Raw genomic sequence first — 72,089 nt, forward strand, 5'->3', positions numbered from 1 at the left:
TGGAAAACCTCAAGGTCTGCCAGCACCCGCAGTGAAACAAAACCTGGCGAAGAGTTGTACTGGAACCCAAACGTTAACTCTTTCTCCACAGATACTGCCAGATCTACTCAGCAACATTTTCTGTTTTTATGCCAGACTTCCAGCATCTGCGGCATTTTGCTTTTGCTTTCAAATTATGTTGACGTTATTTAAAAATAAATAATAAAATAAAATAAAATAAAACTGCAAGAAGACTGCAAATTATAAAGCGGGATGTTTTCAAGGACTCCAGGGTGGGAGTTGAGAGTTGTGTTTTTAATTTAAGTGATTGAGTTCTGTTGATGGTCGCTTGCTGTTCGCTTTATTGCTCCTGGTGTCATATTGCATCCAAAGTGAACATGTGGGCTGATTTTTATTTCTCTGTCTCTGGCAATGTGATGATGACAATCCGTGTTCTGCCACACCGTCACATTCACGTAACTTAGGTAAAAGCGATAGGGTAGCCGAGTAACTCGATTGTTATCAGGGACTTTATACTCACGGCATAAATTACAGACAGCTTTCAACCGCGTATAAAAGGCGAATTTCAATCATGATGCTCTCCAATACTCGTCAGTGACCGCAAGCTGCCAACACGCCGAGACAGACAGAAAGAAAGATGTCTTCTGGCTTCAAGGTTCCGCTCCACATCTTGCTGCTGTGGCTGGTGATTCTCCAGGGACAAGCCAGATACATTGAGGTGGGGGGCACTACCATCAGTCAGTGTCTGGAAGGCAGGGATTCCTCTGTCTACCCATGTGTTTATCCAAACAGTCGTCTGTCTCTTTCTAGTCTTTTAATTTCAGTGATGAGAATTTGTTTTTGTTTTTCGTTGTCCCCGCTCTGCGCTGAAATAAATCTGTCCTCTCTTTCTTTTCAATTGCTAATAACCATCGCAGTTGCATGTGTTAATTGAAGCAGCCCATTCCCAGTCCTGCATTCTTTCTATATATATATAAGCTTATGTTACTGGGCAGACCCCCCCTATAAAGCTTTCTTGCTATAGACAGTTAGAAACTTTAGAGAAAGCGCTTTGTTTGATTTTTTTTTTAAACCGGCGGGTTGAATTGATGTCAGGTTAGATTATCTATCAACTCAGATCAATAGGGTCCACAAACCTTTTACGGGCTGTGAAAACAAATCCTGATCCAGGTCCTGCACAATTGATTAAATATTGCTGATCTGCAAGGTAGGGGATAAGTTTCGTTCAAATGTAATTGACAGATGCTGTGGGGTGGCATGCTTGTCCCTTTACAGCATTAGCTCCAAATGACTTCCACTATCTTTCTAAGAAATCCAGTTTAATGCATTGCCACCAAAGTTTGCAACAAAAAGCTTGCTTTTCGCACACGATGTGGCTCATGTTTCATTTTCAGGACCCACAAGGGCTCTATAATATGTTTCCTTTTTACATTTCACAGATGTGTACATATAGTTAACATATTTGTTTCCAACTTTTTAAAGAAAAATGAAGTAATCGAGGACACCTTGGGGCTCCTGAACACGGAGCTGAAGCGGGAACTTTCTCAAGGCTACATCTACAGCCGGAATCTGAGTGAGTATTATGGTCTGGCCGAGACAGAGGGGCTTGTGTCGTCTATGGTTTCAGGCTCCCATGGTGTTGGAAGGAGTCACATACCCTGAACCCTTTAGCCTCAGTAAGAAGTCTTACAACACCAGGTTAAAGTCCAGCAGGTTTGTTTCAAATAACTTTAGCCTCGGTCAGTTGTAGGAGCTTAAAGAAAACAAGCACGGATATTAAACTAAATACTAAATCTGCTCATTTGTTTTGCCACTTCCTGTCACAGGCGTTCCAGTTATAATCTTGCCATATTGGTTTATCGTGTTGCCTTGGCAATTGGGATGGGGGAGGGGGGAGATTCCTTTTCAAATGTAAACAATTTGTGAACATTGACCATCTTTATGATCACTTGTTTCCATTCTACATCTCAGCTCCAGATCCACTCCCCAGGCCTATTTGGGGTATTGGGTCCCATATGTGTTCTCCAAATTGGGAATGGAATGGGCATGCACAGTGTGCAGCCTCGCTCTGAACTCGAAACCCACTGCTGGTGCTGGAAATCTGGGAAACAGGATAGGAAAGGATGGGAATGCTGTGGATGTTAACGTAGGCAGGAATTTGCCTGGGATGAGCCATAGCTGGAAGTGAGGTGTGGCAGGTTAAAGCTGGTAGATGCCCTTCCAGCAGGCTGCCCAGGTGCAAGTTTCCTTTATGCCCCATGAGGTTGTAAAGCGATAGAATCAGCCACATTATTATGTGAGCTGTTGGAACTCTGTAAATACCTTATAGGCTCAGGTAAGTTTGGAGTGAAGCTTCCTAAGTGAGATTCTTGGGCTGGGGTAAATGGAATTAACTGCACCCATTAGTAATTAAAAGCATACCCATCAGTAAGACCTTTAAAACCATTGGCAATTTCTTGATAATTCTAGCATCCCTTCATTTTTTTGTTCATCGAATACAATACTTCTGCTCTTAAATAAAGAGTCCTGATTATGCGCTCGTTTAAGAATATTGGTTTGGAGGAGTTACTAAGACCAACATGTCAAGAGTTGAATTAATATCAACAGCCTGTTGTACCATATGCAACCATTTTAATTACTTCTGCAAGTTTGGTTCCCTTATGAATGAGGACAGTGATTACCCCTCCTCAGGCGGCATGGTGGCGCAGTGGTTAGCACTGTTGCCTCACAGCACCAGGGGCCCGGGTTCAATTCCCATCTTGGGTGACTGTCTGTTGGAGTTTGCACGCTCGCCCTGTGACTGCCTGAGTTTCCTCCGGGTGTTCCGGCTTCCTCCCACAGTCCAAATATAATAATAATCTTCATTGTCACAAGTAGGCTTACACTAACACTGCAATTAAGTTACTTTGAAAAGCCCCTAGTCGCCACATTCCAGCGCCTGTTCGGGTACATGGACGGAGAATTTAGAATATCCAATTCACCTAACAGCACATCTTTCAGGATTTGTGGGAGAAAACCGGAGCACCCAGAGGAAACCCACACGGACACAGAGAGAACGTGCAGACTCCACACAGACAGTGACCCAAGCCGGGAAGCGAACCTGGGACCCTGGAGCTGTGAAGCAGCAGTGCTAACCACTGTGCTACCGTGTGCAGGTTAGGTGGATTGGCCATGTTAAATTGTCCCTCATTGTCTAAAGCTCAGGTGGGGTTACAGGATTGCGAAGGAGTGAGCCTAGCTAGGTGGAGTGTTCTTTCAGAGGGTTTGTGCAGACACGATGGGCTGAATGGCCTCCTTCTGCATTGTAGGGATTCTATGATTCATCCAGTCCAGTTTCTGAATTGCACCATCATTATCCACAAAGGAGTTTGGCTTGTTGAAAAGGAGATTGATGGTGAAGCCTACTCTTAATAGCAGATCACAGCTTTGATGTGCAAAGCAATCACAATAATTTTAAAGAATTAAAACTGTAATTTCAATGGTGAAAAGGCAGGCTATTCAGCAATCCTCAATCTTTAATCAAGCTACTGCCATGATCGGCAGATTGTTAAAATGACCGTTAACAAATGTCGCATTGTTTTCACTTTTAAACTTTCAGTTTTGAAGTGCCAAAGCTGACTGTCAGTAAATGTAATAGTAGCCCTTAACTTTGGACATCAGATAGCTTATTATTAGCTTCATGGATCCTTCTGCCCACAGAATGTATTGACATGTTGAGTGTGGACGGACGGTTCACATTCAGTGCTGATCAGCCACAGCTCCATTGTGGTACCTTCTTCATTGGCAATCCGGATGAGATTATCTTACTTGAATATAATTACGTCAACATAGACTGTCAAGGTGGAGACTTCCTCAAGGTAAGCATAAACAAGCTTGCTATTTTCAAGGAAAGTCATTCAAACTTTAATAAATAGAGCGGTTTCAAATATTTATTGCTTATTTTCTGTTTAAGAAAGCCTAATCTGATTGGTACTGTTATTTCCTATATTTGATGGTTCCACTCTTTGTAGTTTATTTTCATCTATTGATAGTTCTTGGCCTTATTATCTCCTCTAATTTAAATGGATCCTTCACAATTCCTTCAGTGCCAAAATTGCCTCCAGGATCTTTCATGACATAATGTATTTTCACCTCCTCAATTTGTTACATCCTTTGAAAACCAAGGTCCATCCAAGATCAGGATAATCCTCACCCTCTGGGGAAAGCTCTGGTAATAATTCATACATTGTTGGATAAGAAAAAAAGCTGAATTTTCTGATGGACAACTGTACTCTTGCTTCCCGAATTCACTACTCTCTCTGTATTGAAGCTTTTCTTGTCACTTGGTCAATAGTATTACCCTTGGTGTACCTCTCAGTTTCCCCTTCTTGATTATTACAGAGTGAAACTAATTTGCTGGGTGTAAAACGGGTGCTTGGAGTCAGACGTCCATTTTAAGCTCCACTCGATTATTCTCTCCTTGACTTCGATGAAGAGGAAAGTCGAGCAGGGTGTAAAATGGGTGTCCGACCTGAACATGCCTGTTTCAGTCCAATGATTAGGATATAAGTACTCCTGTTCATTCCCAGGAGAAAACCATGTGGAACTCCTCACCTCCTTCGGTCTTTCGTTCCTCATAAGAACATAAGAACTAGGAGCAGGAGTAGGCCATCTGGCCCCTCGAGCCTGCTCCGCCATTCAATGAGATCATGGCAGATCTTTTGTGGACTCAGCTCCACTTTCCGGCCCGAGCACCATAACCCTTAATCCCTTTATTCTTCAAAAACTATCTATCTTTACCTTAAAAACATTTAATGAAGGAGCCTTAACTGCTTCACTGGGCAAGGAATTCCATAGATTCACAACCCTTTGGGTGAAGAAGTTGCTCCTAAACTCAGTCCTAAATCTACTTCCCCTTATTTTGAGGCTATGTCCCCTAGTTCTGCTTTCACCCGCCAGTGGAAACAACCTGCCCGCATCTATCCTATCTATTCCCTTCATAATTTTAAATAGAACATAGAACATAGAACAGTACAGCACAGAACAGGCCCTTCGGCCCTCGATGTTGTGCCGAGCAATGATCACCCTACTTAAACCCACGTAACCTGTATACCCGTAACCCAACAATTCCCCCCATTAACCTTACACTACGGGCAATTTAGCATGGCCAATCCACCTAACACGCACATCTTTGGACTGTGGGAGGAAACCGGAGCACCCGGAGGAAACCCACGCACACACGGGGAGGACATGCAGACTCCACACAGACAGTGACCCAGCCGGGAATCGAACCTGGGACCCTGGAGCTGTGAAGCATTGATGCTAACCACCATGCTACCGTGAGGCCCCTAATGTTTCTATAAGATCCCCCCTCATCCTTCTAAATTCCAACGAGTACAGTCCCAGTCTACTCAACCTCTCCTCGTAATCCAACCCCTTCAGCTCTGGGATTAACCTAGTGAATCTCCTCTGCACACCCTCCAGTGCCAGTATGTCCTTTCTCAAGTAAGGAGACCAAAACTGAACACAATACTCCAGGTGTGGCCTCACTAACACCTTAGAGAATTGCAGCATAACCTCCCTAGTCTTAAACTCCATCCCTCTAGCAATGAAGGACACAATTCCATTTGCCTTCTTAATCACCTGTTGCACCTGTAAACCAACTTTCTGTGACTCATGCACTAGCACACCCAGGTCTCTGCACAGCAGCATGCTTTAATATTTTATCGTTTAAATAATAATCCCGTTTGCTGTTATTCCTACCAAAATGGATAACCTCACATTTGACAACATTGTATTCCATCTGCCAGACCCTAGCCCATTCACTTAACCTATCCAAATCCCTCTGCAAACTTCCAGTATCCTCTGCACTTTTTGCTTTACCACCCATCTTAGTGTCATCTGCAAACTTGGACACATTGCCCTTGGTCCGCAACGCCAAATCATCTATGTAAATTGTGAACAATTTTGGGCCCAACACGGATCCCTGAGAGACACCACTAGCTCCTGATTGCCAACCAGAGAAACACCCATTAATCCCCACTCTTTGCTTTCTATTAATTAACCAATCCTCTATCCATGCTACTACTTTACCCTTAACGCCATGCATCTTTATCTCATGCAGCAACCTTTTGTGTGGCACCTTGTCAAAGGCTTTCTGGAAATCCAGATATACCACATCCATTGGCTCCCCGTTTTCTACTGCACTGGTAATGTCCTCAAAAAATTTCACTAAATTCGTTAGGCACGACCTGCCCTTTATGAACCCATGCTGCGTGTGCCCAATGGGACAATTTCTATCCAGATGCCTCATTATTTCTTCCTTGATGATAGATTCCAGCATCTTCCCTACTATCGAAGTTAAGCTCACTGGCCTATAATTACCTGCTCTCTGCCTACCTCCTTTTTTAAACAGTGGTGTTACGTATGCTAATTTCCAATCCACCGGGAGCACTCCAGAGTCTAGTGAATTTTGGTAAATTATCACTAGTACATCTGCAATTTCCCTAGCCATCTCTTTTAGCACTCTGGGATGCATTCCATCAGGGCCAGGAGACTTGTCTACCTTTAGCCCCATTAGCTTGCCCATCACTCCCTCCTTAGTGATAACAATCCTCTCAAGGTCCTCACCTGTCATAGCCTCATTTCTATCAGTCTCTGGCATGTTATTTGTGTCTTCCACTGTGGAGACCGACCCAAAACCTGTTCAGTTCCTCAGCCATTTCCTCATCTCCCATTATTAAAACTCCCTTCTCATCCTCTAATGGACCAATATTTACCTTAGCCATTGATCCAAATAGCAAGCTCTTAAAATCTAACCGCTACTTCCTGACATATTCCGTTATTTCCTCTATGACTGAGAACTAACCCATTGAGTGACATCCAGCCTCAGCACATCAGTCCGATGTGCTTGAGGATCCAAGATCAACATGTTGGTTTACTTCGCAGTTAACCTTAGCTCTTCATTACTTTTTTTCCTACTCAAACCAAACATTGTGTAACTCTGCTTTTGCCTTCCAAGGGTGTTTGTATATAAAGAAAGGATTATTTATTTCACTGTTTACAGAAGGAGCCTCAGAAAAAAACACAACAGACTGAAGCTGGATGAAGCAGCTGTGTTAGGCTGCCAGACTCCATTTCAAACTGACAGCTCTGGAAAGAAGTTGGCAGGAGATGGAATGAAAAACATATGCTCAAGAGGAAAGAAAGCAATATAGGCAAGCGTCCATCAATGGAGCTAACAGACATGTGCATAGTGCGAGATGGACAGTGACTTTTTTCAGCCAGAAAGAGGGGAAAGGTGGTGGTGATAATCCTTAGCGAATGAAAGACATGGAGACCGGTTAGGAAGAAGGGACAATGGAAAGACATTAGCATGATGGCAAAGTTGCACTTTCTTTAGATGTGGGCACTGCTGGCATGGCTAGGATTTATTGTCGTCTTCTTGAAGCACTGCCTGAGTTATAAGAAGTGGCTGGATACGCTGGGACATTTTTCCCTGGAGCGTAGGAGGCTTAGGGGTGAAGTTATAGAGGTCTACAAAATAATGAGGAGCATAGATAAGGTAGACAGTCAACATCTTTTCCCAAAGGTAGAGGAGTCTAGAACTAGAGGGCATAGGTTCTTTCACACAGAGGGTGGTGAGTATCTGGAATGAGCTGCCAGAGGCAGTGGTAGAGGCGGGTCCAATTTTTTCCTTTAAAAAGCGGTTAGACAGTTCCATGGGCAGGGTGGGTATTGAGGGATATAGGCCAAGTGCGGGCAAGTGGGACTAGCTTAGTGATAGAAACTGGGTGGCATGGACAAGCTGGGCTGAAGGACCTGTTTCCATGCTGTAAACATCTATGACTCATAGAACATAGAACATTACAGCGCAGTACAGGCCCTTCGGCCCTCGATGTTGCGCCGACCTGTGAAACCACTCTAAAGTCCATCCACACTATTCCCTTATCATCCATATGTTTATCCAATGACCATTTAAATGCCCTTAATGTTGACGAGTCCACTACTGTTGCAGGCAGGGCATTTCACGCCCTTACTACTCTCTGAGTAAAGAACCTACCTCTGACATCTGTCCTGTATCTATCTCCCCTCAATTTAAAACTATGTCCCCTCGTGCTAGCTGTCACCATCTGAGGAAAACGGCTCTCACTGTCCACCGTATCTAATCCTCTGATCATCTTGTATGCCTCAATTAAGTCACCTCTTAACCTTCGTCTCTCTAACGAAAACAGCCTTAAGTCCCTCAGCCTTTCCTTATAAGATCTTCCCGCCATACCAGGCAACATCCTGGTAAATCTCCTCTGCACCCTTTCCAGTGCTTCCACATCCTTCCTATAATGCGACGACCAGAACTGCACGCAAAACTCCAAATGCGGCCACACCAGAGTTTTGTACAGCTGCAACATGATCTCATGGCTCCGAAACTCAATCCCTCTACCAATAAAAACTAACACACCGTACGCCTTCTTAACAACTCTATCAACCTGGTTGGCAACTTTCAGGGATCTATGTACATGGACACCTAGATCTCTCTGTTAATCCACACTACCAAGAATCTTACCATTTGCATACTTTTCTGCAAATCTCACACTTTTCTGCATTAAACTCCATTTGCCACCTCTCAGCCCAGCTCTGCAGCTTATCTATGTCCCTCTGTAACTTGTAACATCCTTCCGCACTGTCCACAACTCCACCGACTTTAGTGTCATCTGCAAATTTACTCACCCATCCTTCTACGCCCTCCTCCAGGTCATTTATAAAAATGACAAACAGCAGTGGCCCCAAAACAGATCCTTATATTACACCACTAGTAACTGAACTCCAGGCTGAACATTTCCCATCAATCACCACCCTCTGTCTTCTTACAGCGAGCCAATTTCTGATCCAAACTGCTAAACCACCTTGAATCCCATGCCTCCGTATTTTCTGCAATAGCTTACCATGGGGAACCTTATCAAACGCTTTACTGAAATCCATATGCACCACATAAACTGCTTTACCCTCGTCCACCTGTTTGGTCACCTTCTCAAAGAACTCAATAAGGTTTGTGAGGCACGACCTACCCTTCACAAAACCGTGTTGACTATCCCTAATCAAATTATTCCTTTCTAGATGATTATAAATCCTATCTCTTATAAACCTTTCCAAGACTTTGCCCACAACAGAAGTAAAGCTCACTGGTCTATAGTTACCGGGGTTGTCTCTACTCCCCTTCTTGAACAAGGGGACAGCATTTGGTATCCTCCAGTCTTCTGGCACTATTCCTGTAGATCAAAGCCAAAGGCTCAGCAATCTCCTCCCTAGCTTTCCAGAGAATCCTAGGATAAATCCCATCCTGCCCAGGGGACTTATCTATGTTCACACTTTCCAGAATTCCTAACACCTCCTCCTTGTGAACCTCAAGCCCTTCTAGTCTAGTAGCCATTATGTCAGTATTCTCCTCGTCAAAATTGTCTTTTTCCTGCGTGAATACTGACGAAAAATATTCATTTAGCACCTCTCCTATCTCCTCGGACTCCACGCATAACTTCCCACTACTGTCCTTGATTGGCCCGACTCTTACCCTAGTCATTCTTTTATTCCTGACATACCTCTAGGAAAATTTAGGGTTATCCTTGATCCGACCTGCCAAAGACTTCGCATGGTAGCATAGTGGTTAGCACAAATGCTTCACAGCTCCAGGGTCCCAGGTTCGAATCCTGGTTTGGGTCACTGTCTGTGTGGAATCTGTATGTTCTCCCCGTGTGTGCGCGGGTTTCCTCCGGGTGCTCCGGTTTCCTCCCACAGTCCAAAGATGTGCAGGTTAGGTGAATTGGCCAGGCTAAATTGCCCTCAGGGTCCAAATTGCCCTTAGTGTTAGGTGGGGTTACTGGGTTATGGGGATAGGGGGTATGGGCTTGGGTAGGGTGCTCATTCCAAGAGCCGGTGCAGACTCGATGGGCCGAATGGCCTCCTGCACTGTAAATTCTATGAAATGTCCCCTCCTGGCTCTTCTTAGCTCTCTCTTTAGGTCCTTCCTAGCTAACTTGTAACTCTCGAGCGCCCTAACTGAACCTTCACGTCTTATCTTTACATAAGCCTCCTTCTTCCTCTTGACAAGTGATTCAACTACTTTAGAAACCACGGTTCCTTCGCCCGACCACTTCCTCCCTGCCTGACAGGTACATACTTATCAAGGACATGCAGTAGCTGTTCCTTGAACGAGTTCCACATTTCAATTGTGCCCATCCCCTGCAGTTTCCTTCCCCATCCTATGCATCCTAAGTCTTGCCTCATCGCATCATAATTGCCTTTCCCCCAGCTATAACTCTTGCCCTGCGGTATATACCTATCCCTTACCATCGCTAAAGTAAGCGTAACTGAATTGTGATCACTATCACCAAAGTGCTCACCTACCTCCAAATCTAGCACCTGTCCTGGTTCATTACCCAGTACCAAATCCAATGTGGCCTCGCCTCTTGTTGGCCTATCTACATACTGTGTCAGGAAACCCTCCTACACACATTGGACAAAAACGGACCCATCTAAAGTACTCAATCTATAGCGTTTCCAGTCAATATTTGGAAAGTTAAAGTCCCCCAAAACAACTACCCTGTTACTTTCACTCCTATCCAGAATCATCTTTGCAATCCTTTCCTATGACTGTATGACTGTATAACACTGCAGTCTTGTAGTGAATGCCAAGGTCTCCCACAAGGTTGACAGGAAGGGAGTTCCAGGATTTAGAGTCGGCCAATGTGAGGGAGTGTGATTATTCCAAGTCAGGATAATGGGTGGCTTGGAGGGGTTGGTCATCCCATGCATCTGCATCTGCTGCTTTTACCTTTTAAATGTAGAGAGCACAGGTTTGGAATGTAACAACAGGAGGGCACTAAAGTGGAAGTAATTGCTGGTGATGACTGTCAGGGAGTGAATGCTGGTGATGATTGTCAGGGAGTGAATGCTGGTGATGATTGTCAGGATGAATGCGTGTGATGATTGTTGGGGTGAATGTTGATGATGATTGTCAGGGTGAATGCGTGTGATGATTGTTGGGGTGAATGCTGGTGATAATTGTTGGGGTGAATGCTGGTGATAATTGTTGGCGGGGGTGGTGATGATTGTCGTGTGTATGGACTGCTGGTAATGATTGTGGGGGAGTGAATTCTGGTGGTGATTGTCGAGCAGTGAATTCTGGTGGTGATTGTCGAAGAGTGAATTCTGGTGATAATTGTCGAGGAGTGAATTCTGGTGATAATTGTCGAGGAGTGAATTCTGGTGATGATTGTCGAGGAGTGAATTCTGGTGATGATTGTCAGGGGGAATGCTGGTGATGATTGTCAGTGAGTGAATTCTGGTGATGATTGTCGAGGAGTGAATTCTGGTGATGATTGTCGGGGGGAATGCTGCTGGTGATTGTCAGTGAGTGAATTCTGGTGATGATTGTCGAGGAGTGAATTCTGGTGATGATTGTCGGGGGGGAATGCTGGTGATGATTGTCAGTGAGTGAATTCTGGTGATGATTGTCGAGGAGTGAATTCTGGTGATGATTGTCGAGGGGAATGCTGGTGATGATTGTCAGGGGGAATGCTGGTGATGATTGTTGGGGGGTGCTGGTGATGATTGTCGGGGTGAATGCTGGTGATGATTGTTGGGATGGAATGCTGGCAATGATTTGCGGAGGGGGCAGACGGTGGAGGACAGAAATACCGGTGACGTTTGTCGGGAACGGGGAGTGGAATGCTGTTGATGGTTGTCAGGGTTGGGGCGGAATGGCTGCAATGACTGTCGGGGGAGGTGGGAATGCCGCCGATGATCGTCAGGGTGTGGGGGAATGCAGGAAGTAGGGGATGGAATGCTGCTTTTGATTCTTGGGGCTGGGAGGGCAAATGCTGGCGATGATTGCCAGTGGTGGGGTGGAAATGCAGGTGATGGTTATCGGGGGATTCGAGGACTGGATGGTGCGGAATGTCAGTGATGATTGTTCTGGGTGGCAGGAGGTTGGTGGAGAGCCACCGCTAGCTTCATGGTGGGGTCATTAATTTTGAGATCTGATTGGGGTGTACTTTAAAGATGGCGTGCCTGGTGCAGCTTGGAGCCGGCTCTATCAGGCCCCGTCAGAGTGATGGCGCAAACCACACCCGCTAATTTGTTTTCTTTAAAGAAGCTCATGATCTGGAGAGAAAACTGCGCAGCTGGAGATCTACACACCAGTCTGAGTCTGATACTTTCCTAAATTCTGGTGAGGTTCCGCCCAACATCACAGAGCGCATGTGACATCAAAGTTGTCAAACCAACCCCATTTTGTTTATGAACAATACAAATTTCATTAATATTGTCAATTATCACCTGGAGAAAAGAGAACATTCTGGAAATAAGAAGGAGGCTGGTCAACCTTTTGTAGAAAAAGATGAATTGGCATTATCCCATCTTTCGCTTTCAGATGTTGCCTTGACTGGTTGTGTTTCCTGCACTGATGGTATTTTGCATTTCTGTTTTATTTCAAGCGTTTGGTAATTGTGCTTTCTTTGTTTTTACTGGTTTTGGCATATTGCAAAAGTGAATAACCTCAACACAGTTCATTGGCTTTGAGATGTCCTTGAGCTGCGTGTAAAGTGTTGTGCACATCTAAATACAGGTTCCTTCTGTTGCAAAATACTGCGGACGCTTTTAAATCTGAAACAAAGAAAACAGCAAATGGTGAAAATCATTCATTCGGCCAGGCAGCTTTTATGGTGAGAGAGAGTTAACAAGCTGGATTATAACAGTTTGCTGGGGGCGCGGGAAGATGTAGGGTGGCGTGCCTATTATCTTCCTGCCGCCATGCCATCTGATCAGTGACAGGGAGGTGGCAGACAGCTGGCGGTGGGTGACCATCCTTAATGTAACAATCTTTATTGTCACAAGTCGACTTATACTAACACTGCAATGAAGTTACTGTGAAAAGCCGCTAGGGACGGCAAAGACAGCCCCGAGGTCCTGTAGACCACTGAAGCAGGATCATCTTCAGGACTTGCACTGCGATGACTAAATCCACCCCAACCTTCCAGGTGGATGGCCATCCATCAGAGCTGAAAGGTTAACTCTTGTTTCTCTTTCCACAGATACTGCCTGATGTACTGAGTGTTCCCAGTATTTTCCACTTGCCTTCCTTCCATTCTCAATCATTTTGTGTTGATGCACAGGTCTTTGATGGCTGGATATTGAAGGGGGAGAAGTTTCCAAGCACGTTAGATCACCCCCTCCCCACCTCAGAACGTTACACCGATTTCTGTGATAGCAACAACATCAGGACAGTAATCAGGTCCTCTCAAAATGTGGCAATGCTGTTCTTCAGAATTCACACGCCTGGAAATGGGTTCTCCTTAACAGTAAAGAAATTAATCAATCCTTTCCGTAAGTAGAAAGAGATATTTATTTTACGGAATATTTTTGCATGACATTTAAGAGCGATAAACTATCATGTTGTCTTTTAAAAGTGAACTCTTTGGTCTCTGAATGCTATATTGCTCTCGAAGGCATTGATTTTGGAATACAGCATCCTTAACAGGAGCTTCAGCTCATGGGTCACTTGTCATATGTGGTCTTAGACAGTGAGTGTTATTTAACTGTGTGTGTGTGTGTGTGTGTGTGTGTGTGTTTACCACAGCCTTGCCTGACATCTGCATGCAATAATTTCCCAAGGTGAGCTACTGGAAACTATTGGGAACCCTGGTTGATTTGCCTTTTATTGCACCCCCCCCCCCCCCCCCCCCCCCCATGATGCTGATGCCAATTGTAACATTGCACTGCCTTTCGAGCTGAGATCGCATAGACTTGTAATTGAAATTTGATGATGTCGCTGATACTTACCATTTCAAGCATCAAGTAGAGAACTGATTGCATTCTTAACTCTGTACGGGTGCAAAGCAGGCAACATTTGGATTTCTACCATTGCATAAGCACCTAAATTCCTTTCCATTGAAGTAAAACAATTTACCCATTTTACACTCCTCCTGAACTTCCAGGTTCCACCCAACCTGTAAGCATTCTTAAGAATGTGCAAAATCTAAAACCCACTTTAGATTTGAATTGTGGTACACCCCATTAGTCTGTGTCCCTGGACATTGGCTCCCTCCACCACTGGCATATCATTGTTACAGGGTGTTCTATTGAAAGAATAGAGCTTTTTCAAAGAGCAGCAGACACAATGGAAGTTCCCTAGATTTTGAGCAAGCACAAATGAAGGAGTGGTAACAGATGTCCAAGTCAGGACGTTGCGTGACTTGAAGGAGAACTTGGAGGTGCTCGTACTCCCATGCATCTGCTGCCCTTATCCTTCTAGATTATGGAGATCATAGCTGAGAGATGCTGCTAAAATGTAACAACAGGATGGGATCAACACCGAATGAAAATCATTGGAAAAAGGTGAATGCTGAGAGACATGTTCAGAATAAAAGCAGCGGAAGATAAATGATGTGGCAGCCCATTCATTCAAGCACCTCCCCTGTCTCGAATCATCAGAAATACTTTTTTAATGGAGGTGGAGAAATGAGCCTTGGATGAGAAGTGTGGAAATGTGCGTGGTTTTCTGAGAAACAATAAAAGTAGCAAAGCTTCTAGTACATACCATACTCAGTCAAATTCTGCCTCTCGTCTTGCCTCTGGACGAAGGTTGCAATGTGATCTGGAGCCAAGTGGCCCTAGAGGAATCCAAACTGAGCTTCAGCGAACAGGTTATATGTGATAGGTACTACTTCAGAACACTGCTGAAAACATCACTGTGCAGATGATTGAGGGTGGGCTAATGGCCTGGTTACTGCATGTTGGATTCGTCCTGCTTTTCGTGGACAGGACCTATCTGGGAAACTTTCCACATTGTCGGGCAGATTTTTTGCTCTTTATGAGTTGTAACCATCACTAGCAAGGTCAGCATTTTGTTGTCCATCTTACTGCCCTTGAGAAGGAGGTGGTGAGCCGCCATCTTGTATTGCTGCATTCCATCTAGTGTAGATACACGCACACTTGTTTGATAGTACAGAACTTGAAAATTGCTGAAAAAAGAAACATGTAGTAAAGTGCAAGACAAAAAGCTTTGACAACATGGGCGGGATTCTCCGACACCCCGCCGGGTCGGAGAATCGCTGGGTGTCGGCGTCAATCCTGCCCCCGCCGTCCTCCAAATTCTCCCGCCGCCCAAAAACGGAGAATGGCGGTTCAGTGGGCCCCGGGGCTGCCCGAATTCTCTGGCCCGTGATGGGCCGAAGTCCCGCCTGTTCGTTGCCAGTCCCGCTGGCTTGAATTAGAGTAGGTCCGTTATCGGCAGGACCTGACGGCGCGGGCGGGCTCCTGGGCTCTGGGGGGGGCACGGGGGGGATCTGACCCCAGGAGGTGCCTCCACGGTGGCCTGGCCCGCGATCGGGGCTCACCGATCCACGGGTGGGCCTGTGCCGTGGGGGCACTCTATCCTTCTGCACCGGAGGCTGTGGTCCTCCGCTGTTCACGGTGTGGAAGCGAAACCCTCTGCACATGCATGGGGATGACGTCAGCACGCGCTGGCGCTCCCGCATATGCGCTGACCCCCGCTGGCCGGTGGAGGTCATTCGGCGCCAGTTGGCGTGGCACCAAGCCCCTTTCCCGCCGGGCGGCGGGGCGCAAACCACTCCAGGGTGGGCCTAGCCCCTGAAGGTGCGGAGGATTGCGCACCTTTGGGGCGGCCCGACACCGGAGTGGTTCACGCCACTCCATCCCGCCGGGTAAGGTGAATCCCGCTCCATATATTTACTTCAGCAGTACACCCACAGTGATGTTCGGAAGGGAGTTCCAGGTTTTTGGCCCAAAGACAGCGAAGAAATGGAAATATAGTTTCAAGTCAGGATGGTGAGTGGCGTGGAGGGAAACTTGCAGGTAGTGGTGTTCCCATGAGTCTGCTGCAATTCTCCTTCAAGATGGTAGAGGTAGCAGGTTTGGAAGGTGCTGTTGAAGGGGTCTTGGTGAGTTGCTGCAGTACATCTTGTATATGGTACATAGAGTTAACACTGTGAGTCAGTGGTGGATTGTTTGAGGTGGTTTATGGGGTGTGGATCAAGCGGGCTGTTTTCTCCTCGATGATTTTGAACTGAGTGTACTTGGAGCTGCACTAATCCAGACCAGTGGAGAGTATTCCATCATACTCTTGGCTCGTACTTAGCTGCTGGTCAGGTTTGGGGCAGTCAGCAGTTTGTATTGACCACTGACCCATTTTGTAGCCAAAACACCTATGTGCCAGTGTTCTAGCTCTCTGGAACAGCTTGGCTAGAGACACAGCTATCTCAGCAGCACAAATCTTCAGCATGACTATCAGGAGGTTGTTGAGGCCCATAGCCTACCCAATGTGCCATTGTTTTATCATCTAGAGTGAACCAAATCAGCTTCTATGATGGCGGGGTTCTCAAGAGGATGTTGTAATGGATCTTCCTCTATGCAATTCTCACCGAAGATGCAAACACTTCAGCCTTTCCTTTTGCATTTGCATGCTGGCCTTCATCATTATTGGCCTTCATCATTATTAAGGGTGTTCATAAAATGTTGTCCTCCCGTTAGTTGTTTAATTGTTCAGCACCTTTCATGAGATCTGACCTGTTGATTGTCTAATCCATCAATTGAACCAAAGGAACATGAAGAATGGGAGTGTGGGGCGAGAGAGGCACATTTTACCCTGAGAGAGAGGACAGGGTTTACTGCTCTCAAATTCACGCCCAAAGTTAACAGATCCTTTGCAGGTCTGTCAAATTGTGCCGCTGGAGATTCCCATCTCAAGTGGGACCAGAATATCCTGCCCAGAATGTTATCCTCCATGTGGTCAAAGTGGAAGTGCAGAGTGCAGATCATCGAGGCAACCCAATCATCTAAATCAGGGTTTCGAGCCATGAAACCCCTAGTGACCTCTGAAGTGCATCTCATAATATCGACAAAACATTGCTCCGAGGCCCACTCTGCCCCCCCAGCTCCAAGACCCGTCCCAGCCTCCTGGCCCCTGCTCCGAGGCCCACTCTGCCCCCCCAGCTCCAAGACCCGTTCCAGCCTCCTGGCCCCTGCTCCGAGGCCCACTCTGCCCCCCCAGCTCCAAGACCTGTCCCAGCCTCCTGGCCCCTGCTCCGAGGCCCACTCTGCCCCCCACCTCCAAGACCCGTCCCAGCCTCCTGGCCCCTGCTCCGAGGCCCACTCTGCCCCCCAGCTCCAAGACCCGTCCTAGTCTCCGGCTCTGGCCCCTGCTCTGAGGCCCACTCTGCCCCCCAGCTCCAAGACCCGTCCCAGCCTCCTGGCCCCTGCTCCGAGGCCCACACTGCCCCCCAGCTCCAAGACCCGACCCAGCCTCCGGCTCTGGTCCCTGCGCCGAGGCCCACTTTGCCCCCCAGCTCCAAGATCAATCCTAGTCTCCGGCTCTGGCCCCTGCTCCGAGGCCCACTCTGCCCCCCAGCTCCAAGACCCGTCCCAGCCTCCGGCTCTGGCCCCTGCTCCGAGGCCCACTCTGCCCCCCAGCTCCAAGACCCGTCCCAGCCTCCGGCTCTGGCCCCTGCTCCGAGGCCCACTCTGCCCCCCAGCTCCAAGACCCGTCCCAGCCTCCGGCTCTGGCCCCTGCTCCGAGGCCCACTCCGCACCCTGCTCCAAGGTCCACCTTGGCCCCTGGCTCTGGCCCCTGCTCCGAGGCTCACTCCAACCCCCTGCTCCGAGACCTACTGCACCCCCCTGCTCCGAGGCCCACTCAGCCCCCCTGCTCCGAGGCCGTCCCGGCCTCTGGCTATGGCCCCCCACTCCGAGGCTCATGCCAGCACTCTGCTCTGGTGCCACTTCGTGTCTGCTCTGAGACCTTTCCGGTCTCCCCTCTTGCACCTGCTCTGTTGCTTTGCCCCGTGTTTTGACACCACTCCAAGAACTGCCTCGGCCCCCACACTGCCCCCCCCCCCACGACCCCCTGACCTCCCTACCAGCACGGCCACCCCCCCGCTCCGATGCTCCCCCCCCCCCTCCCCCCCGCCACCACCACTCCGAGGCCCGCTGTTCCCATCACTCCGCTGTCCATGCTCGGCCAATCAGAAGCATAGAATTCCTGTAGTGTAGAAGGAACCATTCGGCCCATCTTGTGTGCAGCGATCCTCTGAACAAACACCCTACCTGGGCCCACTCCTCCATCTTATCCCAGTAACCCCACCTAACCTGCACATCCCTAGACACGAAGGGGGCAATTTAGCATGGCCAATCCACCTAACCTGCACTTCTTTGGACTGTGGGAGAAAATAGTAGCACCCGGAGGAAACCCACGCTGACACGGGGAGAAAGTGCAAATTCCACCCAGTCACCCAAGGCTGGAATTGAACCCGGGTCCCTGGTACTGTGAGGCAGCTATGCTAGCCACTATGCCACCATGCTGCCCCGAGAGGCCGGGCTCTGATTGCTTAAGCAACCCTCCAGCATTTAATAAAAATGTCAATTTTCCTTGTTCTGCTGCAGACTCCCTGGGAGGTTCCTGGGAACCCGTGGGGTTCCGCGGACCCCAATCTATTAACCCCTGATCTAAATGAAGGACATCCAGAGAGGGGGGGGTAATGTTAGGAAGTCAAATAAATTAAATTACTTACCAAAATAAGAGAGGTGTGGAGGGAAGGATATAGGATGCGGTCAATAACAAGCTTAAAGGAGCTTTTAAAACTTGGCCAAGGTTCATGTCCAACCCAAGCTGATAAATCTAGTTGCACAATAAGTGCTTACCTGATGGAGACTCAACAGGGAAATGCAGCAGCACACCCTAGTACTGTTATTATTCCGCAGGATTACCCATAAACCACATAAAATGTGAGATGCAATGCATATGTGGCGAAAAAATGTATCGGCATATGAATAGCAAAGGGATAGTAAAAGGACGAGTGGGGCCATTTCGAGACCAAAAACAGGGGGCTGGATTCTACCATTTTGAGACAGAGTGCTGACGCCGGCGTGGGAACGTTGGCGTTTTATGACCGTCTGGTGGGGGGCTGGCAGGCACACAACGTAACTGCGGATACGGCCGGAGAATTGCCGGGACCGTGGCCGCACATGCGGCGGCGGCCTGCAGCGGCGGCGCAGTGCAACATGGCATCGGCTGCGTGCGGACCCGTCCTGCCAAATAGTGACCCCTTTTGGCCAGGCTCGCCGCCTCCCACCACTGCCTCCAGCCCCTGCCAAAACCCCCCCTGCCCGCGGATCAGCTCTCCCCCCAACTGCGGTGGTGCTGGACTTAATCCGCAGCCGCCACACCGAGTTCCTGGAAAAGAATAGCACACGCGACCAACGCCGTCTGGAACTCAGCCCATACTCTAGGATGGTGTACTCCTAGAGTATGCCATCTGGAGGGGGCGGGGCATTGCAAAAGCGGCGCTGCCCCAATTTTGCCGCAAACGTGGATTCTCCAGCCGATCGCTAAACGTGATTTCGGTGTCGGAGACTGGAGAATCCCACCCAGGATTTACACATGGGGGCAGAGGGCATAGCTGAGGTATTAAGTGAATACTTTGCATCTGTCTTTGCCAAGAAAGAAAATGTTACCCAGGGCATGGTGAAAGAGGATGTAATTCAGGGACTGGGGCGGGATTCTCCCGAAACTCTGCGATGGCCCGACGCCGGCGTAAAAAGCGGCGCAAACCACTCCGCCGTCGGGCCGACCGGAAGTTGCGGAATCCTCCGCACTTCCGGGGGCTAGGCCGGTCCCGGAGAGGTTCGCGCTATGCCAACTGGCGCGAGTTAGCGCATGCACAGACTGGCAGGCGTATTCTAGCGCATGCGCAGAGGGATGTCTTCTCCGCGCCGGCTATGGCGGAGCCCTACAGAGGCTGGCGCGGAAGGAAGGAGTGCCCCCATGGCACAGACCTGCCTGCAGATTGGTGGGCCCTGATCGCAGGCTAGGCACCGTGGCCCCCCCCCCACACACCCGGGGCCGGATCCCCCCGCGGCTCCCCGAGGACAGTACCAGCCAGCCTACCAGCCAGGTCCTGCCGTGTGGGACCATGTCCAATCCACGCCGGCGGGACTGGCCGGAAACCGACAGCCGCTCGGCCCATCGGGGCCCGGAGAATAGTGGCAGCCCCCGACCAGCGCAGTGTGATCCCTGCCCCCGCCCAAATACCAGCGGCGGAGAATACGGCAGTCGCCATCGGAACGGCAGGGCGGGATTCACGCCGCCCCTCGGTTCTCTGAGAAGTGTTTAACATTGAAAAGGAGGAAGTATTGGATAGGTTAACTGTTCTTTAAGTTGATAAGGTACCAGGACGGGGGGAGATGCATCCAAGACCAATGCAGGGAGTGAGAATGGAAATTACACGGGCAGGCATGGCCATAACTTTTCAGTTTTTCCTAAGACTCAGTAGTGGTTTCAGAGGATTTGGGAATTGCAATATTACACCCTTGTTCAATTAAAGGGCTGAGGATTCTCCCAGCAACCACAGGCAAATCAATTTAACTTTACTGCTGGGCAAACCTCCAGAAACGATAATTGGGACAAAATTAACAGCCACATGGACAAATGCATATTAATTAAGGTCAGCCAGCATGGATTACTAAAGGAAAAATCATGTTTAACAAACTTCTGTAGTGTTTTGATGAGGTAACAGAGAGATTTGATGAGAGGAACACCTTTGGCATGCGATACATGGACTTCCACACAACTGTTTGGGCAATGTTATACTTCATAGACTAAAAGGGACAGGAGAAATATTGACACATAAGTTGCATAAGACAAATGGGAATGGTTATTGGGTGAATGGATGTCTTTCATGCTGGAGAAAGGTTTGTAGTGGATTTCCCCAGGATTCAGTATTGGAATCCTTGCCTTTCTTGATATATATTAATGATCTTGGTATAGAGAGCACAATTTCAAAGTTTGGGGATGATACAAAACATGAAAGCATTATGGGGCGGAATTCTCCCCTACCCGGTGGGGTGGGCCGTACCGACGCCCAAGAGTGGCGTGAACCACTCCGGCACGGAGGGAAAGAGTGCCCCCACAGCACGGCCCACCCGTGGATCGGTGGGCCCCGATCGCGGGCCAGGCCACAGTGCCCCCCCCTCCACGGGGCCAGATCCGCCCGCGTCCCCCCCCCCGAGGACTCTGCAGCCACCCGCAGGGCCAGGTCCCGCCAGTATGGAGCTGGTGTATTTTACGCCGACGGGACCCGGCAAAAACGGGCGGCCACTCGGCCCATCGCGGGCCGCAGAATCGCCGGGGGGGGGGGCACTGCCAACGGTCCCCGACCGGCGCGCGCGATTCCCGCCCCCAACGATTCACATCGCCCCCCCCCCAGCGATTCTCCGGCCTAGCGGGGGCTTGGAGAATCCCGCCCATGAGCTGTGAGAACAGTTCAGGACAACAAAAGGATACAAGCAAATTACTGCGGATGCTGGAATCTGGCAGCATCTGTAGGGAGAGAAAAGAGCTAACGTTTTGAGTCCAAATGCCGGGAACCCATCGAGTCTTGGCACTTTCCCTGATTGCATAGAGTTGATGCACTCCATGATTTTGCCCAGCCCTAGCGGTGTTTCCAGCACCTGTTTTTTGTCCTCCCGCATCACCGGTATGCCCAGCCTAATGAGGAACTGTTCCAGCCCAGAGGCCCCCTCAGGGGTCTCAGAGGTGTATAGCCCTCAGGAAACGTTTGTAAAGGCCTTATTGACCTTGTTTGGGTCCACTACCATCCTACCATTACTGTCCCTGATCTGGACTTTCACTTTTGTGGCAGCCTATTTTCTTAGCTGGTGTGCCAGTATGCAGCTGGCTTTGTCTCCATGTTCGTAAAAGGCAGAGCTGGTGGTCTGCCCTCCATATGGAGAGCAGGTCAAATTCCACCTGCAGCTTTTTCCTTTCCACCAGCAGTTCCACGGTTGGGGCTGTGGGGTACAACAAATCCACCTCCAATATGGAGTCAATCAGCTGCTGCTTGGTTTCCCTTTCCTTCCTGTCCCTAAGGGCCCTGATTTCCTCCTGATCACCGTCTTCAGTGCCTCCCAGAACTTGCAGGACACATAGTCTTTGATGGCTTGGGGTATCTTAGTGTTGTATTCCTTATCGGCGAGGAGAGCTGCATCCAGCTTCCATGGTCCCGTCCCTTCTCCAACCACACGTCAATGTAGTGTGGCGCGTAGCCAGAGATACTAATGGCAGAGTATTCCGCCTTTGTTACTCCTAGAAGTACCCTCTTTCCTGCCACAAAAAAAGTCCATCCGTGAGTAGGCCTTCAGCACGTGGGAGAAGGAGAATTATTTTTGTTCCGGGTGGTGGAACTTCCACAGGACTACCACCACCCTCTCCCCCCCCCCCCCCCCCCCCCCCCCGCCACTGTCCCCCCCCCCCCCCCCCCCCCCCCCCCCCATCTGCTCCATAAAGGTGTTCAGTTCACGCGCCATGCCTGACACGTTACCTGTCCTGGAGTTGGCCTTGGCTAACATCGGGTCTTGTGCACAGTTAAAGACCCCACCCCCTTGATTAGGCAGTGGGAGTCCAGGTCCAGGATTTCGGCCATCAATGTTTTGACGAACTTCAAGTCATAAGACCATAAGACACAGGAGCAGAACTAGGCAACTCGGCCCATCGAGTCTGCTCCGCCATTCAATCATCCTAGTGCAGGGCGTACATATTTACCAAAACTACCGAAGCCTCTCCAGGGTCCCGCTAACCTTAATAATCGTCCACCTGGTTCCGTCACTGTGCCTGTTGCCATAAATTAAACTGTCCTGCTAACTTATATGGCCACACACCCTCATCCTGGTATTGAAACATGAGTGAAACCTTTGTCCCCAAAGCCCCTCCTTATCCTCTGTCAGTCCCTCCCTCTCAAATGTGTTTCCTGTAAGATGGCAACATCCACCCTCAGATTCTTGGGATGGGCGAGGACTCTGGATCTCTTCACCACCCCGTTGAGGTCCCTCACATTCCATGTAACTATGCGGATGAGGGGACGGGGAGTCTGACCCCCCCCCCCTTCCTGTGGGGTTAACCATACTCACCTTGTGGGCCCGGCCCTGTCCGATCAGGCCTGCCTTCATTCTCGGGCCATTCAAAATATCCGGCAACTGCTTCCCCTTTCTCTTCATCTCCACGTGTAGCCCGTTGCAACCAGTGTACTACTCCTTCCCCCTCATGTTTCCCTCTTCCTAGATCCCTCCCACCTTTCTTGGCTCTACCCCCTCCACACTCCTGACCTCCGCTTCTTATGCCCTTTGTCCAGCGCTTGGCCAGGTCCACCCCAATGTCGTGGTACAAGCGGATGGGATGTCCCGCCCACTTGCACCGTTTGTACTTTTGGCCCATCTCAGGATCCACTCCTTATCTTGGTATTTGTGGAACTCCACAATCATCGACTGTGGCGGTTCCCCGGCACTGAGCTGCTGTTGAAGTGACCTATGGGTGCGGTCCACCTCTGGGGGCTTGGCAACTAGTTTCCCGACCATCTCTGGGATGTATTCCGTGGGACATCTCCCCTCCATGCCCTCGGGCAGCCCCACGATTCTCAAGTTCTGGCAGTGAGACCTGGGGCTGGATTCTCCGTCCCGCCGCGCCACATTTCTGTTTCATCCCACCGGCCGGTCAATGGAGTTTCCCATTATGGGGCAGCCCCACATCGCTGGGAAACCCCTGGGCTGCCGGCAAAATGGAGCATCCCGACGGCGGAGAATCCAGCCTCAGTTCCATTGATCGTTTTTTTCCGTTAGGCCCTTCTGCGTCTTGATCAAACTCGCCACTTGGGTCTCCAGTCATGCGACCCGGTCCACTTGGTCTGTGGTATGAGGTGGATTTCTCCAGGTCTCCAATTTTATATTCCTGGGCCTTCAGCCGCCACTCCATTTTGGTCATCGCCTTCTCCACCGCTGTCTCGGCGGCTGCCAGGAGATCTCTTTTCTGCTCCTCTCTGTGTCTGAGTGGATGGATGGATTTGTTTATGGTCGTGTCAGGTACAGTGAAATGTATTTTTCTGCGAGCAGATCAAACAGGTGTCTCTGGAGTTCGGTGGTGATAAAGCCCATGAGTTTGTCTATTAATGTCTGGGTCTGTGCTGAGAAATGTGCAGTCGGCCCTCCCCGTTTCCATGCCACCTCATGTGGCTGCTGGTTCCGAGGTCGAGGTTTCCATCCCCTCATTACTTGTTGGATTGCTTGGTGGGCAGCTGGCTCATTCCCATTTTCCTCTTTATGGTTTCCTCTTCGACGTGGGCTGTGGGGATTAGGCTGAGGGTGGAGTGGCTGTGTTCTGGATCATTTTGGTGCCCGTTTGATGGGGTTAAAAGGTTGTTTTCACAGTTTTCATATGGGAGCCACCTTGCGTGCGACCACTCAGCTCCTGGCCACCAGCGGAAGTCATCGAACTTTTAAAAGTCACAGGTTTGGCCACAGTGTATTTCATCCAGGTGTGCGTGGTGCATTTTAGGAAGGATGTGAAGGCATTTGAAAGGGTGCAGGACAGTTTCATGAGAATGGTTCCAAGGATGAGGAGCTCCAGTTATGAAGATAGATTGGAGACGGTGGGGCTCTTGTCCTTGGGAAAGGGAGGCTAAGAGGAGATCTGGTGGAGGAAGTAAAAGTCATGAAGGGTCTGGTCAGAGTTGATAGGAAAAACCTCCCACTTGTTAAAGGGTCAAGAATGAGAGGGGATGGAATTAAAGTAACAGTGATCTGAGGAAAAACCTCTTCAGACAGGGAGTGGCCATGGTCTGGAATGCTCTGCCAGAGAATGTGGTGGAGGCAGGTTCAACTGAAGCATTCAAAAGACTTAAAAAGGAAGAATATGCATGGTTACGGTGAGAAGGCAGAAGTGGAACAAGGGACATTGATCATTTGGAGAGCTGGTGCTGACATGATCGGCCAAATGGCCTTCTTCTGAGCCATAAACCTGTGATTCCGTGATAACACGATGAAAAAATGGAATATAAATATGTACATTAAATATAAAATAGTCTTTTGAGAACATTCAAAGCATGAATAAGACAAACATTTAAAAATGAGGAAAAATTGGAACATCTTCGTTCCATTCAATAAGCATAGCACATCCCCATGAAAAATTGTGGCATCCAGATTTTAGTCATATGCCATAAATCAATTGAATAGCATTATTAGACTAACATCAGTAGCACATACAGCTATTGGCAACTTTAAAAATGTACAGTGTTTGATCATTCTGAATTCATTAGGTTATCGTAATAAATATAAATATGATACACATTATTATATTTTGAAATATAATTTATCAGTCTGCCATTTGTCATCGACAGCTGGATTATTCTTCTCCCAAAGAGAATGCAGGAGATGTGAAAACTGAGTTATGAAATTTGCACAACGTTTACATTTTAACAAAAATTTTCATTTTATTATTGTAACATAAAGACAATGCAAACTGGATGTCTCTAGCCAAACAGGATGGCATAGAAATGAGTATATGTTGTGCCTGTTTGTCAGGTATAACAGCAGAGCACACTCATTTAGCAATGAGACAGCCTGCGCATGACAGGTCCCAATGCCTCATTCATTTAAGCATCCCCCGGAACATTCCAACTCCCAGAACGTTCCAACTCCTCAACCATGACAGACCTGAGGAATTCTGCCAGTGAGACAGGTGCACCAGAATTTATTTCTCTCATCAGTGAACTTCCCATGGGATGGGCAACGAGCAGCGGCCCATCCCAATTTTGTAGATGAGTTCTGACAACCAACGTCTCTTGATTCTCGGGTCTCTTGCGGTGGCCGCATGTTCCCTCTGCGACACTGGATAAGGTTTTTGTCCCCCCCCCCCCCCCCCCCTCAATGGGGCTAGCACAGGGGCAGGCGAACACAATAATTGTCACCATCATCAGTACGCCTGTCACCAGGCCATTTTTCTCTTCAGAGGATTGTGGCCAGGTGCGGCACGTAGCCAATTAAAGGGTTGAAATGACAGTGTAAGACCTATCGTCAGAAGCTAACTGGAACCTTCCAGTTGACCTTGGTGCCTCTCACACTCAGAAACTAGGCTAGCTGCCTGAAGAAGGCCTCCCCGTGGCTGAATGGGAGACCAGAGCTCCGGGCAGGCTTTTAAGGCCTTCTTTATCTGTCTGCCCTCAGCTGTGGCAACAGGCCACTGTGTGGAGGGGCTCTTCCTCCTCTATGGTTGCCTGGCTACTGAGGCCAGTTTTAATTTTAAAGTTTCAAAATGTGCCAAGAGGGCACCTCAAAATGGAACCCACCCCCCTCTCTCGCTCTCTTACCCGAACTGCAAACTTCATCTCCCTTTAAGCTGGAGAGCCTCCTGCTGGTCCTCCAACATCCAGACCCAACCTGCCACTCTTAATTGGAGGCCGAGACCACTCGCTGCCCACTAACTGACCAATTTGGAGTAAATCATTGACGGGTGAATTTTCGTCACATATTGTGGGGCTGTGACCCCCATTTCACCCATCATTGGGGTCCAAACCCAACTTCCTGCCCACTGAGTCTGGACCTGAAAAACTGCGAGGATTAATTCCTAGCCTTGCACCTCATCTTTGGGTACTGATTGTCAACCAAGAATTCATTTAAAACAATATGCTTTAGCTAAAAGATATGATGAAGCTTTGATCACAGCCGAGAAGAAAAAAAAGCTTTTAAAGTAGCTACCACGTGCTTACGTTAGCACAACGAACATTCAGTCTGGCTTCATGCATGATGTCTTTTGAACATTACACAGCCATTAAATCAGTTCATGGCTCGAGCTGAGCAAATGCATTATGAGAATTGTATGTTGACCCCCCTCTATCAGAAGTAATACAGCACAGAGAATAGTAGAATAGGCTCTCGGGATTTGTTTCTAGAAAGCGTGTTCTGACATATTTATCCTTTCAACACTGCAAACTACATTAACTCTATATGTACGCTGTTTGGTCATTAACTCCAATTGCTCGAGGGTAATTGTTTAAAGAGTGGATTGTTAAAGTAGGGAGCAATCCGGTGCCTAATGTGTACGAATAGATGCTATATGGGAGATATTCAATAAGTAGAGCTTCCAAGAGCCAGCAATATTTCAGGAAATATTGAATGCAAGAGAGCACAACCCAAATTCTGTCCCTGAAGAATAGCCACAGTGACAGCATGGTGGCAAAGTGGTTAGCACAGCTGCCTCACAGCACCAGGGACCCGGGTTCAATTCTGGCCTCGGGTGACTATCTGTGTGGAGGTTGCACTTTCTCCCCGTGTCTGCGTGGGTTTCCTCCGGGTGCTCTGGTTTCCTACCTACTTTGTTGTTCAATTTGCACTTCCATATATCAATCTTGATGGAGCTTGACCTTAAAGAGTGCTCAGCATTCTCACATCTGTTTGAACATTGTACTTAATGCCTCACTTTAGTTGAATTGTAGGAAGGAATAATGAACTTCAGTTTCTTTAGAATACTTTGGCCCACATTTTAGTCCCTTGACAAAGTGGAATAGCTCATTTATTCTCGAAATTGATATGTTCCTGCTTCGGGCCAATTGTGAAAGCCGCTAACTCCCTTTTGGGACTATGCTCATTTTGCACTAAGGAGTCTGCCTGTATTGGGCCTCAAATCCAGAATGTGTAAAAATGTTGGAATTTGTCTTCTGGCCAATGCAATCAATTGATTTTACAGGCATTCTGGATTTTTAAAATGTAAAAGAGTTCTCTCCACTCCTGTTGCAATGTTGGGCTCCAGTGGCGAGCAGGCATCCTTGGCACCTAGCACTGTCATGGTACAGGTGCCGAAAAATACATCAGACAATGTACATCTGCCATTTAGATATTTTTTAACAAGAGATGTTCGATAAATGGATTGGCATATTGTATGGAATAGGTGTCGCTCGGTGGAGAAATGGGAGGGGCATGATGAAACACATCCCTGATCCACTGCCCTCTGTTACCGACCAGATCCACAGAGGGAGGCTGAGAATTCTCTTTCACTATGTTCAGGAAATGGACTGGTGAAAATGGGTAAAATGAAGATGGAGATGAAAAGATGGGTTGAATAGAGTCGGTTTGTTCTCACTGGAATGACGGAGGTTGAGGGGCGACCTGATAGAGGTCTGCAAAATTATGAGGGGCATAGACAGAGTGGATAGTCAGAGGTTTTTCTCCAGGGTAGAGGGGTCAATTACTAGGGGGCATAGGTTTAAGGTGTGAGGGGCAAGGTTTAGAGGAGAGGTACGAGGCAAGTGTTTTTACACAGAGGGTAGTGGGTGCCTGGAATTCGCTGCTGGAGGAGGTGGTGGAAGCAGGGACGATAGTGACGTTTAAGGGGCATCTTGACAAATACATAAATAGGATGGGAATAGAGGGATATGGACCCCGGAAGTGCAGAAGATTTTAGTTTAGACGGGCAGCATGGTCGGCACAGGCTTGGAGGGCCGAAGGGCCTGTTCCTGTGCTGTACTTTTCTTTGTTCTTTCTTTGTTCTTTGAAATAGCACAGGCTAGCAAAATAAAATGGGATTAAAGAGTTGGCATTGAAAGCAGAACCAGACCGTTCAGAGCTGAAGAGCTTGCACTTTTGTAGCTATTCTGGTTCTCAAATATTGTTTGCTCTTCCACAAAGCTTGCAATGTGATTTCGCAGACCCCTGATGGAAGATTCACATTGGTCATTCCGCATCAGAAGAGAAACTGCAGCTTTTCCATCATTTATCCAACCGAGATCAGCATCTCTGAGCTGACCCTGGGACATTTCAATGACTTACAGGTAATTATGGTCCACAAAGAATTCAGGCTGGATTACAATTGTGTGTAATGTAACACATCACATAATACTTTAGCACGTGTGTAATTCATTTTTTTTAATTATGATTTTAAAAGCATTATGAAAAGCTTGCTGCTGAATCCTGCAAAATCTGAAGAACCTTTATAAATATTTTCATTAGCTTTTTCAAAATTTTTCTGATACATAAATTACATTACACAAATTTAGTTAACATTTAACAATCTTTCCTCAACCCAAAAACAATTAATTAATTAACTAACTACCCCCTCCCAATTGACTGAGATTAATTTCTTAAAGTGAGATATAAATGGCGACATTCTTACAGGGAACAGATCAGTCCGAGGAGGAGTCGTTGAGGAGTCTTGTAGCTGTGGGGAAAAAGCTGCTCCTATGTCTGGATGTGCAGGTCATCAGCCTTCTGTACATTCCGCCTGATGGAAGGGACTGGAAGAAGGCATTGTCTGGGTGGGAGGGGTCTCTGATAATGCTGTCTGTATTCCTAAGGCAGAGGGAGATGTATATAGAATCAATGTGGGGGTGGCAAGCTTGTGTGATGCGTTGGGCTGAGTTCACCACACTCTGCAGTTTCTTGCGATCTTGGGCCGAGCAGTTGCCATACCAAGCTGTAACGCAGTTGGATAGGATGTTCTCTATCGCACATCTGTCGAAGTTTGTAAAAGTCGATGCAGAAATGCCGAATTTCTTTAGCTTCCGTAGGAAGTAGAGACATTGCTGGGCATTCTTGACTGTTGCATCAACGTGAGTGGACCAGGACAGACTGTTGGCGATGGTGACCCCCAGGAACTTAAAGCTATCAACCATCTCCACTTCAGAGCCATTGATACAGATGGGAGTGTGTGTCATGCTACACTTCCTGAAGTCGATGATCAGTTCCTTGTCCTTTCCAACATTTAGAGAGAGGTTGTTTTTGGTACACCATGCAACCAAGTGATTTATCTCCCTCCTGTAGTCTGATTCGTCGTTATTTGACATATGGCCCACCACAGTCGTATCATCCGTAAACTTATAGATTGAGTTGGAGTTAAATCTTGCCACACAGTCATGTGTGTATAGCGAGTACAGTAGAGGACTGAGCACACATCCTTGCGGGACTCTGAAGTTGAGGATTATTGTGGAGGAGGTGCTGATGCCTATCCTGATAGATTGCGGTCTGTTGGTGAGGAAGTCGAGGATCCAGCTATAGAGCGAGGGGTCAAGTTCAAGATTGCGGAGTTTGGTTATTAGTCTTGTCCAGATAATGGTGTGGAAGGCAGAGCTGTAGTCGATGAACAGCAGTCTGACGTAGGTGTCCTTGTTGTCGAGATGTTTGAGTGTTGATTGTAGAGCCAGGGAGATAGCATCTGCTGTGGACCGGTTGTGGTGATAGGCAAACTGCAGGGGATCGAGACCGTCTGGGAGGCTGGCAGTGATCCGTCTCATGACTAGCTTCTCAAAGCATTCCATGATAACAGATGTCAGGGTCGGTAGTCGTTGCGGTTGTTCTTCTTTGGTACTAGTATTATGGTGGTTTTCTTGAAGGAGCTGGGGTCCTCAGAGCGGAGGAGTGAGGTGGTGAAGATATCTGTGAGTACACTTAATCCCTCAATTCCCTCAATCCTGGCCTGTAAAAGCATGGGTACAACCATTAAAATCCAGTTTGATGCTAACTGCGTGAAGTTACCAGTCTCACTGTAGAGGTTACAGAGATGATTGCAGCTGCAGAAAACTCTATTTCTTAGCCACTAACTCAACCCCTCTCACTGGCAAATTGCCAGAGGCCCAACTATGGCGTCCATAGACTGACTTACATTAACATAATTGTCTGTGCTCACTGACCTACATTAACATCATTGTCCGTGCTCACTGACCTACATTAATATCATTGTCTGTGCTCACTGACCTACATTAACATCATTGTCTGTGCTCACTGACCTATATTAACATCATTGTCTGTGCTCACTGACCCACATTAACATAATTGTCTGTGCTCACTGACCCACATTAATATCATTGTCCGTGCTCACTGACCTACATTAATATCATTGTCCGTGCTCACTGACCCACATTAATATCATTGTCTGTGCTCACTGACCTACATTAATATCATTGTCTGTGCTCACTGACCCACATTAATATCATTGTCTGTGCTCCCTGACCTACATTAATATCATTGTCTGTGCTCACTGACCCACATTAATATCATTGTCTGTGCTCACTGACCTACATTAATATCATTGTCTGTGCTCACTGACCTACATTAATATCATTGTCTGTGCTCACTGACCCACATTAACATCATTGTCCGTGCTCACTGACCCACATTAATATCATTGTCCGTGCTCACTGACCTACATTAATATCATTGTCTGTGCTCACTGACCTACATTAGCATCATTGTCTGTGCTCACTGACCTACATTAATATCATTGTCTGTGCTCACTGACCTACATTAATATCATTGTCTGTGCTCACTGACCTACATTAATATCATTGTCCATGCTCACTGACCTACATTAACATCATTGTCCGTGCTCACTGACCTACATTAATATCATTGTCCGTGTTCACTGACCTACATTAATATCATTGTCTGTGCTCCCTGACCTACATTAATATCATTGTCTGTGCTCACTGACCCACATTAATATCATTGTCTGTGCTCACTGACCTACATTAATATCATTGTCTGTGCTCACTGACCCACATTAATATCATTGTCCATGCTCACTGACCTACATTAATATCATTGTCTGTGCTCACTGACCTACATTAACATCATTGTCTGTGCTCACTGACCTACATTAATATCATTGTCTGTGCTCACTGACCCACATTAATATCATTGTCTGTGCTCACTGACCCACATTAATATCATTGTCTGTGCTCACTGACCCACATTAATATCATTGTCTGTGCTCACTGACCCACATTAATATCATTGTCTGTGCTCACTGACCTACATTAACATCATTGTCTGTGCTCACTGACCCACATTAATATCATTGTCTGTGCTCACTGACCTACATTAATATCATTGTCCGTGCTCACTGACCTACATTAATATCATTGTCCGTGCTCACTGACCCACATTAATATCATTGTCCGTGCTCACTGACCTACATTAACATCATTGTCTGTGCTCACTGACCTACATTAATATCATTGTCTGTGCTCACTGACCTACATTAATATCATTGTCTGTGCTCACTGACCCACATTAATATCATTGTCTGTGCTCACTGACCCACATTAGCATCATTGTCCGTGCTCACTGACCTACATTAACATCATTGTCTGTGCTCCCTGACCCACATTAATATCATTGTCCGTGCTCACTGACCTACATTAATATCATTGTCTGTGCTCACTGACCCACATTAATATCATTGTCTGTGCTCACTGACCCACATTAATATCATTGTCTGTGCTCACTGACCTACATTAACATCATTGTCTGTGCTCCCTGACCTACATTAATATCATTGTCTGTGCTCCCTGACCTACATTAATATCATTGTCTGTGCTCACTGACCCACATTAACATCATTGTCTGTGCTCACTGACCCACATTAACATCATTGTCTGTGCTCACTGACCTACATTAACATCATTGTCTGTGCTCACTGACCCACATTAATATCATTGTCTGTGCTCACTGACCCACATTAACATCATTGTCTGTGCTCACTGACCTACATTAACATCATTGTCCGTGCTCACTGACCTACATTAATATCATTGTCTGTGCTCACTGACCCACATTAACATCATTGTCCGTGCTCCCTGACCTACATTAATATCATTGTCCGTGCTCACTGACCCACATTAATATCATTGTCTGTGCTCACTGACCCACATTAACATCATTGTCTGTGCTCACTGACCCACATTAGCATCATTGTCTGTGCTCACTGACCCACATTAGCATCATTGTCTGTGCTCACTGACCCACATTAACATCATTGTCCGTGCTCACTGACCTACATTAACATCATTGTCCGTGCTCACTGACCCACATTAATATCATTGTCTGTGCTCCCTGACCTACATTAGCATCATTGTCTGTGCTCACTGACCCACATTAGCATCATTGTCTGTGCTCACTGACCCACATTAACATCATTGTCCGTGCTCACTGACCCACATTAGCATCATTGTCTGTGCTCACTGACCCACATTAACATCATTGTCCGTGCTCACTGACCCACATTAATATCATTGTCCGTGCTCACTGACCTACATTAACATCATTGTCTGTGCTCCCTGACCTACATTAATATCATTGTCTGTGCTCACTGACCTACATTAATATCATTGTCTGTGCTCACTGACCTACATTAGCATCATTGTCTGTGCTCACTGACCTACATTAGCATCATTGTCCGTGCTCACTGACCCACATTAGCATCATTGTCTGTGCTCACTGACCCACATTAACATCATTGTCCGTGCTCACTGACCCACATTAATATCATTGTCCGTGCTCACTGACCTACATTAACATCATTGTCTGTGCTCCCTGACCTACATTAATATCATTGTCTGTGCTCACTGACCTACATTAATATCATTGTCTGTGCTCACTGACCTACATTAGCATCATTGTCTGTGCTCACTGACCTACATTAGCATCATTGTCCGTGCTCACTGACCCACATTAGCATCATTGTCTGTGCTCACTGACCCACATTAGCATCATTGTCTGTGCTCACTGACCTACATTAGCATCATTGTCCGTGCTCACTGACCCACATTAGCATCATTGTCTGTGCTCACTGACCCACATTAGCATCATTGTCTGTGCTCACTGACCTACATTAGCATCATTGTCCGTGCTCACTGACCCACATTAGCATCATTGTCTGTGCTCACTGACCCACATTAGCATCATTGTCTGTGCTCACTGACCCACATTAACATCATTGTCTGTGCTCACTGACCCACATTAGCATCATTGTCTGTGCTCACTGACCCACATTAATATCATTGTCCGTGCTCACTGACCTACATTAACATCATTGTCCGTGCTCACTGACCCACATTAACATCATTGTCCGTGCTCACTGACCTACATTAATATCATTGTCTGTGCTCACTGACCTACATTAACATCATTGTCCGTGCTCACTGACCCACATTAACATCATTGTCCGTGCTCACTGACCCACATTAATATCATTGTCTGTGCTCACTGACCTACATTAACATCATTGTCTGTGCTCACTGACCTACATTAATATCATTGTCCGTGCTCACTGACCTACATTAGCATCATTTTTCATGCTCCCTGACACAATTTTTAAACTCTGATCCTTGTTTTCAATTCTCTCCTCTGTCTTGCCCTCATTATCTCTGTAGCCACCTACAGACCCACAATCCTCCGACTCATGCCCGATGTTAATTGCTCCACAATTGGCAGCAGTGCTTTCAGCTGGCTCTGGAATTCCCTTCATGAACCTCCCCACCTTTCTTTCCTTTTTTAAAATGCTACCTGAAACCTTCCTTTTTGACCATACCTTTGGTCATCTGTCTTTAGATTTTCCTTATGTCGTTGAGTGTTCTGATGCTCCTGCAAAGTGCGTGGAGGTGTTTATCTTTTTTGTTGAAATAGGAAATGAAAATGTGATGCCAGTTAATGTTTTCCTGATGCTGGTTTTAAGGCATTAAGTTGGGATAGAACAGAGATCATTGAAGTGAGAGCAGCTATAATCTGTTTACACCTGACTATACTTCACCTCACTTCCTTGTAGCTGATACTCAATGAAAAAAGTTGAAAATGCTTAATTTCTCAATTGATGAACCCATACAGAAAAATAAGCAAATTGGAGATGATTCAGCAAATTTCCCTGTATGAGTATTTGGGGATTATTGTGACCTTCACAAAATAATTGTTGATTGTATGTACTAAAATAAGCCTATGTCATAAATCTGCAATGTATTAATTTTGTACAAGTATAGTCAACTCTCAGCAGCTTCATGTAACTTGTTGCCTGGTTTCACCAATCATAGCTCTATTAATTGCAATATACATTACATATTCCCTTAGATAGGGATACATTGTTAATCTCCACTGCCACACACACCAGGATTCAGCTCCTTGTCATGTTGAAGGTAGCTACGGAAAGTGACAAGGAACCATTAGGTTTTATATTCCTTGCCTTTTCCTCCAAGATAGCCAGATATACAGTATTGACAAAGAAAATAAAAATAAGAAGTTTGAATCAAAATAAATTTATTTTACACTACTAACTTTGATTAGGTTCGCACTCTTTAATGAGTAACAGGTACTAAACTAATAATACTGAATCTGTAGTACAGTAATCAATATTGTATCTAACTAATAAATTACACTATGACTTGACCTCATGCTATAGCTCTACAATCAATTCTCACTCTGTCCTCCTCAGCTTCTCATCATGTTCTCTTCAGCTTCTCCCAGAATTCCTAGAGTTGCTGTCTTTTACACAATGAATTGGTAACGCCATCTAGCGTTTGCTTTATACATAGTTTCAGAAGTTAACCCTTTACTACACTGGCACAAGATGGGGCGTTTCTCCAATATGGAGCCCAAGTGTTCGCGCCGTCGTGGACGCCGTCGCATTTCATGACGGCGTGAACCGGGCCCGGGTACGACAGATTCTGGCCCCATAGGGGGCCAGCACGGCACTGGAGCGGTGTGAAACCTCCTTTCCCGACACCAAATCGGCGCCGCGCCAACCCGCGCATGCGCAGTTGGGCCGTGCCAACCTGCGCATGCGCGGGGGAATTCTTAAGTGCGACGGCCCTGACTCAACATGGCGTTGGTGTTAGGGGCTGGCCACGCCAGAAAGTAGGCCCGATGGGGGGGGGGAGAGGATGGCCTGCCGATCGGTGGGCCCCGATCGCGGGCCAAACCCCGTTGGAGGTCCCCCCTGGTGAAGGAGCCCCCCTCAGGCCGCCCCCCGACCGTTCCCACAGAGTTCCCGCCGGCAGCAACCAGCGGTGAATGGCGCCGGCGGGACTCTGTTGGATCCGGGCGGTCGCTCGGCCCATGCGGGCCGGAGAATCGGCGGCCCCTCCGATTCCAGTGGCCGGCGCCGCGCCAAACGCGCCGGTGCAAATGGCGCCGATTCTCCGCGCCTCAGAGAATCGCGCGCCAGCTAAGTGGCACGGTTGCGGCGATTCTCCGGCCTGGTGTGGGGATCCGAGAATCGCCCCTGTAATATGCATTAGGTGCAGTGACATTCGCTGGCCAGTGAAAACGGTTTTCTGTTTATGTGAATTTTCGAGCATACGTAAAACACTGGCTGACTGTGAAACAAAATAATTGAAACTTTAATCTGCGAGAAGCCAAAGCGGAGTGACACAACCCCCTGGAGGTGGGCTCGGATCACTTCGATAAATTGAAATCAAGCAATTTGACATCTGAATTATACTTCACAGCCTACCTTGATGCAAAGCCAACAACTGCTTCATGTTTCTGTGAGCTGTATAGTATAACTGGAATAGCAAAGACAGCTGTTTCAATACAGATAAAGTCTTCACTTTGCTACCGTCCCTATTCCCATGGCAACCTACCTGTTAATGTTCAACAGATTGAATACAAACCTCCTGCAGGATTATCACGCATCCCATGACAATGATGACGGCTGGAACATGTTTCCAAGTTGTACACAGTGGACTAATACGTGCAGATTGATTTAAGTAATTCCACATCTACCCCTCACCCGAAGAGAGACTTTGTATGTCTTTAGAACAAATTAAAGGTGGGTCCATTTAATCAAAAATAAACATCAACCAACATTGTTACGAATAGGGGGCGGGATTCTACGACCCCCGCCAGGTCAGAGAATCGCCGGGGGGACGGCATGAACCCACCCCCGCCGGCTACTGAATTCTCCGGCGGCGGAGTTTTGGCGGGGGCGGGAATCGCGCGCGCAGTTCGGCGGTCGCTGGCAGCGCCCTCCCCAGCAATTCTCCAGCCTGCGATGGGCTGATTGCCCGCCCGTTTTCAGCGGGTCCTGGTTCCACAGGCGGCCTGCAGAGTCCTCGGGAGGGGCGCGGGGGGATCTGGCCCGCGATCGTGGCCGCTGTCAACCTCCGCCATGGCCGGTGCGGAGAAGAAGAAGAACCCCCCTGCGCATGTGCTGGAATGATGCCAGCACACGCTGGCACTCCCGCGCATGCGCCAACTCGCGCCGGCCGGTGGAGGCCCTTCGGCGCTGGTTGGCACGCCGGAGTGGCCCGCTCCGCTGGTTCGTGAAGAATGCTGTTCGCCTCCTAGTCCCAGGGAAGTATAAGGAATATCAGAGCTTTAACATGCTTCTACATACATTGTCCATTTAATTCCAAAATAGATTGAAGGTGGGAGTCTAGAGGATAACTAATTAGCATTTCTACCGGGATACAAGACCCATGCAATTCACATTGCCATGGAAATGGATTTTGAGAGGCGAAGAGTCCTTGGGAAGCCAATTTATGGTTGGATGATTTCACAAAAATATCACTGAACCTCCCAAACAGGGTCATTCTGCAAGAATCTGAGAGAAAAGAGCAGAGAGATAGAGGTAGCATATCTCTACTGTTCACCACACAAACATTCTGCTAGGAGCCGGCGCTCAAATTGAAGGGACCGAGGTTGTGGGTTGAAACCAAGCGTAAGAGTTCTGTTTTGGCTAGAGGGAGGGATAACCCACATCATGGAAGTTTGGGGATTAGAAGTCATCCGACTGGAAAAGGAAACAGGGAGCGGGATTCTCTCAGCCCAGGCCGGGCCGGAGAATCGCCGAGCCGGGCACGAATCACGTGACGCCGCCCAGACCCCGGTCCGCCGGAGAGCCGAGAATCGGCGCCGGCGCGATCAGGGTGACGCCGGTCAGGGGCCACTCTACCCGGCGGGACCTCGGCGTGGATGTATCTGGGGGTGTTCTGGTGGGGGGGGGAGGGGGTCCAATCCTGGGGGGGCCTCCGCTGTGGCCTGGCCCGTGATCGGGGCCTACCGATCGGCGGGCCAGCCTCTCGGGCTGGGAACTCTTTTGTTCCGTGCTGGCCACTGTAGCCCTACGCCATGTTGCGTCGGGGCCGGCAAGGATAAGGGAGCCACTGCGCATGCTCGCATTGGTGCCGGCCCCACTGTGCATGCGCAGACCCGCAGCGCCCATCTGATGCTAGCATCGGCAGCTGGAGCGGCGCGGGTCGCTCGAGTGCCATGTAATCACTTCTCCTGAGGGCATGTTGACGCCGCCGTGAAACACAACAGCGTTTACGACGGCGTCAACACTTAGCCTCAGGATCAGAGAATCCCGCCCAGGAGCTACGAACCACTCCTGGAGAATGAAATGTCAACTCAAAGGACTGATTAAATTATAAGTCACGGCAGAGCGATTTTCAGTCATTTCTCATGTTAAATGGGAGATATTGTATGCAGTTTAGAGCATCAGTTGCCGACTGGAATAGTGTTTTGGGCACTGTTACTTTTAGTTTGTGTGCTTTAAACGTGAAATTGTGTTCGATGATCCTTCCAGCCCTTCACTGCAAATTCAAGTTTTGGTTACAATTTACATTTACATTCAAGCTAAACTGACATAGCCAATGTCTTTACCTTCTGTCAACTGCGGTCCTTAGTAGATTATTATGTTCTGCTTTGTCATATATCCCGTATCGAGTACCACCCATGGATGAGCTGTATGGATTTCTTTGTGTTATCTGCATTAGATACCTGCTCAAAGCTGCGCTGGAGCAACTGATTTTGTGCAACTTCTGGGAGGGAACAGACTGGACCCCAGCAGGATGTATCCAGTGGCTGACATTTGCTACTCTTTCAGTGGACCAGGTGAGAGGGATTGATTCCATAAATTCACCAGCCACAGGTGGGTTAACAGGATGCTTTCACTTTAAACATATGTACTTCCATGTCTGGCAGGACATCCTCTGTCTATGACCTTGTTGCAGTTGATTAATTAGTACCCCTGTGTTGAACTTTTGTGATATTTGATGGAATTTTCAGAGCGATCATGAAAGAACAATTGAGTGGGACAGTTGGTTAACTCCTTCAGAGACTTTCCTTCTGTGCTGTGGTTCAATAATGTTGACGTTTTAAATTCAATTTTGTCTTATCCCAGGTAAACTTTTCTGTCAGAATTTTCTTTCTTGTTAATTTATGCTTGCTGAGGTACGAGGGAGAACTTTGATCGATTGACTCGATCAAATAACTTTGTTGCACTGCCTAAAACATTAGCGACTAAATTTTAATCCAATTCTCACACATTTGTTGCTGATTCATTTGTTTAAAGTTGATGGCATCGACAGGGAGTGGTGCTGCACATGGCAAAGGCCTTGGTTCTGACTTTGTCTTGGTCAGACTTGTTCTCAAACATGGGTTCTGCAGCCACCAACCCTCTTGATCCGGAGACTGTCAGAGAGATGGAGCAGATGCAAAACAGAAGAGGGAAAGCTGTTCGCTGAGGGAAAAAGAGGTCAGGGTGCAAGTGTTCTGATGGTAATTTCCACCCACGGTTTCTCAGGAGCATTTCTCTTATCTGAACCTAACCCAGACGCTGTGTATGCATTGACTCCATATTACAAAAGGAAATCTACCACGTCTTGTTGGCAGATCTTCAGCCTCTGCCAGTGAAGGTCACTGTCTCCCTGAATTTCCTTACATCAGGATCTATCCAAGCTGAAGCAGGCGACATCTGTAGCATCTCCTAGTTCACTGTCCGCTGTTGAATAAGGGGGGGGGGGGGGGGGGGGGGGGGGTAACTGATGTTTTTTGTGACAGGAGATGGGAGCATATTGTTTTCACTTTGTTGACTTTGCCACACTATTGGGCTTTCCCAGGGTAGCTTGCCTTTGTGCAGATGTGGCTTTGCAGGGATGCAACCAAACATATGCAGCCAGATTCTCCATTCCTGAGACTAAGTGTTGATGCCAGGCAGGATTAGTGTAGTTCTACGACAGCAAAACTGGTGCCACAACTGGACCACTCAGGGGCTGGCACCGGCACCACGTGGAACACAATCGATTCCAATGGAAAACGGTGTCGGCCGAGATCGAAATTCGCACTCGAGAGGCTGACAAGCTGCAGCCGCGTATTAGCACTCCACTCCCCACATACACTCATCCCAGCCAATCAGATGGCACTGGAGCACGTCCTTCCCGTTGATGGGTCAGTTGGGGTCAGGGGGTACCTAGGGTGGGTGCCCGGGGGGGGGGGCACCCATACGACCCATGGCACTAAATTCACAGTGGGCAGTCAGCGGCGTGCCCAGCTGCAAGTCTGCCTTGCAGGCTGGGCCATTGGTATTCCGTGCCCGTCCACTTTGACCCCACAGCCCAACTCCTGGCCACCCATCGCTACTCCCCCCCCCCCCCCCCCCCCCCCCCCCTCCCCCTTCCAGGCCTTAGCAGAATCCCCCTGGCAAGCAGCATAACTGTTGGCACACTATGGTGATGTTGGACACTTCCCGTTCCCCCTCTCTCCCCCTCATCAGCCACAGCACCTGCTTCACAATTTTTGAAAGCACAAGTGAACCTCGCCATCGGGAATTCCCCTGGTGGAGGCGGTGGATCGCGGAGGCTTCGGAGTATAACAGGTCAGGCCCGCTAATGATATGTCAGCGCTGTTTACTGTACGTGCGGAGTGGAATACATTGACGCCGCTGTCGAAGCACTGGAGGAATGAGATTTGGTGTGAACCTGGCGGCCGCCACGATTTTGGCGTCAAAACCGATTCGCCGCCCAATCGCGTTTCGCGATTCCGGCATCAGCCGACGGAGAATCGGGCCCATGCTGTTTCCACTCTGTCAGCTAGACTGCTGAGACACCCTGCAAGCCTCCTTGAGCATAGTTTTCTGAGGGAAAGTAGCAGCCTGAGCCTGTATGGCATCAAACTGAGATATTGTGACCTCAGTCTGCACTGCTTAGACATTGTGCTGTAATGGAAGCTGAATATTGGCCATGAGATACAGCATCATCTTTGGGTCCACTAGTGCTCACAGGGAGTTGGCCACCACTTCTGCATTGGAAAGAATGGGCCCCCACATTCTGCACATCCTTGTGTTAAGTTGGTGTTGGACTGTTAGCTCCTTTACAGAGAGAGTAGACTTTCTAGCAGACTTAACAGGACAACAACCATTTCTGTCTGCATGTTCATCAGCCTTTTCCTCCATGTTGCCCAACAAAATCCTGGCTTGTGACCTCTGCAACAAAGCAAATGTCGAGGAGGAGGCCATTTATCCCCCTGAGCCTATTTCAACATTCAATGAGATATGGAAGCAGAAGTAGGCCACTCAGCCCCTCGAGCCTGCTCCACCATTCAATAAGATCATGGCTGATCTGATTGTCTTCAGCCTGGCATGCCTGCCTACCCCCCAATAACCTTTCACCCCTTTGTCAACCTTTCACCCCCTTGTCATTCAAGAATATATCAAGATCTGCCTTAAAAATATTCAAAGATTCTGCTTCTCTTGCCTTTTGAGGAAGAAGTTGCCTATCAGCCAGACAGCCCAGAAGCTAACAACCATCTGAGAGAAAGTCTGCGAGCTGAACAAAGATCTATTTATGTCAAATCTCTGGGTCGAATCTTAACAGAATTTGGTAAAGTGTCAGGTTCAGGGGCAGCACGGTTGTGCAGTGGTTAGCACTTCTGCCTCACGGCGCCGAGGTCCCAGGTTCGATCCTGACCCTGGGTCACTGTCCATGTGGAGTTTGCACATTCTCCCCATGTTTGCGTGGGTTTCACCCCCACGACCCAAAAGATGTGCACGATAGGTGGATTGGTCACGCTAAATTGCTCCTTAATTAGAAAAGAATGAATTAGGTACACTAGATTTAAGAAAAGTGTCAGGCTAAGACAAAAAACTGGTGTGTAACTCTCCAGTTGCACAGACCAATTTCCTCATTGAATCTTGAGCCTCTTTGCCAAACACAAATGAGCGGGTGTGGTTTACACCGTCAGTCAGGTGAGGTGGGGCCTCATGGAGCTGTCAACCAGCTCCAAACAGATTGGGGCACCATTTTTAAAGGGCACCCCAAATAGCGCTGCAGCTGAACAGCCCTCAGCCCACATCACGGAGGTCTCGGGGCTCTCCCCACAACATTAATTAGCAGCAACCACCCCCTCCCTCCCCCCCCGATATTCATCGCCCGCAACCTCCCCCCTCCCCTCCAATCTACGCTCACCTCCATGACCACTAATTTGCTGGGTGTAAACGGGTGCTTGGAGTCAGACGTCCATTTTAAACTCCACTCGATTATTCTCTCCTTGACTTCGATGAAGAGGAAAGTCGAGCAGGGTGTAAAATGGGTGTCCGACCTGAACATGCCTGTTTCAGTCCAATGATTAGGATATAAGTACTCCTGTTCATTCCCAGGAGAAAACCATGTGGAACTCCTCACCTCCTTCGGTCTTTCGTTCCTCATAAGAACATAAGAACTAGGAGCAGGAGTAGGCCATCTGGCCCCTCGAGCCTGCTCCGCCATTCAATTAGATCGTGGCAGATCTTTTGTGGACTCAGCTCCACTTTCCGGCCCGAACACCATAACCCTTAATCCCTTTATTCTTCAAAAACTATCTATCTTTACCTTAAAAACATTTAATGAAGGAGCCTCAACTGCTTCACTGGGCAAGGAATTCCATAGATTCACAACCCTTTGGGTGAAGTAGTTGCTCCTAAACTCAGTCCTAAATCTACTTCCCCTTATTTTGAGGCTATATCCCCTAGTTCTGCTTTCACCCGCCAGTGGAAACAACCTGCCCGCATCTATCCTATCTATTCCCTTCATAATTTTAAATGTTTCTATAAGATCCCCCCTCATCCTTCCAAATTCCAACGAGTACAGTCCCAGTCTACTCAACCTCTCCTCGTAATCCAACCCCTTCAACTCTGGGATTAACCTTGTGAATCTCCTCTGCACACCCTCCAGTGCCAGTATGTCCTTTCTCAAGTAAGGGGACCAAAACTGAACACAATACTCCAGGTGTGGCCTCACCATCACCTTATACAATTGCAGCATAACCTCCCTAGTCTTAAACCCCATCCCTCTAGCAATGAAGGACAAAATTCCATTTGCCTTCTTAATCACCTGTTGCACCTGTAAACCAACTTTCTGTGACTCATGCACTAGCACACCCAAGTCTCTCTGCACAGCAGCATGCTTTAATATTCTATCGTTTAAATAATAATCCCGTTTGCTGTTATTCCTACCAAAATGGATAACCTCACATTTGTCAACATTGTATTCCATCTGCCAGACCCTAGCCCATTGACTTAACAATTTCAGTTTTTAATTAACAATCAATTGCTGTTTTTTGAAGAGAGTTCCCAATGTCTGTTATCCGTTGTGTGCAGAAATGGGGCTGTATTCTCCGCCCCGCCACATTTCTGTTTCATCCCGCCGGAGGGATGATCCGTTACGCTGGCTGGTCAATGGGGTTTCCCATTATGTGGCAGCCCCATGCCATCGGGAAATCCCTGGGCTGCCAGCAAAATGGAGCATCCCGCTGGCAGCGAATTCAGCCCATGATTTCTAATTTCACTCTTGAAAGTCCTGGGCTCCCCAACCAATGGAAATGTTTTTTCTTTATTTGGCTTTTCTGTTTCTCTTAATAACTTGAAAACCTCTGGAAATCTCCCCCTAAACTTCTAAATCCCAGTGTACACAACCCTTGATTGTGTAATTTCTCCTAGAAATTTAAACCAGGAGGTTTAGCGCTCATTCTTGTAAACCTTTGCTCTGGGCTCATATAGCCTTCCTAAAGCTTGGTGACCAGAACTGATCAGGATATTTCAGGTGTGCTCTAACCATGGCTTTGTATAGAAAAAACATGATTTCCACCACTTCCACTCTTTTTTTAAAACAAATTTAGAGTACCCAATTATTTTTTTTCCAATTAAGGGGCCATTTAACTTAGGCAATCCAACTAACCTGCATATCTTTGGGTTGTGGGGATGAAACCCACGCAGACACGAGGAGAATGTGCAAACTCCACACAGACAGTGACCCAGGGCTGGGATTGAACCTGGGACCTCAGTGCCGTAGGAAGCACTGCTAACCACTGTGCCACCATGCCGCCCCTTACCACTTCCATTCTAATCCTCGAGTTATAAAGGTCAACATTCAATTGTCTTGAAACTTGTTCTCATCGGGCGCACAATCAGTGACCTCAGAAGCGGATGCGATATGCGCTTCTGGATCGGACCCCAACCGCAATCTAGCCACAGCTAGAGCATTGTCTGAATTTCTGGGGCTGGATTCTCCAAAACTGGGGCTATGTCTCCACGCTGGCGAATCACTCTGGACTTTCCTTAAGAAAGTCCTGAGCGATTCTCCTACCTGCAGGTGTCTGGCAGGGCCCCGGAATGCTCCTTGCAGCTCTCGCCGGGTGTCCGCGCCGTGCGCAATGGCGGACTCGGACCGCGAACTGTCATACAAAATGTAGGCCCCCCCTAGATCGCGCGCGCCTGCGGATCCGTGCCACCCGATCACCGTCCACAAGGCCCCCCCCCCCCGCCCCCCACAGGTGATCGATCCCCCTGCCTCCTCCCCCCCACCAGGGCGGCTGTGGACTACCCCGGTTCCCGAAGGCCGATACGTGGTTAGAACCACGCCATCAGGAACCTGGCCAGTTTAGCACGGAGAATCGCGGGGAGGGCCTCTGTCAATGGCCTAGCCGCGAAGCGTAGATCGTGCAGGGACCGGAGAATCACTTCAGCGGCGCCGGTCCCGATTTCCTTGTAAATGGCCGTTCTCCGCCCCCACGCTGAACGTGATTTCGGCGTGGGGCTGCAGAGAATCCAGCTCCTGCAATCCACATTATAGGAGGGATGTGATAGCACTGGAAAGGGTGCAGAGGAGATTTACCTGGACGTGGCCTGAGCTGAAGAGATTCAGTTATGAAGAGAGATTAGATAGACTGGGATTGTTTTCCTTGGAGCAGGGGCAACTGTGGAGGGACATGATTGAGATGTATAACATTATGAGGAGCATAGATAGAGTAGACAGGAAGAAATGTTTCCCCTTGATAGAGAGGTCAATTGCCAGGTGGCATAGATTTAAGGTAAGGGACAGGAGGATTAGACGGGATGTGAGGAAAGCCTTTTTCACCCAGAGGGCGGTGGGTGTCTGGAACTCACTGCCTGAAAGGGTGGTGGAGGCAGAGACCCTCATAACATTTAAGAAGTATTTAGTATTTATGCCAAGGCATAAAAGGCTATGGGCCAAGTGCTGGAAAATGGGATTAGAATACTTAGGTGGAGGGTGGCACAGTGGTGCAGTGGTTAGCACTGCTGCCTCATGGCACCAAGGACCCGGGTTCGATCCCGACTCCGGGTCACTGTCCGTGTGGGGTTTTCACATTTTCCAGGTGTCTGTGTGGGTCTCACCCCCACAATCCAAAAAGATGTGCACGGTAAGTGGATTGGCCATGCGAAATTCCCACTTGATTAGAATTTTTAAAAAAAATACTTAGATGATTGTTTTTTGCCAGCGCAGGCGTGAGGGACCCAAGAGCTTTTTCTGTGCTGTAGACCTCTGTGACTCGAAGACAACTTTCTCCATCAAGGATGTTATGCCTGTTCATCTTCGTTGCCGGTCCCCCCCCCCCCCCCCCCCCCCCCCCCCCTGATTATGGGCCTCTATGTCTTGTAAGAAAGAGGGAAGTGTATCATTGAGTTTGGTGCAATGTGTTTGGGTGATGTGCCTTCCACAGTTGAATAGCTGACACTGTTGGCAAACTGAGATGTGCAATATTAGGCATGTGAGGGTGAAGTGAGGTGCTCAGTCTGAATGCTTGATGGAGAATGTTGGTAAGTGGGTGAAGCGGAGGGAGAGTAAATTGTAGCCCTTCAAGATGCAATCTCTAGCCTTGCCCACTCCTGTGAAGTCATTAAGCTTCCCCCTGTACTGCTTCCAAATCTTTGGGGCTAGACTGTTTGGACTGACAGCAGTGAAAAAATTCTCCCAATTCCTTCATACTGTCTGAAAGGTCTCATGACCCCTGTGGGTAGAGGAACTCTCTCCTCCTGTCCTCCTTCTGCACCAAGGCCTCTAGTGCTGCATCAGAGACTATAGGAATATACTTTCTTGTCATGTTGCACTGTTCATCCTGCTCCAAGTCTCTTCCCCAGCTATTTCCAGCACTACCTGCAGCCAGAATACACTTATTAGAGATTAGCCTCCTGCTGGGATTTGGAGGCATTGAGCAGTGTACTGAGCTCTGGACTACACAATATTACCATTAGAATTGGCAGATGGTGTGAGCACGGCAGCACCATGGGTAGCACTGTTGCTTCACAGCTCCAGAGTCCCAGGTTCGATTCCCGGCTTGGGCTACTGTCTGTGCGGAGTCTGCATGTTCTCCCCGTGGGTTTCTTCCGGGTGCTCTGGTTTCCTCCCACAAGTCCCGAAAGATGTGCTGTTAGATCATTTGGACATTCTGAATTCTTACTCTGTGTACCCGGACAGGCGCCGGAATGTGGCGACTCGGGGCTTTTCACAGTAATTTAATTGCAGTGTTATTGTAAGTCTACTTGTGACAATAAAAGATTGTGTGCTGCCTGCATCGCAGTGAAAGGGTGCGGTTCATCACATATCAGGAGCTACAGTGTCCAGTTTTGGGTCTGATCCAATTTCTCTCCTACTATGGTTCTCTTGCATAACTTTGGTAAACTTTCAGAAGGTGGGAATTTGCGGCTAATGTGCCGTACAATTCTGTCAGATTCGTCTGTGCTTGCAGGAGGCAACAGCATTTCAGATCCACAGCTGTTGCCTTTGATTCTTTATCGGACCACCTTTGGAAAGTAATTTTTTTTCAACCGAAAAATCTTTCATTACAGCACAGATGAAGGTCGGCTGTGACAACACCGTGGTGCGGATTGTGTCCAGCGGCAAGTACATAAATCGCCTAACGTTTGAGTACCGTCAGCTGGGGCGCCACGAGTTGGACAAACAGAACGAGAATGGGGTTGAGGATTTTTGCTACGCCGCTGATTGAGTGGATTGCTGTGTGCAGGTTCCTCCCACTCTCCGATTTAGGGAGTAAAGCTGCGACGCAGCAGTAATGCTGTCAAAAAATACATTTTGGGATCTGTAGTGGATGTCTGTGCTACTTTGTTAATTCATTTATTAGAACTTTGCCAGGTAGCTGCTGAGTTTTCTCTCTGATAATTAATTAACTCTGGTGGTTTCCTGCTGCCCTGCCAGTCAATTAGTCAGTAAATGTTTAGTCTGTTCAGCAGCCAGAATAGTCACTCGGCCAACAGGAAAGTGTTCCATTGCTTGCAAAAACTTTTGATTTGCTTCAATGGTGATGTCAAATTATGCCTACTTCATATTTATTGTTTAGAAACGATTCTGTTACACCAGACCTCCAGCACTGTATAAAGCACATTGTGAGGCAATCTAATGTAGTGTACATAAAGATAATTAACAGCAATATCTTTATTCTGTGCTATGCTGGAGTGGTCATTTTGTTTTGTTCTGACAGAAATTGTAAACTCAGTATGTACTTGGAAAGTGTTAAAATCCCTCCGAGGAAGGGCGACCAGTCCCCTCCATAATTTGTGTCAAAGATACCGGATTGGTTGATAATAACAAGGTGGCAACATCATTTCTTTTTGGGGATCAAACTTGCATTAAAATTTCCAAAGCGAAGCACATTCGCATTTCATAAGACCAAGAGTGGAATTTTAACCTGGGTAAAAGGGTGGAATTGGGTTTTAGTTAAAGGGTTAAACTCCGAGTGGGTTGGGACGTAGGCTCCAACTCGGCAACTTCTGGATTTCATTACAGTCGGAAAAAGGTTGGCAACCAATCCTCTACCATAAGGAAGGTTTACACTTTAAATATGCGCTGATTCCTCTCTTCCCTTGCCACAGTTCCACCACCACCAAACCCCCCCAGGGTCCCTACCCAGTATTGGAGACTGGGTCGCACTTCAGTTGGGTACCCCTGGGCCAAGGCTCAAACCTGTCCAGACCAGGCTCAGGGACCCGATTCTCCACACCTAGGACCTGATGCCCCAGGATCAGACACTTTTCCTGCCATAGATTGGACCCACCTGGCCCCCGTAGCCTCTGCCATTCTCCTTCCTGCCTTCCAGCCTGTCAGTCAGGCTGAGCGGGTAATCTATCCATGACAGAAGGTGCATCCTGTGTGTTAAAACTCCAATTTAGGTAGACAAACAAAGGATTTTGCCAGACCATAGACCGCCAACCCACCCCTTCCCGTGTCACTCCCAGTGTACACATAAGTAAAAGCTACTCCACCCAAAAGAGTGACAGGAGAGTTCAGGCAGTGTTCTCCATTAACTAACTAATGCAGCATTTCTAATAAGAGGTTTTAATATTATTAAGCATAGTCCTATCATTATTTAGTATGCTGTCACAATTAAATCCTTTTAATAAACATTTTAATGGCATGATAATCTGTATATTGAAGTTTAATCATCTATATTGAATCCAAAGACAAAATAAAGTACTATAAACCATCTATTTTTTTCAAATGTACTGTTTTGTTGACAACGATTATCACTCGTCGTGACTTTGGGTGGAATTCTACATTTGTGAGATTAAATGCTCGGACTGAATGGGGGGTTGTTCCACGGTCCCGATGGGGGTGTGACTGCTGGAGCCATTCAGGACGTGCTAACGGGTCTACATTCATACAACGAAGAACTAGTGCAATTCCAACACACACCGGCGTGTGATTCGCTGGGTTGGGAACGGCACTCAAGGGCCTGACAATCTGCAGCTGTATATAAGCACTCCACTCCCCAAATACTCTCATTCCAGCCAAGAAGACGGCACCCTGGAGTGTGACCCTGAGATTCCCACATGCCGAGCTTGAAATATTGCTGGATGAGAGGCGGGGCACCCTTGGGTGGGAAGGTGGCTGCCACCCCTGATGTCAACCGGCCTGAGCGGAGGTGGTAGAGGTTGTGGGCACCATGGGCCCCACCACGAAGACTGGATAGTAGTTTCATGATCTCAGGGCGGCCCGGGCGAGTCACCAGCTCCATGCTCCTGGCCATATTCCCAATCGCAACGGGCCATGGCTGCAGGCATCGAGGCCATTGGCTGGGCACTGGCTGACGTAAGCCAGATACTTAGGAACCTGGCTGGCACAGTCCCAGAAGGATGTGGCACAGTAACTGTGCTCCATGGCCGTGAGCATTGAAACCCTGGTTGAGACGAGAGTGGGCCTCCCAAGACTGGCAGTGTCAGGTGACAATGGTGCCCCAGGTGCTTGCTCTGGCTGCAGAACCATCGCAATGAGTAGTCCGGAGGCCATCAGGCACCCTGAGGGAGGAGGAGATGATGAGGCCCCTGTTGTGGCTCCCGCAAGGGAAAGTGCTGGAACACCGCAGTGTCTCTGAATCCCCCCCACCTGTCCCTGCGCATCCGATGGGCAGTGGGCCGAACAGGCCAGCACCGCAACACACCACCTGAGAATACTGGCAGGCCCATCCAGGACCGGTCGCTCCAGAGAACGACTGCCAAAGGGGACCCAGGTCACAGGGTGGGAAACCCAGGCCACCTCCACCTCTGATGTACTGCCTGGGGACCCACCTAGACAGAGCATTACGACACATAGCATTAAAAAGAAAGACACCAGTTAAACAAACACGGGTGCAGGACATAGAATAGCGTTACGGGCTGGGGCACAGTTATTGTACACAGCACTGTCACAAATAGACACATGTTCACTGACGTTCCGAACTGCCTCAGTCCTTTATCTGAAGGCTTAAGGGATGGGCTGGGTGCAGACGTTGTCCCGGTTGGGCGGTGAGGTAATGTGTGTGTATGTGGGCGGGGTGGGAGGGGGGGTGCAGTGGGTGGGAGGCGTGTGGGAGGCCGGTGATGTGGGGTGTGGGTCTTGGAAGACAGCATGGGTCAGGGCTCCAGGGACAGTCGGGGTTACCCATCGGGCTGCACTCGGAGGCAATGGGGGATCAGGCCAGAGATGTGGGGGCACCATGTGGGAGGGCCTTCCTGGTGAGTGACACATCATGGCTTACCATCCCCCCCCCCCCCCCCCCCCCATCCCTCCCCGGACCCCATCCCCACTCCTACCTCCCCTGAAGGCCTGTGCGTCCATGTGATGGACTGGCCAATATGCATGCAGGGATTACCCGGGGGACAGTAGAATGGCACATTTGGGCGGGTCATCATCCTCCACCCCATGGGCTAGACCCGCTGATACTGCCAACACAGGGCCAACACTCGGTGGTGAAGCATGGATGCCCCTGTGCACGGACGTCTGCAGGATCCCAGACAGGTCTCCATTCAAAGCCTGGAAGGAGCCCTCCCCGGATCCAGTTGCATCAACATCTGGCATAGATGTTTCACGGTCTCCTTGCTCAGCCGCAGTCATTGGCGACACGCTCTGTCTGGCAGGTCCTCAAAGGATAGGCGCTGCCGATAAACGCGATACCTGATGTGGCGCCTCCTTCCCACCTGTTCCTTGGCCTGTTGGACGGCTGGCACTCCAGCCTTACCAGCTGGTCCCTGCCCCTCTGGGGCAGGCTCCTGTTCTACCGGTTCCTCCATGAGCAGCTCCTGTTCGTGCAGCCTCAGTGCGTCCGCAAGGGCCACCGCGGCCAGGCAGGTGCCAACCATTCTTGGTCGGACTCCTAAATCCATTGCCTGCAGGGGGTAAACGGCAGACATGTTAGCATGGTGTGTACTCCAAGTTCCCATTCGGGTCCAACAGGCTACATGGTGGCCCTAGCCTCTACTGCAGCCCCTACCCCACATGTTTCCCTCCCACCCCCACTCCCACCCCTACCCCCGACTGCTACGCCCAACATTCTGCCTTCCACACCATGCCCCTAGCCCTGTTGCTGCAAGGCAACGGGGGCCTTTAACCCTGCCACCCGTCCTTGCTGGCAGGATGCTGGTGGCTGGCACTACCCTTGCCGGCGCAACGCTGTACTGCGCCCTCCTGTGGGGTCTACTGAGGGTGCCCTTCTCGGGTGGGCTGTGTGCTACCCCACCAGCAGGTTGGCACCTGGTTGTGACAGGGGCCACCATGTGTTACCAACCGGCGCCATGCTTGGTGGCATGAGTGCGGGCAGGGCCATTGGATAGGGCTGGGCGAGGAGGATGGGCACCCTTTGGCACGCTAGCTGCAGTGTGCTGTGTGTCCTCATTGCAATGCACAGGTTGTGCCTACCTGTGTGGGGAAGGGTGGATGGGAGCAGCGGCACAGTGGGCAGGGAGGGTTTGGTGATGGCCGGTTTTTCTGTAAGGAGCAGTGAGCCAGGGTGGGTGCCTAAGACCACAGTGCATGTGTCCACTGTTTGGGGTGTGCTCTGCTCTGCCCCTGCCCCCACTGCAGTGGCTAAGTGCCTCAGATGGGTGCACGGAGGAGTGCCAGCACCTGGTGGGCCACTGCCTGCGCTGGACCGCGCCACTCCCATTGATGGGTCGGCTGGGGTCTGAGAATTCCTTGGGGAGTGGCCTGGGGGGAGGGGAGCACCCATACGGCCGGTGGCACTCTGCACATTTACAGGACACAGTGGGCAGTCAGCAGAGTGCGCAGTCAGATGGCAGTCCGTGCCCGATCATCCCGGCCCTGGGGGATCACCCCGGACCCACAGCCCGTCTCCTGGTCACACACAGCTCCTTCCCCAGGCCCTGGCAGACTCCCCCCAGCGTGCAGCACAACTGTCAGTGCAGCAATGCGCCTTTGGAAACTTTTCTCATCTCCTCTTACCCCCTCAGCAGCCACGGTGCTGATACCTGTTTTTAAACACAAGGGTACCGCAATGGTGTCTCTTCCTCCAGGTGGGGGCGGCACATGGTGGAAGGCTGGAGGCTACCGGGTCGGAGCCGTTAATTATATGTAAATTAATGCTACTGTATGCTTTGCATGCCCATGCCGGTGCGAAGCGTGAAACGGATTAATGCCGCCATCAAGGCACCGGAGCATGGCGCTCCTGTTGGGCGCCCTGCTCCGACCTCGGTTTTCGGCTGACGCCCAATTCTCCGCCTGACCGCGATTTGTGATTCCGGCGCCGCTGGATAGAGCATCCACCACCTGATCTTTATTCCTGTAATTCACATTCAAGTTACTGCACTCAGTTATACTGCTCAGGTCACATTGTAATATCTTGAGCTGCAACCTCGCAGGTTTCACATGGATTAATTTCACAACACTTAGTTTTGAAAGGTTCATCGGCCAGCAGCCGATTAATTAGGAAATTGATTCCAATAATCCCTCCATTAGTAGGAAAGTTTTATTCAAAATAGGAAGTGCAGAGAATACATATTGGGCCAGATTCTCAGTTTCTGAGTCTCATGCTGAGGCCAATGGAGAATTTGTGGCCCTTCACGTCAGAAAAATCGACATCACACCTGCATCGATTCTGCTACCGGTGAGGGGCTAGCACGGCGCCGGGTGGGACACCCTCGAACCCCACGAAAAACGGTGCAGATTTTGCTTGGTCCGTGATGGACACTTGTAGAGTTGGCAAGCTGCAGTCGCGCTGAAACAATACACCCCCCCCACACACACTGATTGGGTGGGAAAAGATGGGACAGGTTGTGCTGGAGCACCTATGCAGCTAATGCGTCGGCTGGAGCCAGAGGGCACACGGGCGGGGTGGGTGGGGGGGGGGGGGGGGGGGGGTCCACCTATACGATCCAGTGAGTGTCAGCTGCACGCGCAGCCACATAGCTGTCTTGCTAGCTGTGGTAATAGTATTGCAAGCCCATCCTCTCTGACCCCACAGCCCACCTCCTGGCCATCCCCACTTTACCCCCCGACCCTGGCAGAAGCTCCCCAGCTAGTGGCATGGCTGTCAGTGAAGTATGGCGGTGCTGGACCCTGTCCACACACCCTTTCCCTCAGCAGCCACCACACCAGGTTCACGATTTCTGAGGCCACATGTGGACCGTGCCGTCAGGACACGGCCCTACAGAGGTGCAGCGTCATGGGTGGGCCCACCAATGATGTGCAAACGGTGTTTCAACTACACGTGGCGTGCGTCACATTGACGCCGTTTTCGAGGAGGCGGAGCATTCTGATTCAGCGGCAAACCGGCGGCTGCCGCGATTTCAGCGTCAGGAGCTATTCTCCGCCCGATCACACACTGATTTTGGTGTTGGACAACAGAGAATGCCGCCCATCATGCGTGGAGAGTTGTCCTTCTGCACTTATACTGCAGGGTGTTATTGCAAAGATTGCAAACTCAAAATAAACAATCCAACCCCTGCTGTCGAAATGCTGAACATATGTACATCCATATGATAATATCAGTGTAATTTCACACTTTATAGCCCAAAAATGTATTTAGCTTCTTAAGGGAAAATTGGACCTCCAGCATCCAAGTCCAATCATCTAAATATACCCAGAACAGTAATGACCCCCAACACCGACCCTTGGAGTATACCACCTCCATTCCTTCTCCAATCCCCCAGATATTGTGCTGCTTGTTTGTTAGCCAGTTTTCTATCCATGTAGTTACATTTCCTCATGTGCCCAATGCCTGAAATGTTATGAATGTCTTGTGAGACATCTCACCAAAGCGTTTTCGAAAAGCTGTACACACGACAGCTGTTCTTCAGTCAGCTACTTTTTCCAAAAGGAGGGACCCTTCCTGCTGGCGGGATCTTCAGGTCCTACTGAAGCTGACCGCCACCCCAGTGACGGGTTCCATGGTGACACGCCCAACGAGCAACACAAATGGCCATTGACTTCGGATGGACCGGAAGATTCTGCTGGCAGCCAATGGCAAGCTGCCTCTGTCGCTGGAAAACCCACCACGGAGGGTGTTGAAAATCCTGGCCTATATTAAAATTGTTGAATATGATTTACCTTGAACAAATCTATGATGGATGTCCTTCATTAATTCATGCATTTCTATATTACATTGAAATGCTAATTTCTCACACTGAAACAAGCTAATAATTCTTTATTAGACATGCTGACTTATCAAGCAGCCTTCAACGTGTTGGAGCAACATGGTGCCATTCAATGGCTGATCGAAAAAGTGCTCCCTACTTTGGCCATGTACATTCCCTTGAGATAGTTCAAAATATTCAATATAATGCCCTGTCGTTCTTGCTGTCTCCCAAACCATTCATTGATCTCCACCCTCATTTTATTTCCATTGTTAGGTGGTTTATATTGACACTAAAAATTGTAACATTTCTCTTTCGATTTCTTAACTCTATTTACATGGATTCTGATTTACTTTAGCCCCTTAGGATATCCACGTGTTCCAGCCCTATGATATAATCCTTCACTCACGCTGCCAGCCCACATCTCCTTATTTTCTCCAACCTGTTCCTGAAAACTTAATGACCAGGAATATTAAGTTGCCAATCAAATGCAAACTTAAATTGCTTACCTGTTATAAATGCTACATCACGAGGAGATTCTCCTCTGCCCAATACCGATTGCGAGATTCGCGATCAGGCGAAGAATCAAGTGTCGGCCTAAAAACGTGACCGGCCATCCGTTCTGATCCCGTTGCCATTCTCTGGTCCCCCACTGCCAGCAGCAGTGAGGTAGACGCCCTGCGCCGGCGGCACTATGCAAAACCACAATTTACATGGATTTAAATGCAATTACCCAGCTGGAAGCCCAATGCTCCACCCCCCTCGTAATGCTCCAGCCCTCGCAGGCGAGATCAATTGGAGAAAATATAAGTATGAGTGGGGCCCAGGTGCCATGGTTGTTGAGGGGGAGCAATAAGGTAAGAAAAATCTCCAAATCTTTTGGGTTTGCTGGTGGGTATATGCCGAGACCTCAGAGAGTAGCAAGGAATGACTTGGTAATAAGGATCGGGGTGCTCAGGCAGAGTCCCCCATTGCTGCATTAATTCATGAGGTGATGCATTCTGGTAGATCAAATCAGGGCAGGACTGACTCAGTTAATGGTAGGGAGTTGGGGAGAGTTACAGAACAAAGAAATTGAGGGGTACAGGTTCATAGCTCCTTGAAGGTGGAATCAAATCACAGCTAGACAGGGTGGCGAAGAAGGCATTCAACATGTTCGGTTTTATTGGTCCGAATATTGAATACAATAGGTGGGATGTCTTGTTGAAGTTGTACAAGACATTGGTAAGACTACACATGGAATACTGTGTTCAGTTCTGGTCACCTTATTATCGGAAGGATATTATTAAACTAGAAAGAGTACAGAAGAGACTTACGAGGATGCTACCAGGACTTGATGGTCTGAGTTATCAGGAGAGACTGGATGGGCTGGGACTTTTTTCCCTGGAGTGTAGGAGGCTCAGGGATGAACTTATGGAGGTCTATAAAATAATGAGGAGGAGCATTGATAAGGTAGATAGTCAACATCTTTTCCCAAAGGTAGTGGAGTCTAGAACTGGAGGGCATAGGTTTAAGGTGAGAGGGGAGAGATATAAAAGAGACCAGAGGGTAAATGTTTGAGACCAGAGGGTAAAAGTTTTCACACAGAGGGTGGCGAGCATCTGGGACAAGATGGCGGGTACAATTTTTTCCTTTAGAAAACAGTTAGACAGTTGCATTGGCAGGGTGGGGATAGAGGGATATGGGGAAAATGCAGGCAAGTGGGACTTGCTTAGTGATAGAAACTGGGCGACATGGACAAGCTGGACGAAGGACCTGTTTCATTGCTGTAAACATCAATGACTATATGACTCTATTTAAACCCAACCCGAGCCGCAATTCAGGGGCTTCTGACATCTGACAGTATTCTGCAAATGCTTAGGAGGCATGTGAATTCCCATCCAGCCCATCCCTCTGCAAACCCCATCCCCAGCAGTATCATCAAGGGAATGGGCATGGCCATGTTCAATCGCCGGCCCACCAGGTGTTGGCACACCTCTGTGCACTCCTGAGAAGTGCATCACAGCAGAGGAAGAAGAGATTGAGCAGAGCTCACCCCAAACAAAGACACATGCCCTGCGGCTGACAGAACCTCCCCTGGCACACAGCCCCTCTCAGAATAAAAGCCTCACCTGTGACACTATGCGCTAGCCCCCCCCCCCCCCCAGAGGATCATGAGATGTCTCCAAGCCCTGCCTGTCCACCATGCCCCTGATCCCATCTATCCCACCCCCGACCAGGAAACCTGACCAGCTCCCTGTCACAACCAGTGTGTTAAACTCAGCTCCACATAACACTGCAGCTCAGGTCCCAGTAAACACACATATCCTTCACTCACCCCATCTGTTGGACTTGCCCGCACACCAGGATCTTAGTATGGAGACGACTGGCTGCACAATATGATCATCTCCAGCAATGTACAGCCCTGGGACTGAGGCTCAGGCATGGTGCTGCAGTATCTCTTCTGGCCACTGGAGCACTACGTCTGGAGGGGTTGGAAGGCTGTCTGTCAATCAAATTGACTGACAGCTGCTGCCAATCAATGCTTAGACGAGCGTCAAATGACAACGGGCCTGTTGGAGTCAGTGAGGATATGTTCCCCACTGACTCTCAGGATGCCAGGCATGGAACACCTGCCATCCTGAATATTCAGGCCTTGTTTCCTAGTAGTACATTTTAACCAAATATTCATTGCTGTTATTATTAACTGGACTTGTCTAGATTGTGTGTCAATAACTCACTTTATTCATTTTTACTATCACTTTTTCCTGAATGCCTAATTCTGTGGTTGTTGGAAATCAGTTCAGCTTTGATCTAACTGGATGGCGGAGCAGGCTCGAAGGGCCGAGTGGCCTATTCCTGCTCCTAATTCATATGTTTGGATGATACTGTCAATGACAGATGCATTCTGCAGCAGGCAGCTCGGTGAGGATGAGCTCAACCTGTTTTTTCTTTCTTGTTGGTCTCCTCACCACCTGCTGCATACCCCAGCAGGTATGTTCTTGAGGCTCAGCCAGCTCAATCTGTATGTGATAGTACAGAGCCACTTGTGGTGATGGATATTGAAATCCCCAATTCAGAATACATTACATGGCCTTGCCACCCTAAGTGGCGTTCAACAGGGAGGAGTACTGATTCATCAGATGACTGGGGCAGGGGGGTGTTCAATGGTAATCGGCAGGAAGTTTGCTTTGCCCATGTTTGATCTGATGCCATGAGACTTCATGGGGTCCCCCCCTCCCCGGGGTCCCCCCCTCCCCCCCCATTTTCTGATTCCTCAATCAGGCACTGGAGGCCTTGAACAAGGGACCTCCCCTGGGAGCCTGTAAACAAACATATCAGGGTTTGCTTAACATGCTCCTCACAGGGAGAGCCCCCTACCCGCCAATGGGTTAATACCAGCAACAGCGGGATGAGGCTGATAAGAGGGCTTTGGACTTAATTGGGGTGGAGGAAGGCATTTGAGGTCCCGACCTGCCACCCTCATGCCCGATTAAATGCTCTCCTGCCACCAAACATGCCATAGGAGAAGCAACAAGATTTCACCCAGAGAGAAATTTCCAAAATTGACTCTTTATTTCTTCAGCTTGTAAGCCTGAAATGGAGTAAAACCCATTAATAATTGCTGTAGCCTGCCCAGATCCTATTGTCTGGGGAAAATTGCCACCCCTTGGATCTTGGGGAATATGTGCTCCCCCATCTAGGGGTGGGGCAATTGTTTTTTTTTTTTTAAAATAATTTTTATTGAAATTTTTCGATACAAACATTTACCCCTATTACATTTTAAATTATAACACCACAAGTCCCCCCTGGAAAAACCTCCCCACGCCCTCCCCCGCGCGCACCCCCCCACCCTCCCTCCCCCCCCCCCTCCGCGCTATCAGTCTAGCAACCAAACCGTTTTTCCCTTTCTGCCGATGGCCTCGGGCAGTACTTGCCCGCGACCCCCCGCTGACGTGCTCCCTTCGTTGCTATCCCCCCCCCCCCTCCCTTCCCCCCCCCCCCCTTTTCCTCCCCGGGTTGCTGCTGTTTCGGCCTCCGGTTCCTATCTCTGATCCAGAAAGTCAAGGAAGGGCTGCCACCACCGGAAGAACCCCTGTACCGACCCTCTCAGGGCGAATTTGATTCTTTCCAATTGGATGAAGCTTGCCATGTCGTTTAACCAGGTGTTAACGCTTGGTGGCCTTGTGTCCCTCCACTGAATCAAGATCCTTCTCCGAGCTACCAAGGACGCAAAGGCCAATATTCCGGCCTCCCTTGCCTCCTGTACTCCTGGCTCCACCCCAACCCCAAAAATCGCTAGCCCCCACCCTGGTTTGACCCTAGTTCCCACCACTCTCGATACCGTCCCCGCCACCCCCTCCCAGAACTCTTCCAGTGCCGGACACATCCAGAACATATGTACATGGTTCGCAGGGCTTCCCGAACACCTAACACACCTGTCCTCCCCCCCGAAGAACCGACTCATCCTAGTCCCCGTCATATGGGCTCTGTGCAGCACCTTAAATTGGATGAGGCCCAACCTTGCGCACGACGACGACGAATTGACCCTCTCTAGGGCATCCGCCCATGTCCCATCTTCTATCTGCTCTCCCAGCTCCGCTTCCCACTTGTCTTTCAGCTCCTCTATCGGTACCTCCTCCACCTCCTGCATTATTTTGTAGATGTCCGAGACCTTCCCTTCTCCGACCCAGGCCCCTGACAGCACCCTATCACTCGCCCCTCCATCGGGAAGCAAGGGGAATCCTTCCACCTGTCGTCTGGCAAATGCCTTCACCTGCAGGTATCTAAACGTGTTCCCCGGGGGGAGCTCAAATTTCTCCTCCAGCTCTCCCAGGCTCGCAAACCTCCCCTCTATGAACATGTCCCTCAGTTGCCTGATGCCCGCCCTGTGCCAGCTCTGGAATCCCCCGCCAGTGTTCCCCGGGACAAATCTGTGGTTCCCTCTCAGTGGCGCCGCCATCAGACCCCCCACTTCCCCCCTGTGTCGCCTCCACTGCCCCCAGATTTTAAGGGTGGCCGCCACTACCGGACTCGTGGTATACCTTGTGGGGAGGAGCGGCCATGGTGCCGTTACTAGCGCCCCCAGGCTTGTATTGCCGCAGGACGCCCTCTCCATACGTTTCCAAGCTGCCCCCTCCCCCTCCATCACCCACTTGCGCACCATCGATGCGTTCGCCGCCCAGTAGTATCCGGAAAGATTGGGTAGCGCTAATCCTCCACTGTCCCTACTCCGTTCCAAGAAAATCCTTCTCACTCTAGGGGTGCCATGCGCCCACACATAGCCCATAATGCTGCTAGTTACCTTCTTGAAGAAGGCCCTGGGGAGGAAGATGGGCAAGCACTGGAACAGAAACAAGAACCTCGGGAGGACCGTCATTTTGACTGACTGCACCCTCCCTGCTAGCGACAGCGGTACCATGTCCCACCTCTTGAACTCCTCCTCCATCTGCTCCACCAGCCTTGAAAAGTTCAGCTTGTGGAGGGTCCCCCAGTTCCTTGCCACCTGCACCCCCAAGTACCTGAAGCTCTTTACTGCTCTCCTAAAGGGGAGCCGCCCAATTCCCTCCCCCTGATCTCCCGGGTGTATCACAAAGACCTCACTTTTACCCACATTTAATTTATATCCCGAAAAGTCCCCAAACTCCGCTAGTATTTCCATTACCTCCGGCATTCCCCCTTCCGGATCCGCCACATACAACAACAAATCATCCGCATAGAGTGATACCCGATGCTCCTCCCCGCCCCTTGTCAGTCCTCTCCAACCCCCTGAACCCCTCAGTGCCATCGCCAACGGTTCGATCGCTAATGCAAATAGTAAGGGGGATAGGGGGCATCCCTGCCTGGTACCTCGATGGAGCCCAAAATACTCCGACCTCCTCCCGTTTGTAACCACACTCGCCATCGGGGCCGAATACAGCAGCTTCACCCACTTGATAAATCCCTCCCCAAACCCAAACCGTTCCAGCGTCTCCCACAGGTATTCCCACTCCACCCTATCGAATGCCTTCTCCGCATCCAGTGCTACCACTATCTCAGCCTCCCCCTCCACTGCTGGCATCATAATTACATTCAACAGCCTCCGGACATTTGTATTAAGTTGTCGTCCCTTTACGAAACCCGTCTGGTCCTCATGGATTACCCCTGGCACACAATCCTCTATTCTGGTTGCCAGGACCTTTGCCAACAGTTTGGCATCTACATTCAAGAGGGAGATAGGCCTATAGGACCCGCACTGTACAGGGTCTTTGTCCCGCTTCAGGATCAAGGAGATCAGGGCCTGTGACATTGTCGGGGGCAGAGCCCCCCCCTCTCGCGCCTCATTGAAGGCTCGCACCAGCACTGGACCCACCAAGTCCACATACTTCTTATAAAATTCCACCGGGAACCCATCCGGCCCCGGCGCCTTCCCCGCCTGCATCTGGCCTATCCCTTTAACTAGTTCCTGCAGCTCTATCGGCGCCCCCAACCCCTCCACCCGTTCCTCCTGGACCTTTGGGAACCTCAATCTATCGAGGAAGTTCTCCATTCCCCCCCTCCTCCTGGGCGGCTCAGACCGGTACAATTCCCTGTAGAAATCCCTGAAGACCCCGTTCACCTCTTGCCCCTTCTGCACTACGTTCCCTCCCTTCTCTCTCACTCCCCCAATCTCTCTGGCTGCATCTCGCTTGCGCAGCTGGTGTGCTAGCATCCTGCTCGCCTTTTCCCCGTACTCATAGACCGCACCCTGTGCCCTTCTCCATTGCGTCTCCGCCTTCCTAGTGGTCAGTAGGTCAAACTGGGCCTGTAAACTGCGCCGCTCCCTCAACAGCCCCTCCTCTGGTGTCTCCGCATATCTCCTGTCCACTTCTATAAGTTCCCCCACCAGTCTCTCCCTCTCCTGCCTCTCCTTCCTTTCTCTGTGTGCCCTCATGGAGATCAGCTCTCCTCTGATCACTGCTTTCAGGGCCTCCCATACTACCCCCACCTTCACCTCGCCCGTGTCGTTCGTGCCCAGATATCTCTCAATGCCCTTCCGGACCCTTCCGCACACCTCATCGTCCGCCAGCAGCCCCACATCCAGGCGCCACAGCGGGCGCTGGTCCCGTGCTTCCCCCAGTTCTACCTCTACCCAGTGTGGTGCATGGTCCGAAATCGCAATGGCCGAGTACTCCGTGTCCTGCACTCTCGAAATCAGCCCCCTGCTCAGTACAAAAAAGTCTATTCTGGAGTACACCCTGTGGACGTGGGAGAAAAAAGAATACTCCCTCGCCCTTGGCCTGCCAAATCTCCAAGGGTCTACCCCCCCCCATCTGCTCCATGAACCCCCTTAGCACCTCCGCCGCTGCCGGCCTCCTATTCGTCCTGGAACTCGATCTGTCCAGCCCAGGGTCGAGCACTGTGTTGAAGTCCCCCCCCATGATCAGGCCTCCTGCCTCCAGACCCGGAATGAGGCCCAACAGGCGCCTCATAAAACCCGCGTCATCCCAATTCGGGGCATATACATTTACCAGCACCACATTCTCTCCCTGCAGCCTACCCTTCACCATCACGTACCTACCCTCCTTATCTGCTACCACCTGCGCCGCCACGAACGACACCCTCTTTCCCACCAAAATCGCCACCCCCCCGGTTCTTTGCGTCCAAGCCTGAGTGGAACACCTGTCCCACCCACCCCCTTCTCAGGCGCACCTGGTCTACTACTCTCAAGTGAGTCTCCTGCAACATTGCCACATCCGCCTGCAGTCCCTTTAGGTGTGAAAAAACCCTTGATCTCTTGACCGGTCCGTTCAGCCCCCTCACATTCCAAGTAATCAACCGGGTCGCGGAGCGACCCGTCCCTTTCCCCTGTCTATTAGCCATGTTCTGTCCCCTGTTCGCCACGGGTCGACCCTCCCCTTCTGACCCGTTCCCCATGGCGATGGCCCCCCCCCCCTCTCTCCTCCCGTTCTTCCCTTCCCGTCCTCAGCCTTTCCAGCAGCAACCCGGTATCCCCCCCTAACCCCCCTTCCCCCCCCCCCCCCCCCCCCCCCTGGCTAGGACCCCTCCTAGCCGCAGTGTATCCACCATCGTACTCCCGAGAGTCAGCTGGTTTTCGCTGACCCGGCTGCCCCTGCCACACTCCGACTCCTCCCGATGTGGGGGGGGGGAGGGGCCTCCCCCCCCCCCCCTTGCCATCCCTCTCTGACTCCGCTTCAGCGCGGGAAAAGCCGCCATTGCTGGCCACACCCCACTCTTCTCTCCTCCCCCTTCCTCCGTCCCGCGCGCGGGAAACAGGGGAGAGCCCGCGCTTTCGCCCGGCCACACCCTACCCCGCCATCTTCAATTCCACCCCCGTCCCCATCCACACCGATAACAAAGCCCCCTTAAAACGAGAGGAAGAAAAAAGAGAAAAAGAAAACACGCATAACCCACTTGCTCCCCCCCCGTCCCGCCTCCCCAACTTAACAATATAAATAACAAATCGCAAATAAATACATAAATACATAACTATGCCTGCATAACTAAATAACTAAATAACTACCCAATAATAACGTACTTAACCAACAGTAACCATAACCCTTAAAGAACAGATCAAAAAACAGTAAAAAAGCCCCCCCTACAACAACAATAATTAAGGGAAGTTGGCAACGGGAAGAGACACACAAAAAGGAACAAAGAAACCCCCCATAACACAAGTTTCAAAGAAACCAAACGATCCATCAACTTTAACCAAGTTCCGACCTGGCCTAAGAAAGACATGGGCCACTTGATCAGTCAAGGGTACTCGGGCGGCCTCGACCGCCGGCGTTCCCAAGTTCTAGTTCAGGTCCAGCTTTTCCTCCCGAACAAAAGTCCATGCCTCCTCTGGGGTCTCAAAGTAATGGTGCTGGTCCTTGTAGGTGACCCACAAGCGTGCTGGCTGCAGCATTCCAAACTTGATCCTTTTTGCGTGCAGCACCGCCTTCGTTCGGTTAAACCGGGCCCGCCGCTTTGCCACCTCCGCACTCCAGTCCTGATATATCCGCACCGTCGAATTCTCCCATTTGCTGCTTTTCTCCCTCTTGGCCCACCTCAGCACTTTCTCCCGATCGCAGAGACGCTGGAACCGCACCAGCACCGCCCTCGGGGGCTCGCTTGCCCTAGGCCGCCTAGCCATGACCCGATATGCTTCTTCCAGCTCCAGGGGCGATGGACCGGCCCCCTCTCCCATCAGGGAGCTCAACATCTCCGCTACATATTTCGGGAGATCAGGCCCCTCCAGGCCTTCTGCTAGGCCCAGGATCCTCAAGTTCTTCCGCCTCATTCGCGTGTCCAGCTCCTCAAAGCGGCTCTGCCATTTCAGGTGGAGTGCCTCGTGCACCTCCACCTTTCCCACGAGGACCGTGGCTTCCTCCTCCCTCACCGCCATCTCCTGCTGCAGCTCTCTTATCGACGCCTCTTGGGTCGCCTGGGCCCCCATCAGCCTTGTGGTCGTCGCGTTCATGGACTCTAAGAGTTCCACTTTCAGCTCCGTAAAACACCGGAGGAGAGCGGCCTGCTGCTCCTCCGCCCATTTTCTCCAATCTTCTAGTGCACCACCGGCCGCCATTTTGGTCCTCTTCCCCCGCTTTTTTTGGGGAGCTGCTGCCGCTTTTTTTGTCGCCCCTCTCCGAGTACCGACCATAAAGTTGGTCTCACTCTCCTCAGGGAGCCTTCCCCCACCGGATTCGCCTTTACAGTACCGTCGGGGCCCTCCAATCGGCCCTTAAACACCTTTGTCGCAGGAGCTGCCAAATGTGTGACTTAGCTGGTCATAGCCGCAACCGGAAGTCTCCGGTGGGGCAATTGTTAATCTTTCAGCTGTATAAATAGAGCTGGCCAGTGTGGTACCAGCTAGAGACTGAACCATAGTGAACAATTGATGCTGTGTAAATATTGTTGTAAATAAAAGTTATTTTTTGTTTGACTTAATGAACTCATGCTGGTCTCTTTATGGCCTTCACAAAAATAACACAAAGTGGTGCCAGATACCGGCAGTGAAATACTCTTAGTTAACATATGCTCTTGTGATGGAGGGCTGTACGGCTAAGTCATAAGAAGCAATAACAATATTCAATATTCGCTGGTTATAATTCACTTCAATCATAGCCTCACAAACCATTTAGTAATTCTCCATAGTTAATAAATGTCAGTTGTATAACGAACGCAATCACTTGTACAGATGCATTTTCTCATTACATTCTGAGGAGAAAAGAATGTTTTCTTCTGCAAGGAACATGAGGGATCTACAAATCAGAATTCAAATCAGCCGCATTTAATTTGTTTGACCTTTTTTGCTCAGAAAACAAATGGATAGTGTAGCCACCGAAGTTGGCCATTTCCCTAAATACAAAATGGAGGAACGCAAAGCATACAGGATAAAATGGACAATGTTTGCAGCCCCAGCAGGCTGCACCTAGCAGGTGTGGATTCTGTCTGCTAAGAAAGCAGACAGCACCGAAACGAACATTCTGCATACTAATGAGGCAATCACCGGGATAATTAGCATGTCAATGGAACGATTCCAGAGACAATGGACACAATTGGGGAACAACTGCAACATTGTAAAGGATACCAGACACTCAGGCACCAGCAAGGTTCGAAAACAAAGAGCCTGAGAGCCCGCCCAGTAGCTAAGGAACAGCCTCAGTATTGGGGGGATTCAAACATATCGATTGGGAAGAGACCCAATCGATTCCAAGCAGGTAAGGGAGTCTGCCCAAAGGGGCGCGGATCCCTGGGACCTATAAAAGACAGGTCCCACACATGGTTCAGTCTTCTCGTCCAGCCCTCCTATCTCTTTGACTAGCACTCCTCCGTGGACCAGCACCTCGACCAGATTTTGCCAAGAAGACCTTGAACGAGAGAGAGAACAGGGTTAGGACAGCAGCCGCCAGCAAGTAAGTGCCTCACAACGATCGCTACCAGAGATAGACACTCCTGACCCCTTTTAACTTATACCAACCTGAAGTCTGCAGACCAGAGCAGAGCAAGAGGCCTTGTTCCCTGACCCGGCAGTTCCTTCGAGATAAGTATTAGTTTATTTAGCAGTAGGAATAAGTTTAATCCTTTTAGCGTGTGCATGGGGAGTTATTATAATTGTATTATAATAAACTCAGTTGTTTGGACCTACTAATTGGTGTATGGTTTTATGGCTTTGAACTTCACCTTGAACTAGTGGCGGTGTCTTAACGACACCTGGCGACTCCAGAGCTAAGTAAAGAAACAGAGCCAAATTGAGTATTAAGCACACTCACCCAGAATGACCAACAATTACCAGGTACGTTTACAATATATTGGACAAAATTACTCTTGGCAATGTTACTTTGTGAACATTTAATATGTTCAAATTAATTATGTTTCATTCCCACTAACTGCCTCAAATAAATGCATTAATCCCTCTACTAAATTACTGGGCAGCAGAACTTTATGAGCAAATAAAGAGTTAATACAGTACCATATTTTTGCCTATAATATAAAACAAATTATAGTACACTGTAATCTCCCCAATCCGGAATGCATGGGGCTAAGGTGTCCTCTCTTGGAATCAGGATTCAGGAACCGTGGATGACCAGGGAAATTGTGAGTCTAGTCAAAAAGATCAAAGGTTCATATGTAAAGTCTAGGCAACTAAAAACAGATAAAGCACTTGAGGAATACAAGGAAAGTAGAAACGAGCTCAAACAGAGTTAAGAGGACAAAAAGGGGTCACGAAATATCCTTGGCAGACAGCAATAAGGAGAATCTCAAGGAATTTTATACCATAATGGGTGGGATATCGAACAACGACGAGTCAGAATAGAGGAGGGTGATAGAGAACCTAGTGGAGTGGTGTAACAACAACAATCTGTCCCTCAGTGCCAGCAAAACTAAGGAGCTGGTCATTGACAACGTCACCATCTGCGGCCATGATCAGCAGGACCACGACGCTAACCTCCATCGATTTCTCCAAACTGCCCAGAAACTTAATCTTACTTACAACACGGAGAAATGCGTTTTCCGCACGACCAGACTAGCCATCCTCGGCTATGTCGTGGAAAACGGAGTCCTGGGCCCCGACCCGGACCGTATGTGCCCCCTCTTACAACTCCCTCTCCCTCATTGTTCCAGGTCAATGGTGCCTGGGGTTTTTCTCATATTATGCCGAGTGGGTCCCTCAGTATGCGGACAAAGCCCGCCCACTATTTAAGGCCACACTCTTCCCTCTATCGGATGAGGCTCGCCAGGACTTCACCTGCATCAAGGAGGACATCGCCAAAGCGGCCATGCGGGCGGTGGATGAATCCGTCCCTTTTCAGGTAGAGAGCGACGCCTCAGACATCGCTCTCGTAGCCACACTAACTCAGGCAGGGAGACCAGTCGCCTTTTTCTCCCGAGCCCTCTCCACTTCGGAACTTCGACACTCCTCGGTCGAAAAGGAAGCTCAAGCCATTGTGGAAGCTATACGACACTGGAGGCACTACCTCGCAGGTAGGAGGTTCACCCTCATCACCGACCAAAGATCGGTTGCCTTTATGTTTGACAACTCACAAAGGGGAAAAATTAAAAACGATAAGATCCTACGGTGGAGGATTGAACTCTCCACCTACAAGTACGATATCATGTACCGACCTGGGGAAGCTCAATGAGCCCCCAGATGCCCTGTCCCGCGGCACGTGCGCCAGCGCGCAAGACGACCGCCTGAAAGCTATCCACAATTACCTCTGCCACCCGGGGTCACCCGGCTCGCCCACTACATCAAGGCCCGAAATCTGCCTTTCTCCACCGAGGAGGTAAAAGCCATCACCAGGGATTACCTGATCTGTGCGGAGTTCAAACCGCACTTCTATAGACCAGACAGGGCCCACCTGGTCAAGGCATCCCGGCCCTTTGAACGCCTAAGTATCGATTTCAAAGGGCCACTCCCCTCGACCAATAGGAATGTGTACTTCCTGAACATAATAGATGAGTTCTCCCGCTTCCCCTTTGCTATCCCGTGCCCCGATATGACCTCCCACACAGTCATTAGGGCCCTGCATAGTATCTTCACCCTGTTTGGTTTCCCCAGCTATGTACACAGCGACATGGGTTCGTCCTTTATGAGTGATGAGCTGCACCAGTACTTGCTCAAAAAGGGCATTGCCTCGAGCAGGACTACCAGCTACAACCCCAGGGGGAACGGGCAGGTGGAGAGGGAGAACGCGATGGTCTGGAAGACCGTCCTACTGACCCTCCGGTCCAGGAAGCTCCCGACCCCCCATTGGCAGGAGGTCCTCTCCGACGCGCTCCATGCTATTAGGTCCCTCCTATGTACGGCCACCAACCAGACCCCTCACGAGCGGCTATTTGTTTTTTCCAGGGGCACTACCACGGGGGCTTCGCTCCCAGCATGGTTGAAGACACCGGGCCTGGTTCTCCTCCGGAAGCACGTCCGGACCCACAAAACTGACCCACACATTGAGAGAGTGCTCCTTCTCCACTTGAACCCACAATACGCGTTCATCGAATACCCTGACGGCCATCAGGACACTGTTTCCCTTCGGGACCTGGTGCCTGCAGGATCCTACTCCGACACTACTTCCGCCGAGGTACCCCTCACACTATACCCCTCCCAACCCCCCGCGCCCGGCGCCCCCACACCTGTAGGTCCGCTGCCCGTGCTCCGCGCCCCCGCACCCTTGGGTTTCCGGTGCTCCCCGTCACCAGTCGAACCAGTCGGATACGAAGCTCTGACAGAATCACCCCCAGAGTCCGCCATCGTACCCTCGCCGACCGCCACCACCCAGCCACCAGAAGAGGCTGCAACCCCGGTGCTTCATCGATCCCAGAGGATGACTCGGCCGCCGGATCAACTCAATTTGTAATTTGTAATCTGTCATTTGTCATTTGTAGTCACATCACCCCTGCTGGACTTGATTTTTTTACAGGGGGTGAATGTGGTGAATCACATTCCGCGTAATTCACACTGTTGTTATATGATGTGCTGTATTCACGTTAGTTCGGTATACGAGCAGTTGCATGGCTCTGCCCATAGGGGGAGATGAGGAGTTTGTACTGGGCTCCACCCTTGGCTCCGCCCATGGATCCTCCCACTAACCGGAAGTATAAAGCTTTGCAGTCGTGAGCCTGCCTGCCAGTTCATCACGTCGCAGGCAGGCTCTGTTGTAAGACTGTTCACTTCCAACCACGTGTCTTGTGACTTGATGGTCACATCACCAACTTTTACAGATGCACTATAGAAAGCATCCTATCGGGCTACATCACAGCCTGGTATAGCAACTGCTCGGCCCAAGACCGCAAGAAACTTCAGAGAGTCGTGAAAACAGCCCAGTCCATCACAGAAACCTGCCTCCCATCCATTGACTCTATCTACACCTGCTGCTGCCTGGGGAAAGCGGGCAGCATAATCAAATAGCCCTCCCACCCGGCTTACTCACTCTTCCAACTTCTTCCAACGTGCATGAGATACAAAAGTCTGAGAACATGCACGAACAGATTCAAAAACAGCTTCATCCCCGTTGTTACCAGACTCCTAAACAACCCTTTTGTGGACTGATCTGATTATACTACTATGCTTCACCTGATGCCAGTGTACCTTGTGTTGCCCTGTCATGTACTTTCTTTTCTTTTCATGTACTAAATGATCTGTTTGAGCTGCTCCACTGTACTTCGGTACACGTGACAATAAGCAAATCCAAATCCAACTAGAGATCAGGGGCGGCATTCTCCCCTACCCGGCGTGGCGGAGGGCGCCGGCGTAGGGGAGTAGCGCCAACCACTCAGGGGTCAGGCCTCCCCAAAGGTGGGGAATTCTCCCCACCTTTGGGGGACAGCCCCGCGCCGGAGCGGTTTGCACCAGAAGACTGGCGCAAAAAACCGGCACCCACGGCAGCGGGGCTGGCCGAAAGGCTTTCGCCGGTTGGCGCATGCGCCGACAGTGACGTCAGCGGCAGCTGGCCGCTGACGTCACTGCCGGCGCATGTGCGATGTGGGGTTCTCTTCCGCTTCCGCCATGGCAGAGGCCGTGGCGGACGCGGAGGAAAATAGTGCACCCAGGGCACTGGCCCGGAGTCTGAGCAGGGGGCCCCGATCGCGGGCCAGGCCACCGTGGGGGCACCCCCCAGGGTTCGATCGCCCCCCGCCCTCCCCCCCCCCCCCCCAGGACCCCGGGGGCCTGCTCGCGCCGCTGATTCCGCCGTTCTAGAGGTGGTTTAAACCTCGGCGGCGGGAGAGGCCTCCCAACGGCGGGACTTCGGCCCAATCGGGCAGGAGAATCACCGCAGGGGCCTCTCCGATCGGAGTGCCGAGATTCCCGCCACCGCCACTTCCCGGGTGGCGGAGAATCTCTGCCACGCCGGGGGCGGGATTTTAGGCGCCCCCAGGCGATTCTCCGACCCTGCTGGGGGTCTGAGAATTTCGCCCCAGTACTGGGACCTCTGCTGATTGTACTATATATAAAAGACTTGGAAGAAAATGTAACTAGTTTGCAGGCAATACTAAGATTGCAGGAGTTGCGGATGGCGATGAAGATTGTCAGAGAATACAGCAGGATATAGGTAGGCTGCAAAATTGGGCAGAGAAATGACAGATGGAATTTAACCAAGCCAAATGCGAGGTGATGCTTTTTTTTTCATTTGATTTATTATTGTCACATGTATTAGTATACAGTGAAAAGTATTGTTTCTTGCAAGCTGTACAAACAATGCATACCGTACGAAGGAGAAACTGCAGAATATAATGTTACAGTTATAGCAAGGTATAGAGAAAAGATCAACTTAATACGAGGTAGGTCCATTCCAAAGTCTGATGGCAGTAGGGAAGAAGCTGTTCTTGAGTCGGTTGGTACATGACCTCAAACTTTGGTATATTTTTCCTGACGGAATAAGATGGAAGAGATATCCGGGGTGACTGGGTCCTTAATTATGCTGGCTGCCTTTCTGAGGCAGCGGGAATTATAGATAGAATCAGTGGATGGGAAGCTAGTTTGCGTAAATTCACAACCTTTTGTAGTTTTCTGCGGTCTTGGGCAGAGCAGGCTGCAGACCAAACTGTGATACAACCAGAAAGAATGCTTTCTATGGTGCATATGTAGAAGTTGGTGAGGGTCTTAGTTGACATGCCAAATTTCCTTTGTCTTCTGAGAAAGTAGAGTCGTCAGTGGGCTTTCTTAACTATAGTGTTAGCATAGGGGTCCAGGACAGGCTGTTGGTGATCTGGACACCTAAAAACTTGAAGCTCTCGACCCTTTCTACTTCATTCCCATTGATGTGGACAGGGGCATGTTCTCCACTGCTCTTCCTGAAGTCAGTGATAATCTCCTTTGTTTTGTTGACATTGAGGAAGAGATTATTGTCATCGCACCAGTTCACCAGAATCTCTATCTCATTCCTGTACTCTGTCTCATCATTGTTTGAAATCCGACCCACTACGGTGGTGTCATCAGCAAATTTGAGAATCGAGTTGGAGGGGAATTTGACCACACAGTCATAGGTGTATAAGGAGTATAGTAGGGGGCTGAGGACACAGCCTTGTGGGGCACCGGTGTTGAGGATGATCGTGGAGGAGGTGTTGTTGCCTACCTTTACTGATTGTGGCCGGTGGGTTAGAAAGTTCAGGATCCAGTCGCAGAGGGAGGAGCCGAGGCCAAGGCCACGGTGTTTGGAGATGAGTTTTGTAGGAATGATGGTGCTGAAGGCTGAGCTGTAGTCAATAAATAGGAGCCTGACATAGGTGTCTTTGTTATCTAGGTGTTCCAGGGTAGAGTGCAGGGCCATGGAGATGGCATCTGCTGTGGACCTGTTGCAGCGGTAGGCAAATTGTAGTGGATCAAGACAATCCGGGAGGCTGGAGTTGATTTGTGCCAAGACTAACCTTTCGAAGCACTTCATGATGATGAATGTCAGACTGGACGATAGTCATTAAGGCATGCTGCTTGACTTTTTTTTGGTACAGGTATGATGGTCGTCTTCTTGAAGCTGATAGGGACCTCAGATTGTTGTAAAGAGAGGTTGAAGATGTCTGCGAATACCCCAGCCAGCTAATCCACGCAAGCATGAGTGCTCATCCGGGTACCTCATCCGGGCCAGTGGCTTTCCGTGGGTTGACCTCCGCGAAGACTGCTCTGATGTCTGCAGTGGTGATCTCAGATACAAGTTCATCGGCGGTTTCTGGGGTGGAGGGCTCGCTCTCGCTGACCTCTTGCTCAAAGCGTTTGGCATTTTTGATGGATTTCTTTAGATCATATCTGGCTTTCTTGTAGAGATCAGGGTCGCCTGACTTGAACGCCTCAGACCTAGACTTCAGCAAGTAGTGGATATCCCTGTTCATCTAGGGTTTCCGGTTGGGAAATGCTCGGATTTGCTTATTTGGCACACAGTCTTCTACACACTTACGAGTGAAGTCAGTTACTGTACTGGCGTACTCGTTCAGGCTGGTCACAGAGTTTTTAAATACTGACCAGTCCACTGACTGAAAGCAGTCCCGTAGGAGATCATCCGATTCCTCAGACCAGCAATGCACGACTTTCTTTGACGGATTCTCCCGCTTCAGTTTTTGCTTATAAGCTGGGAGCAGGAGCACAGCCTTGTGGTCAGATTTGCCAAAGTGTGGGCGGGTGATAGATCAGGAGGCATGTTTGATATTTGTGTAGCAGTGGTCCAGGATGTTTGGGCCTCTGGTAGAACAGGTGATGTGTTGATTGTAATTAGGTAGTACGCTCTTGAGCTTGGCCTGATTGAAGTCCCCAGCTACAATGAACAAGGCTTTGGGATGTTTTGTTTCAAGGCTATTTGTGCTGGTGAATATTTTGTCCAGTACGATTTGCACATTCGCATGGGATGGGATGTAAGCTGCCGTCAGGATAATGGAGCAGAACTCCCGCGGAAGGTAGTAGGGGCGGCATTTTAGCGTCAGGTATTCTAGGTCCGGGGAGCAGAAACCCGCTAGTGTTTCTACATCTAGGCACCAGGAAGTGTTGATTAGGAGGCAGACCCCACCTCCTCTTGCCTTGCCTGTGGCCGCCGTACGGTCCGTTTGGTGGATTGAGAAGCCCTCTGGTTGTAGGGAACAGTCTGGTGAAGCAGGAGTGAGCCATGTCTCCGTGAAGCTGAGCACACAACAGTCCCTTAGTTCCCTTTGAAAAGTGAGTCTGGCTTTAAGTTCGTCTAGCTTGTTTTCTAGAGATTGGACATTAGCTAGGAGTAAGCTAGGCAGAGGGGCTTTGGGGCCGGGTTGTTTCACGCATTTTTGGTAGCTCCAATTTAGTTAGGAGCTATAAAATAAATGGCAGAACCATCGGGAGCATAGACAGCCATAAATATCTGGGCATGCAGGTCCACAGTCCTTAAAAGTGGCAGCAGAGGTGGAAATGGTGGTAAAGAAAGCTTATGGCATGCTTGCCTTCATAGGACGGGGCTTTTAGTATAATAACTCACAAATTATGTTACAGTTTGATAGAATGTTGGTTAGAGCCACATTTGGAATACTGTGTCCAATTCTGGTCACCACATTGCCAGAAGGATGTGGAGGCTTTGGAGAGAGTACAGAAAATGTTAACCAGCATGTTGCCTGGTGTTGAGGGTATTAGCTATGAGGAGAGATTGAACAAACTGGGATTGTTCTCCTTAGAAAGACAGAGGCTGAGGGGCGACCTGATAGAAGTTTATAAAATTAT

At 49.5% G+C, this 72,089-nt stretch overlaps 1 protein-coding gene across 1 annotated transcript; it reads left to right on the top strand.

Annotated features, from left to right (window-relative positions):
- The first annotated feature begins 339 nt into the window (after positions 1-339).
- Positions 340-48,122, top strand: LOC119970620 (corticotropin releasing hormone binding protein). Its single transcript, XM_038805538.1, has 7 exons — positions 340-718; positions 1,483-1,573; positions 3,700-3,857; positions 13,146-13,356; positions 28,492-28,634; positions 38,346-38,463; positions 46,469-48,122. Exons 1-7 carry the CDS (start codon positions 638-640, stop codon positions 46,624-46,626), a joined length of 960 nt encoding a protein of 319 aa, XP_038661466.1. The 5' UTR covers positions 340-637; the 3' UTR covers positions 46,627-48,122.
- Positions 48,123-72,089: the final 23,967 nt, after the last annotated feature.

The sequence above is a fragment of the Scyliorhinus canicula genome, chromosome 8, assembly GCF_902713615.1.
Source record: "Scyliorhinus canicula chromosome 8, sScyCan1.1, whole genome shotgun sequence".
Lineage (NCBI taxonomy): Eukaryota > Metazoa > Chordata > Chondrichthyes > Carcharhiniformes > Scyliorhinidae > Scyliorhinus > Scyliorhinus canicula.

Bases quoted from the DNA above. Each gene is read 5' to 3' on its own strand.
- LOC119970620 (XM_038805538.1), top strand. From the start codon at position 638: ATGTCTTCTGGCTTCAAGGTTCCGCTCCACATCTTGCTGCTGTGGCTG. The intron at 13,357-28,491 runs GTAAGTAGAAAG...TCTTCCACAAAG, and splicing joins GAAATTAATCAATCCTTTCC to CTTGCAATGTGATTTCGCAG. The intron at 28,635-38,345 runs GTAATTATGGTC...TATCTGCATTAG, and splicing joins GACATTTCAATGACTTACAG to ATACCTGCTCAAAGCTGCGC.